Consider the following 72,089-nt stretch of genomic DNA (forward strand, 5'->3'; position numbering starts at 1 on the left):
GACTTTCAACACCCAACATTTTCAGTACATTTTGAAATATTTCTCCAGTGAAATGAGTACCCCTATCTGACTCGATCACTTCAGGGAGACCGTAACGGGGTATCAGTTCGGCAACTAGCTTTACAGCAGTGTTTTTAGCTGAAGCCTTCCGAACTGGATAGGCCTCTGGCCACCCTGAGAACATGTCCACACACACCAACACATACTCATACCCATTACTTTTTGGCAGCTGGATAAAGTCTATTTGTAATCGCTGAAACGGATAGAGAGGTCGGACGTGGTGCTTCATAGGGGTCTTTGTTGTCTGTCCAGGATTATGTGCCAGGCATATAGCGCATGTTGCACAATAGTCTCTTGCGTAGTTGCCAAAACCTGGAGCCAACCAGACTTGCTTTGCCAGTAGTGTCATTGCATTTGCAGACACATGAGTAGGGTGGTGCAGTCCACCAACTACAATCGGGTACCAGGCTCTAGGTAGACATATTAGTCCATCTTTCTTCCAAATTCCTGCTTGTTCTTCTGCCCCTTCCTTTTTCCACCTGTCCCTCTCCTCTTCTCCTGCATCTTCCTGTGCTTGTCTCAGTCTATCTTCAGTATTTTCTGTGGGGTTTACAGTATGAACCTGCTGTAAGGGTTTGACCGCTGCTGCCTTGGCTGCTTTATCAGCCCTATCATTTCCCCTAGATTCCCTAGTGTCGAGTCTCACATGTGCAGCTACCTTAATTACTGCTACTTCTTTTGTTTCTTGTGCAGCCTCTAAGATCTGTTTGATCAAAGAAGCATGTTTTACAGGTTGTCCTGACGCTGTCATGTAACCTCTAGCTCTCCAGATTACTCCAAAATCAAACACAATACCATGTGCATACCTAGAATCAGTGTATATATTAGCTGTCTGATTCTCAGCTATTTTTAGCGCTTCAATCAATGCTGTTAGTTCTGCTTCTTGTGCAGACTGTTTCGGTGGAAGAGGTTCTGCTTTGAGAGTTTCAGATTCTGACACAACTGCATACCCTGTATGGAAGTTACCTGTGTCATCTGCAAACCTACTACCGTCTATAAACAGCTCTAAATCTGGATTTTGAAGTGGTGTTTCGGATACATTGGGTAAGCCTACCGTTTCTTGTAAAATGAGCTCTGTACAATCATGTGTGTCTGTAGGGAAAAAATTTGCGTGTGGATCAGTGTCCTTATTCCCCCCTTCAGACTCGAGAGGTAGCAGTGTTGCTAAATTGAGAGTCTGAAGCCTTGCAAATGTGATAGTAGAGGGGAGCAGCAAAGAACACTGTAGCCGCAAATGTCTGGCCATGGAAATGTGTTTTGGCTGGACCTGGTTTAATATCCCATAAACATCATGCGTAGTTTGAACTGTGAGTGGATGCTCTAGGACAATTTCTGATGCTTTGTCCAACAATAGCGAGACAGCAACAACTACACGTACACAGGTTGGCGCTGCCCTAGCTACGGGATCTAACCTTGCTGAAAGATATGCAATTGGTCTTTGTTTCCCTGCATGCTTCTGGGTAAGAACTCCTGTAGCATGGGAATCAACTTCTGCAGCCATAAGCTGAAATGGTTTGGTGTAGTCTGGTAGCCCTAACGCTGGAGCTGAAACAAGGGCATCTTTTAATTGTTGGAACGAAATCTGACCTTCTTTTGTCAACAAATAAGGTTCACTTTTTACACAGTCATACAGTGGTTGCATTAGTTGACTGGCATGTATAATCCATTGTCTACAATGAGACACTATTCCTAAAAATGCTCGTAGCTGTTTATGATTTCTAGGCTCATTCATCTGTCTTATTGCTTCAGTTCTTTGAGGTGTAAGATGCTTTTTACCTTGAGAAATGCAATGACCTAGAAAGACCACTTTGATCTGACAAACTTGTAGCTTTTGTCTATTCACTTTACACCCTTCTTTTCCTAGAAAACATAGTAAACTCACAGTGGACCTTTCTGCAGTTTCTAGATCTGGGCAGCAAAGTAGTAGGTCATCCACATACTGCAAAATTACTACCTGTGATTCAGGTTCAAACCTTTGAAGAACTGTTTGTAGGGCATTTGAATAAAGAGTAGGGGAGTGTATCATTCCCTGTGGAAGGCGTGTCCACGCCAACTGTTTGCCCTTAAATGTAAATGCAAACAAATGCCAACTATCTTGGTGTAAAGGAACCGAGAAAAATGCATTTGAAAGATCTATTACAGTAAACACTTGAGAACTGGCTGGTATCTGTGATAGTAACGTATGAGGATTGGGTACAACTGGGGTGATTGGATCTAGAACTTTGTTTATTTCTCTTAGATCATGTACCATACGATATTTGGGCATAGAACTCTTATCAAGAGTTCTCTTCTTGACTGGATACAGAGGAGTGTTAGCAGGTGATTGTATCTCTACCAAAACTCCTTTCTCTCTATATCCCTCTATCTGTTTTGCAATTGCTAATTCCTGCTGGGCACTCACAGGGTATTGTCTGAGCTGTGGGAGAACAGTTCCTGGTTGCACAGATAATTTTACAGGAGAGATATGTAATAATCCCACATCAGTGTCACCCTGTGCCCACAGTGTTTCTGGGATCATTGAGAGGTCTAGATCTGTGGTGTACTCTTTTTCTTCAGTATAATCCTCAAAAGCCTGAATTCTGACATATTGTTCTAATGATTCTGCATCATCAGGGATAGTCAACATAACTGTGCCATCTTCCCTAAAATTGATGTTAGCTTCTAATTTCTTTAGTACATCAGTTCCTAACAGACATGTTGGGGCACCTCTGGCATACAAAAATCTGGATGCAAAACATTTAGGTCCTAACGAGACCTCTAGGGGCACAGTATATGGCAGTGTTCGAATTACCCCATCATAACCCTCAGCAAAAGTTGTTTGTTCTGAAATATCTTCCGGATTCGGAAGAAAATCTTGATTCAAAATTGAGGAAGTTGCACCTGTATCTATCAAAAATGGAATCTCTCTCCCCCCCACATTCACCCGTATCATAGGTCTTCTAGCTGGTAGGGAAGTTTGTAACACATTGAGTCAATCTGAATCAGGTATGGGACCATCTATGATGGTAGATTTCTGCTGGTTGTCCGTTTGGGGAGGGTTATTTCTGGGAACAAATTTGCCTGACTTTATATCTGCCAACTTCTTCCTGCACTCTCTTTGGAAATGACCTGGCTTTTTACAGTAGTGACAAGGAAAATTGTGTCTCACTCTTCCTCCTGTATTAGCTTGTGCTATTCTAACAGGCTTACGATTCTCTCTCATATCCATGGCTATTCCTAAACATCGCTGTTTCACAATATTTGGTTGTTCAATTGTTCTCCAATCTGGAGTAGAGGATTTAAATTTTTCTCTGATTTTCGGATCTAGCCCCTCTATTAATTGTTTTGTAAAAAGTCTCCTTACTGAAGCATCAGTCAAATCCAATCCTTCATCCCTAAAGTTATTTTCTAGTTCTTGACTATATTCTTCAATACTTTGCCCAAATTTCTGCATAATCACACCTGTAGACCCCCTTTCCCTCTGTTTTCCTCCTTCTGTTCTTCCAGATGGTACAAATGATTGGGCTTTTGGATCTAGGTAAGGTGGTGGGATTATATCACAACTTTTTCCCTTTCCCATGATCCATTTGGAAGTGTCTGGATCATACTTCCAATTCTCCTCTTTAGCTGTTTTTGAGACCTCTATCATACAGTGTATGATTTCTTCCCACCCATTGTCTTTGATAATTCCACCTCGTTCTTTACTCAGTCTTTCCCATTCTGTACTGAACATAAGTGCTTCTGAAATTCCCAATTTTCCTCTCACTCTTCTAATCTGACTTCTGACTATCTTTCCACATCTTTCCTGTATGATATCTGCTACTTCCACTTGTCCTAAGACGGTTTTGGTCTGTTTATTTCTCATTTTAGCTATTTCTACCCCAGGTGACGTTTGGACAATCACTGTGGTGATGTCTCGTTGCCTTCTCTCCTAGGGAGCTAAAATATCCTTTCAATATTTGCTATTTCTACCCCAGGTGACGTTTGGACAACCACTTCCTCTGTTGGTGGCGTCTCGTTGCCTTCTCTCCTAGGGAGCTAAAATATTGAAGGGCTTGTCTGCTCTGTTTCTTCTAATATGCAGGACGTACTTAAGTGCTATTATGCACGCAAACAGACCCAGCAACACCATACAGATCACAAAACTTTCTGTGTCAGTTAGCATACTTGTCCCAGGCTCATGGACCCGCGTCCTGGGCTCATTCTATCACACCTTATCCAGGGAATGTAGAAACAAGTTCTATAGGAGAGTCAAGCATGGGCGGAGGTCTCCCAGAAGGACGCTACCTCATAACCCAGTTAGGCTGACTTCACCAATAACCTTGTTCTAACAATCGTGGCTTATTGTTCTACGTACTTCTATTCTTCTTTCACAACATGTCACAACCTTCACACTGCTCACACACTGTTCACACACTGCTCACACACTGCTCACACACTGCCAGGGACTAGACTCATAAATCTATACAATATGGTAACCCGAGTTTTATAGGTATCTACTCACTACTAGACTAACCCAGCGTGACACGGCTCATAGAGATCTTTCGGATAATACAGGGCAGATAAAAGAGAACTAATAATGTCTCTTACCTGGCCAGGTTTTTCAGTTCATTTGCCGTCCATTATCCGAGATCTCCGTTGTCCGTATCCGCAGGTAAATCTCGAGCAAACACTCTCTCCTCAGGTCCCTGTTCAGGCGCCAGAATTGTTGAGTCCTCATCCGTCCCTGGCTTTCTGATGTAGAGAGATCCAAGTAATAACACACAGCACAAGAGATGTGTATTCATATGCAGGGATCGCCCAGGAGCTCGCCTCTGACTCACTGGGCTCACCCCTCCTGTTTATATAGGAATGAGATAAGCATTTACAGACATGCGTACAAGGGCTCATATTCTCTAACAAAGAGTATCTATTCTACTGATAACGTTCACTTCTGGAATGCAGGTTACAATATGGCAAAGGAATGCGTCCATAAAAGGAAATGTCTACCTTGCTCAAGTTTCTTCATATACGTCTCTGAGTAGAGGAAGACAAAATGGATTCTTCAATCTGATCTCTACAAAGATTTTGATGTGACCGGCTTTTTATTTGGCCTGAGCGGATCATGTAAAATCGCTGAGACACGTCCACTATTGATCCAAGTGTGGAATCAAAATTGGCAATGCAAGTCTGTGGGTATATAAAAGAATTGAACAACACATGGATGCCATCTGAGTACTGTCCATTTTTCACAAACTGCTAAATAGGGAAAGGTAGGCAAACTTTTTTTTCTCATACTAGAAAAACTGATGAAACTCGGACCAAGTCATATGAAATTCTAATGAAAATCTGATGACACACTTAACAAAATCACTGATGAAACTAGGAACGTTTTTCCCGTACGTGAAAAAGTAGACTTTGGGTCCTAAGTAGAGATGAGTGAATTTGTTCAGGTTCCCTCTTATTCGGCAAGCTATAGCCAAATAAGAGGGAGCCTGAACAAATGGATTCAGATGGATACCTGGATTCATATATTTTGCCTTGACTACCTGGTGGCAAAGGTGAAACTGAGTGATCTCTCCAATGTTCTCCCTGACAAATTGCTGTTATCCTTGACAGTCTGCGAAATGGATGTATAGATGTGGCCTGATGGGTAAGAGAAGCATAGAAATCTATTTTTTTTTGTATAGAGGAAAAGATGCCAAATCTTAAACACATACCAAATCTGGAATGAAATTAGATGCGACACACTGATGAAAACAAGTTGGTCTGCTTTCTTTCTTGTATGCAACACATATATGGACTTTTGAGTGAGACCCAAGAGTCCCAAAATTGGTTTTCCCATGCCATTACCTGGCATGTTTGGTGCGCCTTACTCCATTTCCTTGTGAATTGCATCTATTCCCTGTTCCTCATGAACTGTGAACTCATACAGACAGGTCTCCTCTCCTGTAAATATGTGTTTTTTTATCTGTACCACCCTGCTTTTTGTAATTGTTGATAAGCATAACGCACCAGCCCATTTCCTTTAGGCTACTTTCACACAAGTGTCGGTACGGGGCCGTCGCGCTGCGTCGGCCCGATGTACCGACGCATACTGTGCAAGCGACGCACAACGGGGGCAGCGGATGCTGTTTTTCCACGCATCCGCTGCCCCATTGTGAGATGCGGGGAGGTGGGGGCGGAGTTCTGGCCGCGCATGCGTGGTCGGAAATGGCGGACCGTCGGCACCAAAAAACGTTACATGTAAAGTTTTTTGCTGCCGGCGGTCCGCCACAACACGACGCAACCTTTGCACGACGGTTGCGACGTGTGTCAATACGTCGCAATGCGTCGCTAATGTTAGTCTATGGGGAAAAAACGCATCCTGTAGACGACTTTGCAGGATGCGTTTTTTCGCCAAAACGACACATTGCGACGTATGCAAAAAAACGCTAGTGTGAAAGTAGCCTTAAACTGAGGATGGGCAACACTCCAAAATTGATATAAACATACTGACTGTAAAGTTATTAGACTATACTCAGTCACAAAGTGTTTTGTTAATTTAAGAAAAAACTTTAGGCCATGTTCATACGTTCCTGATTTCCCTGCTGTTTTTCTGCACTAAAAACCGCAGCTCTTGGCAGAAAACGCAGGTGCGGTTTTTGGTGCGTTTTTGGTGCGTTTTTTGATGCGGTTTTTAGTGCGGTTTTTTATGCAGTTTTCTCTGCAGATTGTCTGTGTTTGACACAAATAAAGCTTTAACTGCAGTGGGGGATAAAAAAAAAAAGAAATGATGTAATTTCCTTGTCCAACCCTTTTCTTCTTCCATCCTCCATTTTGGGACTAAACACCAAAATGAGTGGACGTGTTTTGAATGACAGCGCTCCGCAGAGTGCTGAGCGTAGGCCAGATCATAGCCCGCGGATCCAGCTCTATCCAGCTATTTAAGTCTACGTTCACATTTGCGGTCTGCGCCGCAGCGTCGCCGCATGCGTCGCCGCATGCGTCATGCGCCCCTATATTTAACATGGGGGCGCATGGACATGCGTCGCACTTGCGTTTTGCGCCGCATGCGTCACTGCGGCGCACGCATCCGGGCGCAGAGGACGCAGCAAGTTGCATTTTTGCTGCGTCCAAAATCAATCAAAAAAAGGACGCATGCGGCGCAAAACGCAGCGTTGTGCATGCGTTTTGCTGCGTTTTTGTTTGCGTTGTGCGTTGCGGCGCTGACACTGCGGCGCACAACGCAAATGTGAACGTAGCCTAAGTGCCACGTATTTAAGTGCCACGTATCACGTATTTCAGTGCCACGTATTTAAGTGCCACGTATTTAAGTGCCACGTATCACGTATTTAAGTGCCACGTATTTAAGTGCCACGTATCACGTATTTAAGTGCCACGTATTTAAGTGCCATGTATCACGTATTTAAGTGCCACGTATCACATATTTAAGTGCCACGTATTTAAGTGCCACGTATTTAAGTGCCACGTATCACGTATTTAAGTGCCACGTATTTAAGTGCCACGTATTTAAGTGCCACGTATTTCAGTGCCACGTATCACGTATTTAAGTGCCACGTATTTAAGTGCCACGTATCACGTATTTAAGTGCCACGTATTTAAGTGCCACGTATTTCAGTGCCACGTATTTCAGTGCCACGTATCACGTATTTAAGTGCCACGTATTTCAGTGCCACGTATTTCAGTGCCACGTATTTCAGTGCCACGTATCACGTATTTAAGTGCCACGTATAACGTATTTCAGTGCCACGTATTTCAGTGCCACGTATTTAAGTGCCACGTATCACGTATTTAAGTGCCACGTATCACGTATTTAAGTGCCACGTATTTAAGTGCCACGTATTTCAGTTGCACGTATTTTTGCTATTGTAAGGTGGCATTAATCCCGGTTAATAATGGAGAGGCGTCAATAAGACGCCTATCCATTATTAATCCAATGAAAGGGTTAAAAAAAAAACACAAACACTAGAAAAAAAATATTTTAATGAAATAAAGACACCCACTTTTTGACCATATTTTATTGTACGCTCAATCCGTCCTGAAGACCCTCGACCTGAAAAAGACGCAAAATAAAAAAAAAAATTCATACTCCCTGGCCCTGTCCGCAGAAATCCATCGAGGGTCCCACGAAGATCTTCCATGGAGAACAGACACATCCAGAGATATGTCTGCTCTCCACGGCTGCAGCAACACACTGACAGGAGCTATAGTTCCTGTCGGTGTGTCACTGCGCATGCGCGAGCGAGTTTACCGGCGGTCATTGACCCCGGCACTCTCGCTTAACGGCAGTGCTGCGTGGGAAAGTTCAACGCAGCTGTACTGCCGTTAACCGAGACGCCGGAGCCATTGAACTCCAGAACAGTACGCGATACACTGCTAGGAGCTTCGCTCCTGGCAGTGTATCGCCGGAGAGCAGCCGATCGCTGTGGGACACTCGTTTTATGGATTCTGCGGACAGGGAGTATGAATTTGATTTTTTTATTTTGGGATTTTTTCTAGGGGATCGAGGGCTTCGCCTACCAGTGTGCTGTTGGTGAGTATATACTCTGTGTTATATGTTGTATGTACTGTGTGTCATGTATGTGTATTGTGTGTGTTTTGTGTAACTTTACAACTGTGCTAAGTCGCCGGACACAGGGACAACTCTCCCATCCTAATACTTAGCACAATGGTGGCACTAGTGTCGCATGGGGACACACACACACACACACACACACACATACCAAATCAATCAAACGGCCGACACGATCCCCATGCGACGGTATGCCTCCAAGTCTCTTCGGGATACAGGAACACACTCCGCCCACGCACTTCTGCCCACGCCCTTCCGCCCGCTTCCCCGCACTTCCTGCTGCAGCGGTTTCTCCACCCATAACCGCAATAAAACCCGCAGATATATTTTTGATCTGCGGGTTTTACTGCGGGTTTGACCTCACAATGGAGGTCTATGGGTGCAGAACCGCTGCAGTTCTGCACAAAGAAGTGACATGGTCCTTCTTTTTTACCGCGGCTATTCAGCGCGGCTTTTTTAGTGAAAATCAGCATCATGTGCACAGCGTTTCCTGTTTTCCATAGGGTTACATTGTACTGTACCCTGCATGGAAAACAGCTGCGGACCCGCAGCGGCAAATTCGCTGCGGTTCCGCGGTAAAAAACGCATTGTGTGAACATGGCCTTATTCACATAATACACACAATTAAAATCTGTACCTCAAAATCAGAACAAAATCACATTATAAAGGCCAGCAAAGAAAACAGCAGGTATCCAGGCAAAAACAGTTACCTTTTCTACTGTACATATATCCATAAATACTCATTGCAATTTCTTTAATTATTAAAGGCAATCCTTTTCTTTTTCACAGCAAATATTCCAAGTCTTAAAGTGACAGTGTAAAGTAGTCGCTACCAAGCCATAACACAGAAAGGTGCAAGTGCATACTATTCCTCAATAATCGTTATTCTAATGACACAGGTATGCAAAGCCAGAGAAAATCCGTATTTTTCAACTATATAGGGCAATTGCCCACCCCTGGATGCTCCAAGCAGAACCACCAGGCGTCATGAACCCATATGTCCTGCAACTGCCCTTCGGCCTCTTTGTTAGCAGCGGGTTAATCAGCGTGATGTCCACAACGAGCAACAGAGAATGTTCATTTATTAAGAATTAAGAACATTCAGCATACAACATGAGAACAGGATCAATCTGGTTTCTGAGAGAGAGATATGCTGTTACTTTCAGTTTCAATTCCACACACAAGAAAATGTGCTCATAGGGAAGGAGGAGGAGCAACATCCTGTCTGCAAATGAGGACTCCTTTTTTTTTTTTTTTTAACTTTGTTGACATGTGAACAATATGCATGCAGACATAAAAATCACATCATGTTAAACAAACAATAGTTGTTGCAATACATACAGATCAATATGCATTAGGCCAACACTCTTAAACACCACACGTGACATATGACTATGTAATGCATGAATGCTGTATATAATCCGCTTGGTACATATTACCTGAATTCCACTGCCGTTCCCCTGCCTCGTGGTACGCTAGACCTCAGCTACCCCGACGCACGTTTCGCATCTGCTTCCTCCTGGGGGCGTCCCCAGGAGGAAGCAGATGCGAAACGCGCGTGGAATTCAAGTAATATGTACCGAGCGGATTATATACAGCATTCATGCATTACATAGTCATATGTCACGTGTGGTGTTTAACCCCTTTCTGACCTCGGACGGGATAGTACGTCCGAGGTTAGATCCCCTGCTTTGATGCAGGGCTCCGCGGTGGGCCCGCATCAAAGCCAGGACATGTCAGCTGTTTTGAACAGCTGACATGTGCCCGCAATAGCGGCGGGGGAAATCGCGATTCACCCGCCGAGCTGATCGTGTTGTGCCTGCTTCTAGCCTCCCATGGAGGCTATTGAAGCATGGCAAAATGGCAAAAGTAAAAAAAAAAAGTTAAAAAAATGTGAAAAAAATAAAAAAAATATAAAAGTTTAAATCACCCCCTTTCGCCCCATTCAAAATAAATCAATAAAAAAAATAATCAAACCTACACATATTTGGTATCACTGCGTTCAGAATCGCCCGATCTATCAATAAAAAAAAAGCATTAACCTGATCGCTAAACGGCTAAACGTTACGTTTTTTTGGTCGCCGTGACATTGCATTAAAATGCAATAATGGGCGATCAAAACAATGTATCTGCACCGAAATGGTATCATTAAAAACGTCAGCTTGGCACGCAAAAAATAAGCCCTCACCCGACCCAAGATCATGAAAAATGGAGACGCTATGAGTATCAGAAAAATGGCGCAATTTGGGTTTTTTTTAGCAAAGTTTGGAATTTTTTTTCATTGCTTAGATAAAAAACAACCTAGTCATGTTAGGTGTCTATGAACTCGTACTGACCTGGAGAATCATAATGGCAGGTCAGTTTTAGCATTTAGTGAACCTAGCAAAAAAGCCAAACAAAAAACAAGTGTGGGACTGCACTTTATTTGCAATTTCACCGCACTTGAAATTTCTTTCCCGTTTTCTAGTGCACCACATGCTAAAACCAATGATGTCGTTCAAAAGTACAACTCGTCCCTCAAAAAATAAGCCTTCACATGGCCAAAATGATGGAAAAATAAAAAAGTTATGGCTCTGGGAAGGAAGGGAGCGAAAAACGAACACGGAAAAATGGAAAATCCCAAGGTCATGAAGGGGTTAAAAGGCCGACGGGAGGTGCAATAGCCCCATGGGTTGCAACCTGGGGCGGCGTGTGTTTCTGTTGATCGGGTGACTATACCCATGATAATACTAGGTCAGCAAAATTCTGCGGTTTACTGATCACAGGGCAGTTGCAGGACATATGGGTTCATGACGCCTGGTGGTTCTGCTTGGAGCATCCAGGGGTGGGCAATTGCCCTATATAGTTGAGAAATACTGATTTTCTCTGGCTTTGGATACCTGTGTCATTAGAATAACGATTAGGAATAGTATGCGCTTGTACCTTTCTGTGTTATGGCTTGGTAGCGACTACTTTACACTGTCACTTTAAGACTTGGAATATTTGCTGTGAAAAAGAAAAGGATTGCTTTTAATAATTAAAGAAATTGCTATGAGTATTTATGGATATAATATGTACAGTAGAAAAGGTAACTGTTTTTGCCTGGATACCTGCTATTTTCTTTGCTGGCCTCTATAATGTGATTTTGTTCTGATTTTGAGGTACAGATTTTAATTGTGTGTATTATGTGAATAAAGTTTTTTCTTAAATTAACAAAACACTTTGTGACTGAGTATAGTCTAATAACTTTACAGTCAGTATGTTTATATTTTTGTAATTGTTGCATGATGTACAGTTAATGGCCACTTTCTCAGAGACACCTATTCTTTCATTATTGGCTTTGTGACTCAGAAGCTCTGCGTAAAAGCAAGTGAGACATTTTTCCATGGATCTGGTTTTAGCATGATTTCAAATTAGAATGGAAAAATTAAGCGATCTGATTGACTTCAAACAAGACTTGATCATAGATGCTATCTAGCTGGGGCCAATTTTTCAACAATCCTGGTGGGTTTTTCTTGTGCAATGGTGTCAAGAGTTACTTCGAGAATGGTGTGAAAGAGAAAACATCCAGTGAAAGCTGATATGGAGGACATTAACAACTCATTGATGAAAGCGGTCAGGGGAGGATGTCAAAAATGAATGTCAAGCAAATTGCACCCTGTTACAGCTCGTCGTTTCTTAGCTCCGATGGGCTTATAAAAGCTGATAGCCAGTTTGACTGCCATTGCTGTGTAATAGGAACTGAAAGGCAAGAGGATTTCAGTGGTCAGAAATGGAAAAATATTGATCATTGAGCTGTGCAAAAATATGGCCTGGTTAGATGAGTCCATATTTTGGCTGCACTGTGTTGATGGGAAGGTTAGCAAGTGGCGCAAATGCATGAATTGATGAAACCTTCTTGTCAGGTATCAACAGTTTAGACTGGTGATGGTGAGTGTGGGGACACCTATAGTTCTCTGATACCTGGAGATGGGCGTTTGGACAGTAGAACTTATGAAAGCTTTGTTCACCCTATGACATAACACTTCTGGAATAATAGTACACCATGCCACAAGGGTTGAATTGTCAAGGCTTGCTTCCTGAAAAATTACAGCAAATTGTCTTGCTTCCCTGGTCTTCACAGTATCTAAAACAAGGTAGACTGGGCTGTTTAGTTTATATTGAGGCAACAGCAAAAAGCTTTCCTCTCTGCATAGGCCAGTATTCCTGCAGAATTGCTTCAACAACTAGTAGAATTTATGCTAAATATTATTAAAGGAAACTTGTCATGTAAAATAAAGCTATTAAACTTCCCACGCTCGAGTTCATATGAGGACATCCAGCAGAGGGCGCATCACCGCGACTCAAGGTAACTACAGGTCACCCTGCTTTCCATTCATTCCACGGGGTTTTACAGGCAGGAGCACTGCATTAGCAAAGCTCCTGGCTGTAAAACGATTTAACCCTTTCAGATGGATTTACATCGTGGGACTGTCGGAACGACGGAAGGTATGGGATGTTGTTGTTTGTTTTTTTTTAACTTCATTTCAGGTGACAAGGGTCTTCAGGTGGATTACCAGTATAGTAAAATATTACACCACCCTGTGTCTTTATTTCATTAAAATACTTTTAAATAATGTGTGTGTGTTTTATTAACCATTTCGTACTATTGGATTAATAATGGATAGGTGTCATAATTGACTCCTCTCCATTATTAATCTGGCTTAATGTCACCTTACAATAGCAAGGTGACATTAACCCTTCATTACCCCATATCCCACCGCTACACGGGAGTGGGAAGAGAGTGGCCAAGTACCAGAATAGGCGCATCTTACAGATATGCCTTTTCTGGGGTGGCTGGGGGCAGATGTTTTTAGCCAGAAGGGGCCAATAACTATGGACCCTCTCTAGGCTATTAATATCTGCCCTCTGTCACTGGCTTTACCGCTCTGGCGGAGAAAATTGCGCGGGAGCCCACGCCAATTTTTTCCTCCATTTAACCCTTTATTTTAACAGCTATAGCGCCCAAATTTTGCACATTCACACTACTAACATTAGTAGTGTGGAATATGCAAACAAAAAAGGGATATAAGATGGTTTACTGTATGTAAACCATGTCTCATATCATGTCGGGTTTGTGAAGGAGAAATGAAAAGCCGGCAATTGAATTACCGGCTTTTCTGCAATCTAGCGCTGAATTAAGTATGAATACAGTATATATATATATATATATATATATATATATATATATATATATATATATATACATACTAGACTGTGGCCCGATTCTAATGCATCGGGTATTCTAGAATATGCATGTCCCCGTAGTATATGGACAATGATGATTCCAGAATCACTGTGCCCGTCGCTGATTGGTCGAGGCAACCTTTATGACATCATCATCGCCATGGCAACCATTATGACATCTACGTCGATACTGTGCCCATCGCTGATTGGTCGAGGCGAATTCGCGGCAGACTGTGCCCGTCGCTGATTGGTCGAGGCAACCTTTATGACATCATCGTCGCCATGCTTTGCCCGTCGCTGATTGGTCGAGGCCTGGCGGCGCTGGATTTCCAGGACAGACAGACAGACAGACAGAAAAACCCTTAGACAATTACATATATACAGTTAGGTCCATATATATTTGGACAAAGACAACATTTTTCTACTTTTGGTAATAGGCATTACCACAATGAATTTTAAACAAAACAATTCAGATGCAGTTGAAGTTCAGACTTTCAGCTTTCATTTGAGGGTATCCACATTAAAATTGGATGAAGGGTTTAGGAGTTTCAGCTCCTTAACCTGTGCCACCCTGTTTTTAAAGGGACCAAAAGTAATTGGACAATTGACTCCAAGGCTATTTCATGGACAGGTGTGGGCAATCCCTTCAATATGTAATTCTCAATTAAGCATATAAAAGGCCTGGAGTTGATTTGAGGTGTGGTGCTTGCATTTGAAAGGTTTTGCTGTTAAGTAAACATGTGGTCAAAGGAGCTCTCCATGCAGGTGAAACAAGCCATCCTTAAGCTGCGAAAACAGAAAAAACCCATCCGAGAAATTGCTACATTATTAGGAGTGGCAAAATCTACAGTTTGGTACATCCTGAGAAAGAAAGAAAGCACTGGTGAACTCATCAATGCAAAAAGACCTTGGCACCCACAGAAGACAACAGTGGTGGATGATCGCAGAATAATCTCCATGGTGAAGAGAAACCCCTTCACAACAGCCAACCAAGTGACCAACACTCTCCCGGAGGTAGGCGTATCAATATCCAAATCTACCATAAAGAGAAGACTGCATGAAAGTAAATACAGAGGGTTCACTGCACGGTGCAAGCCACTCATAAGCATCAAGAATAAAAAGGCTAGACTGGACTTTGCTAAAAAACATCTAAAAAAGCCAGCACAGTTCTGGAAGAACATTTTTTGGACAGATGAAACCAAGATCAACCTCTACCAGAATGATGGAAAGAGAAAAGTATGGCGAAGGCGTGGTACAGCTCATGATCCAAAGCATACCACATCATCTGTAAAACACGGCGGAGGCAGTGTGATGGCTTGGGCATGCATGGCTGCCAGTGGCACTGGGTTACTAGTGTTTATTGATGATGTGACACAGGACAGAAGCAGCCGAATGAATTCTGAGGTCTTCAGAGCCATACTGTGTGCTCAGAGCCAGCCAAATGCAGCCAAACTGATTGGTCGTCGTTTCATACTACAGATTGACACTAACCCAAAACATAAAGCTAAAGCAACCCTGGAGTTTATTAAAGCAAAGAAGTGGAATATTCTTGAATGGCCAAGTCAGTCACTTGATCTCAACCCAATTGAGCATGCATTTCCCTTGTTAAAGACTAAACTTCAGACAGAAAGGCCCACAAACAAACAGCAACTGAAAACCACCGCAGTGAAGGCCTGGCAGAGCATCAAAAAGGAGGAAACACAGCGTCTGGTGATGTCCATGAGTTCAAGACTTCAGGCAGTCATTGCCAACAAAGGGTTTTCAACCAAGTACTAAAAATGAACATTTCATTAAAAATTATTGAATCTGTCCAATTACTTTTGGTCCCTTTAAAAACAGGGTGGCACATGTTAAGGAGTTGAAACTCCTAAACCCTTCATCCAATTTTAATGTGGATACCCTCAAATGAAAGCTGAAAGTCTGAACTTCAACTGCATCTGAATTGTTTTGTTTAAAATTCATTGTGGTAATGTCTATAACCAAAATTAGAAAAATGTTGTCTCTGTCCAAATATATATGGACCTAACTGTAGATACATATATATATGTGTGTCTCAATGACATATATATATATACTGTACATATGTTTTAACGAATATTTGAGCCCATAAATCCATTAGATGTCGGTTTTGCAAGCCTGCGAGAAAATCTCGCAGTACGGATGCCATACGGATTACATACGGAGGATGCCATGCGCAAAATACGCTGCCACACCCTGCCTACGGATGACATACGGATCACTATTTTTGGAACATTTCTGCGTATTACGGCTGTAAAAAAACGGACCGTATTTTCATACGCTGAGTGTGACGCCGGCCTAATAGTGTTATTTTAGATATTTTCCATTTAATTACTGTGGTTCTGAAGGCTAAAGGAGATCCACATGGGACTTGATGTGGATCTTTAAATCTTTCCTAACATAGGGTGAATTGGTCCTATTTCAGGTGCTGATATATAAAGTGGGCGCAGGGGATACACAGCTGGCATCTGCCACTTGGAACAGTTATCGGAGCTGATCTCCGATCTATGGTGGTAACCTATGAAATGCTGTTGTCCATCTGTCACAGAGGAATTTTATCACACAAAATTACAGGTGTGCTATTTTTTGTGCATATCCTCCTGCCTGACATAATTGTGAGATGTCGAAGGACATGAGTTCGCTTCAAATGAGCCTATCTTGTTTCCCTATAGACTGAAATAGTGTGGTATTGCAATGCATCAGTGTATTGAACAAGCGATCAAATGACTGCAGGTTAAGTCCAAGTGGGTGTTAGATACTTTTCCCTTGGGATATAAACTACTGTACTTCTCCCTGTATGAGTTGCTAATGCTATTACTATTAGTGATGAGCGAGTATACTTGTTGCTCGGGTTTTCCAGAGCACGCTCGGGTGATCTCCAAGTATTTGTGAGTTCTGGAAGATTTAGTTTTTGTCTCTGCAGCTGCATGATTTGTGGCTTCTAGACAGCTTGATTACATGTGGGGATTCCCTAGCAACCAGGCAACCCCCACATGTACTCAGGCTGGGTAGTAGCCGAAAGTCATTCAGCTGCCGTGATGAAAACTAAATCTGGGAACACTAACAAATACTCGGAGGTCACCCGAGCGTGCAACGAGTATACTCGCTCATCACTAGTTGCTATGTGATAACATATCATGTGTACAGGTCAACATGAAAAATTTGGTGAAAGGTCCTCTTTAAAAAGAAATAAAACAATGACCCATTTGATATCGTCGCATCTATCAAAATATAAAATTATTTGGCCTATATTTTTGCCACTGCACCTCCCCAAAATATGAAACAAAAGTGATAAAAATGTCATTGTACCACAAAATTGTCTGAATGAAAATGTCAGTTTGCTAAACAAAAAAAACAAGCCGTCACATATCTTTACAGAGGAATAAATTAGAATGTTTAAAAATTCAGAAAATGGCACACAAAAAAATAATTTACACATTTTAGAATTTTTTTCATCACATTAAAAAAAAAAAACTTTACAAGTTTGGCGATTTTAAAATGAAAATAAGAATAATAATAGAAATAAAAAAATTTGTATTATTACTATTATTGTTGTTATTATTATTATTATTATTAAAGTGCAGTGTAATTCATATATAAATGTTGTCAGTGCTTCTGCAGTGTACATATACATTAAGTAGGGTGCACGACCATATGAATAGTGCTCTGTTGTCTTCACAGCTTGGAGAATGGGTTAATGTTTTATCGTTCCTGTGTAGCAAGAAATTCCAGACAGTGGGTGCAGTTGTAAGAATTCTTGCAGCATGAGGATATGGGTGAGCTCAGGGGGTAAGAAGTAAAATGCAGAAGGTACAACAGTAATGACTAGAACATCGCAAGAGTTAAATGGTGAAAGGATTGTTAAAACTAAAATAAAATGGTCCTTAAAAGTCAGGCTAAGGTTACACTGTAAGACATTTTTTTTCTTGGTTTTGATAAAGTCAGGAAAATAAATAGCACACCCTGCAGCAGAAATCCCTTTAAATTTTATCACAACTTGCACAGTTTTTGCAAATTTGTGGCCTAGTGCTCTTTATTGGTTACTAATATTAAGGCTGGCGTCACACTAGGCGTAAGACAATACGGTCCGTTTTTTACGGCCGTAATACGCAGAAATGTTCCCAAAATAGTGATCCGTATGTCATCCGTAGGCAGGCTGTGGCAGCGTATTTTGCGCATGGCATCCTCCGTATGTAATCCGTATGGCATCCGTACTGCGATATTTTCTTCCAGGCTTGCAAAACCGACATCTAATGGATTTATGGGCTCAAATGTTCGGTAAAACATATATACAGTATATATATATATATATATATATATACATCTATAATATAACGCTGGGAGCGTCACTCTGTCCGAAGCCTTTATAGACTGCGCAAGCGCCGGCGCAGTCTGGACCCCACAGAGTGACGCTCCCAGGAGATCGCGGTATGCGTAAGCACTGAACGCACACCGCGATCTCCAACGGAGAAGCAGGGACGAGCCAGGAGGGTGAGTATGCTATATTTACCTGTCCTCCGTTCCATCGATGCGCGCTGCTCCATTCTCCACATCCTCTGCCTGTGACGTTCAGTTCAGAGGGCACGATGACGCGCTTAATGCGCGCCGCCTTCTGACTGAACAGTCACAGCCAAAGGATGGAGCAGCACGCATCGATGGAACGGAGGACAGGTAAATATAGCAAGTGCCGGGGGCCTGAGCTAGCGGCGACTCCGGCACCTGACCCCCACAGCGCGCCGGTGTCCCTGCCTGCTCAGGCCCCCAGCATGCGGCGCCCAGCACAGCCACGCACAGCCACCCGCACTCACCACAGCCACGCACAGCCGCCCGCACTCACCACAGCCACGCACAGCCGCCCGTACTCACCACAGCCACGCACAGCCGCCCGCACTCACCACAGCCACGCACAGCCGCCCGCACTCACCACAGCCGCCCGCATTCAGCACCGCCACGCACAGCCGACCGCACTCAGCACCGCCACGCACAGCCGCCCACACTCACCACAGCCACGCACAGCCGCCGGCACTCAGCACAGCCACGCACAGCGGCCCGCACTCACCACAGCCAAGCACAGCCGCCCGCATTCACCACAGCCACGCAGAGTCACCCACACTCACCACAGCCACGCACAGCCGCCGGCACTCAGCACAGCCACGCACAGCCGCTGGCACTCAGCACAGCCGCCCACACTCACCACAGCCACGCACAGCCGCCCGCACTCAGCACCGCCACGCACAGCCGCCCGCACTCAGCACCGCCACGCACAGCCGCCCGCACTCAGCACCACCACGCACAGCCGCCCGCACTCAGCACCGCCACGCACAGTCGCCCGCACTCAGCACCGCCACGCACAGCCGCCCGCACTCACCACAGCCACGCACAGCCGCCGGCACTCAGCACAGCCACGCACAGCCGCTGGCACTCAGCACAGCCGCCCGCACTCAGCACCGCCACGCACAGCCGCCCGCACTCAGCACCGCCACGCACAGCCGCCCGCACTCAGCACCGCCACGCACAGCCGCCCGCACTCAGCACCGCCACGCACAGCCGCCCGCACTCAGCACCGCCACGCACAGCCGCCCGCACTCAGCATCGCCACGCACAGCCGCCCGCACTCAGCACCGCCACGCACAGCCGCCCGCACTCAGCACCGCCACGCACAGCCGCCCGCACTCAGCACTGCCACGCACAGCCGCCCGCACTCAGCACCGCCACGCACAGCCGCCCACACTCACCACAGCCGCCCGCACTCAGCACCGCCACGCACAGCCGCCCGCACTCAGCACGCCACGCACAGCCACCCGCACTCAGCACCGCCACGCACAGCCGCCCGCACTCAGCACCGCCACGCACAGCCGCCCGCACTCAGCACCGCCACGCACAGCCGCTCGCACTCAGCACCGCCACGCACAGCCGCCCGCACTCAGCACCGCCACGCACAGCCGCCCGCACTCAGCACCGCCACGCACAGCCGCCCGCACTCAGCACAGCCACGCACAGCCGCCCGCACTCAGCACAGCTGCCCGCACTCAGCACAGCCGCCCACACTCAGCACAGCCGCACTCGGGCAGTAGAGCCAGAGAGAGAAAGATGGGAGCAACATATGGCAGAATGGAAACAGGAACAGGCAGAATGGGTGCAGCACATTACAACAGAATGGGGGCGCAGGATGGGAGCAGCACATGATAGAATGGGGGCGCGGGATGGGAGCAGCACATGACAGAATGATTGCGCATGATGGGAGCAGCACATGACAGAATGGGGGCGCACACATGACAAGATGGGGGTGCAGGATGGGAGCACATGACAGGATGGGAGCAGCACATGACAGAATGGGGGCACAGGATGGGAGCAGCACATGACAGAATGGGGGCACACACATGACAGGATGGGGGTGTAGGATGGAGCAGCATATGACAGGATGTGGGCGCAGGATGGGAGCACAGGATGGGAGCACATGACAGGATGGGGACGCAGGATGGAGCAGCACATGACAGGATGGGGGCGCAGGATGGAGCACCACATCACAGGATGGGAGAGCAAGATGGGAGCAGCACATACCAGGATGGAGACAATATACCAATATAAATGCTCGCCACCCGGGCGTAGAACGGGTTCAATAGCTAGTATTTATATATATGTCATTGAGACACACATTATATATATGTATATATATAATGTCCGCGGGATTTCCAGGACAGACAGACAGACAGACAGACAGAAAGACAGACAGACAGAAAGACAGACAGACAGACAGACGGAAAAACCCTTAGACAATTATAGATATATATATATATATTTAATTCAGCGCGAGATTGCAGAAAAGCTGGTAATTCAATTGCCGGCTTTTCATTTCTCCTTCACAAACCCGACAGGATATGAGACATGGTTTACATACAGTAAACCATCTCATATCCCTTTTTTTTGCATATTCCACACTACTAATGTTAGTAGTGTGTATGTGCAAAATTTGGGCCCTCTAGTTATTAAATTAAAGGGTTAAATCGCGGAAAAAATTGGCGTGGGCTCCTGCGCAATTTTCTCCGCCAGAGTGGTAAAGCCAGTGACTGAGGGCAGATATTATTAGCCTAGAGAGGGTCCATGGTAATTGGCCCCCCCTGGCTAAAAACATCTGCCCCCAGCCACCCCAGAAAAGGCACATCTATAAGATGCATGCAGCCAGCGGGTAAGGAAAGGGTGAATCAAACACCCGAAAACCCCACCCATATGACTGAAAATTGTTCCCTCCAAATTCAGGTGACAGAGTCCCTTTAAGCCAGATTAATAATGGAGAGGCGTCAATTATGACACCTACCCATTATTAATACAATAGTACGAAATGGTTAAGAAAACACACACACATTATTACAAAGTCCTTTAATGAAATAAAGACACAGGGTGTTGTAATATTTTATTAGACTCTTAATCCACCTGAACACCCTTGTTCTGTAAAAAAGGAAAAATAAAAAATCAACAATATCTCATACCTTCCGTTGCTCAGGTCAAGTCCCACGAAGTAAATCCATCTGAAGGGGTTAAATCATTTTACACCCAGGAGCTTTGCTAATGCAATTGTGCTCCTGTGTGTAAAACCCCTGGGAATGAATGAAATGCAGGGGAATGTCCTGTAGTTACTTTGAGTTGCGGTGAGGCGCCCTCTGCTGGATGTCCTCATATGAACTCGAGCGTGGGAACTTTTCCCAGGCTCCAGTTCATGAGGACATCCAGCAGAGGGCGCATCACTGCAACTCAAGGTAACTACAGGTCACCCTGCTTTCCATTCATTCCCCGGGTTTTTACAGGCAGGGGCGGCTGCATTAACAGGCTTCTGCTTGTAAAATTAGTTAACCCTTTCAGATGGATTTACAACGTGGGACAGAACGACGGAAGGTATGGAATATTGTTGTTTTGTTTTTTTAACTTTGTTTCAGGTGACAAGGGTCTTCAGGTGGATTAAGAGTCTAATAAAATATTACAGCAACAAGTGTCTTTATTTCATTAAAGGACTTTGTAATAATGTGTGTGTGTTTTCTTAACCATTTCGTACTATTGAATTAATTATGAATAGGTGTCATAATTGACGCCTCTCCATTATTAATCTGGCTTAATGTCACCTTACAATAGCAAGGTGACATTAACCCCCTCATTACCCCATATCCCACCACTACACGGGAGTGGGAAGAGAGTGGCCAAGTGCCAGAATAGGCGCATCTTCCAGATGTGCCTTTTCTGGGGTGGCTGGGGGCAGATGTTTTTAGCCAGGGGGGGCCAATAACCATGGACCCTCTCTAGGCCATTAATAGCTACCCTCAGTCACTGGCTTTACCACTCTGGCGGAGAAAATTGTGCGGGAGCCCACGCCAATTTTTTCCGCGATTTAACCCTTTATTTTTCAAGCTACAGCGCCCAAATTTAGCAAATGCAAAAAAAAAGGGATATGAGATGGTTTACTGTATGTAAACCATGTCTCATATCCTGTCGGGTTTGTGAAGGAGAGAGGAAAAGCCGGCAATTGAATTACCGGCTTTTCTATAGAACACGCTGCGTATTTCTCGCAAGTCACACTGCTGGTCCGTGTGTAATCCGTATTTTTCTCGCCCCCATAGACTTTCATTGGCGTATTTTTTGCGCAACACGCTGACAAACGCAGCATGCTGCGATTTTCTACGGCCGTACAATACCGTATATTACGGATGCGTAATATACGGCTGATAGGAGCAGCCCCATAGAGATTCATTGGGCCGTGTGTAATGCGTATTTTACGGGTGTATTTTCTGCGCTCATACGTCCGTAAAACTCGCTAGTGTGACGCCGGCCTAAATTATGTCCATCCGGATGAAAGCAAAAGTATGGGATTATTTATGAAACTAATTACACAAATAAATATTTAACCCCTTCATGACCGGAGCGTTTTTTCGGTTTTGCATTTTCGTTTTTTGCTCCCCTTCTTCCCAGAGCCATAACTTTTTTATTTTTCCGGCAATATGGCCATGTGAGGGCTTATTATTTGCAGCACGAGTTGTAGTTTTGAATGACACCATACTAGAAAACAGGAAGAAAATTCCAAGTGTGGCGAAATTGCAAAAAAAGTGCAATCCCACACTTGTTTTTTGTTTGGCTTTTTTGCTAGGTTAACTAAATGCTAAAACTGACCTGCCGCCAAGATTCTCCAGGTCATTACGAGGTCATAGACACCAAACATGTCTAGGTTCTTTTTTATCTAAGTGGTTAAAATAAATTCCAAACTTTGCTAAAAAAAATTAAAAAATTACGCAATTTTCCGATACCCGTAGCGTCTCCAATTTTTGTGATCCCAGGTTGGTTGAGAGTTTATTTTGTGCATGCCGAGCTGATGTTTTATTGATACCATTTTGGTGCAGACACGTTCTTTTGATCACCCGTTATTGCATTTTAATGCAATGTTGCGGCGACCAAAAAACGTAATTCTGGTGTTTTGACTTTTTTTATTGCTATCGATCAGGTTAATCCTTTTTTTTATTAATAGATCAGGTGATTCTGAACACAGCGGGACCAAATATGTGTATGTTTGAATTTTTTTATTGTTTTATTTTGAATGGGGCAAAAGGGGGGACATTTGAACTTTTATATATTTTTTATATTTTTAAGCACTTTTTTTTTTTACTTTTGGAATGTTTCAATAGTCTCCATAGGAGACTAGAAATTGGCACAACTCGATCGACTCTGCTACATAGAGGGGATGGTCAGATCTCCTCTATGTAGTAGAATTGCTAAGTTGCTATGAGCGCAGACCACTGGGTGGTGCTCACAGCAATTCGGTACTGACAGCCATAGAGGTCCTAAGGAGATCTCTGGTTGTCATGCCGATGAACCGATGTCCCCCGATCACGTGACGGGGGTCACTGGTGTGCGTACTTCTGGCCGATGGCCGGAAGCACAATTTAAATGCCACTGTCAGAGTTTGACAGCAGCATTTAACTTTAACTAACGATCCACCCGCGGCTATTGCGGGCACATGTCAGCTGTTCAAAACAGCTGACATGTCCCCGGAAAGATGTGGGCTCACCGCCGGAGCCCACATCAAAGTGGGGGATACTGACATTGGCGTACTAATACGTATGATGTAAGGGGTTAAAGGGTTCTTCTAATCTTCTTTCCCCTGGAGTGACTGCTCCTCATGAGTGTCATCACGACCATGCTGTTTGCCTGAGCCGTGCGCACCCGATGGTTCTCCACCATCAAAAGCACGGCAAGACTGACACTGGCCAGGATTGGGAGGTAACAGAGTGCTCAAGAAATCCTGTCCAGCCTTAGTGCAGAGGTTACAAGCTCATCAGGAATGAGCTTGAATGCACTGCCATGTGCGACCACTGTTGTTGTTTGGCAATGAGCCGTAAACAATAAAAAAGGATAAAATTTTGAATATCGGGAGAACAGCGTAAAATCTTTATAAAAAGTAGATTGGAAAGTTGTTTGTTTTTACAAGCACTGTCCAACCATATCCATTTCTATCGTGACGGAGCTGTAATGATTAAAAACATTATATAACAATTTCAGTACACAAAGGGATTTTCATAAAACTGAATTTTAATACAAAATCTAAATCTGTACATATAAAACAAAATAACATACCACCTTTACTAAATTAAGTCTAAAGATAAATGTCTTTAGATCTGTGTTCATCCTGCTTTTAGGTCCACTAATGCCAAGCTATAAAATATAATATAGTAAAGCTATATGTACAAAAAGTCACTAATGGCATTTATAAACAATAAATGTTTTCTGAGATTAAAGTCTTTGAGAACTGGGCTCCATAGTAAAATATAAAGAGGGCCGTGGTGCAGGCCCAAAGTCAGCAGCATGTGACATACTGTATATACAGTATATGCATATATATATATACATATATATATATATATATATATATATATATACATATATATAATAACATATTCCAGCATTTATTTTAGCCTGATAGCATTATACATAATGACAAAGAATGAGGTGGAGTCCCAAGACTTTTCCAAAGTGAAGATGAAGAATCTTGAAGCAAAAATGGATCATAGCTTCCCCTTCCCCGTCCCGCTTACCAGGCCCCATTGACATATTGAAATGTAGTTTGGGAGAAAAAAGATATTTAAAACAAATATAAGCTTTTAGTAATGACATCAAAGGACACTAAATTCAGCAACCCTCAGCCTATATACTTGTCCAAAGTGATAGGATATATCTACGATGCTTGATCTTACCGATAATACAGTAGATTAAGAAAAATATTCAGAACATCTAGTAATACGTAGAAGGTAATACAGGAAAGGGAAATTATCTAACATAATAAAAATGTCAGAACTATACAATGCACCCAGCTTCCGAAAAATAGAAAGTCCTTAACATAGTAAATGTAGAATATATGATCAGTGCATATTTACTAAAAAAAAAAAGTTTTTAAAAATATTTTTATCAATAAATTCTGGAGGAACCTGCATGTCTTTGCATTTCAGTGACAGTCTACTATCATCAATGCAAAATACATTTTGTGATATTTTACTTCTCCACTGGGAGCACTGTAGGGAAATTAAACACTCGCTATCAGGTTCACCTTTCAGTTACAGCTCAGTGCTGGGGGTCTCAGCAGTCAGAGCTATCAGTAATTAGTTTATCATCGAGGGACCCTTCCAATAAGGAGAGTTAATATGAAGTAAAAAACCTTAATAAGTGTTTTAAGTAAAAAAAAAAAAACTTGGTTTATCTGGTTTTGAAAAGCAAACAGCACAACAAAGTCTATCGGGGGGTAAATGTTCACTTCAATAACTGACACAGTTCTAAGATTCCAATGGTTCCTTTAGTCCGCGGAGGTCAGTGATGGTTTTACATTGTAAAACGCTTGATACTCTTAAATACGTTTGTCTTCCTCTACTTTGCCGATAATATAATCTTAAGTCAAGAAAATCCATAACAACACAGCCCATGATTTTTTCCGTTAAGTGATGATAAGCTTTAACCTCAGTATTAGCCATATTGTCCTCTGTCTGTGCTTTCACGTCTGTATTTATCTAACTTGTTCTTTTTTTCTGTTATGAAAATTTTCCTTTGTTTAATCTTCATGAACTCATAGGCAGAACTGGGGCAATATCATTGACCTCTTCTTCTTGCGGAAAAGGATCTTCCGTGATCATATCTGAAAAAAATAGAATAAAAGTATTTTTAGCACTTAGACTAACTATCTAAAAAACAATAATGATTTAGAAAGGCTCACCACTGTTTTTTAGGAGCTGAAATGTCCCATTTGAGATGGGTCAATAAAAGTACCTTCACTTTTTTAATTCTTTATGTGGAGTGCTACCTGCCTATCCATCCACCTGCCTATCCATCCATCTGCCTATCCATCCACCTGCCTATCCATCCACCTGCCTATCCATCCATCTTCCTATCTAACCATCTGCCTATCAATCCACCTGCCTATCCATCCAACTGCCCATCCATCCATCTGCCTATCCATCCATCTTCCTATCTAACCATCTGCCTAGCCATCCACCTGCCTAGCCATCCACCTGCCTAGCCATCCACCTGCCTATCCATCCATCTGCCTATCCATCCATCTGCCTATGAATCCACCTGCCTATCCATCCACCTGCCTATCCATCCACCTGCCTATCCATCCACCTGCCTATCCATCCACCTGCCTATCCATCCACCTGCCTATCCAGCCACCTGCCTATCCAGCCACCTGCCTATCCATCCACCTGCCTATCCATCCAACTGCCTATCCATCCACCTGCCTATCCATCCAACTGCCTATCCAACCACATGCCTATCCACCTGCCTATTCATCCACCTGCCTATCCATCCACCTCCTTATTCATCCACATGCCTATCCAGCCACCTTTGAAGTAGGTACACAGGGTTCAACCCACAGCGTTTACTTATCATGTGCACATACCCTAAATCACATCAAGATCTATTAAAGAAATATGGTAACAATAATAAAAAAACACAATAGTTAAACCTGTATTTGTTACAACACATAAAGAATTTAATCAAATTAACAAATATCTCCCCATGCTGTATAGTGACCACCAACTTAATGAAAGGATTATGTATTCTCTGTTGAGAAATCTCCCACTCTTTTTCAACTCCTTTCCCCTAGTCTGACTACTCGAGAAACGCAGGGCAGAAAAGCCTGGCTCACACCTACAGGTCTTCACAAATGTGGCATGGATAAATGCATCCCTTGCAAATATGCAAAGCAAACTAAAGAAGTAAATTTAATTACATTGGATAAGATACATCAATCACATTAGACAGTTTATAAACTGTGGTAGCAGATTCATAGTATATTGTGTCCAATCTATAGATTGCAATGTTAGATATGTGGACTGCACCTGTAAGTTGAGACAGAGAATTAATGAGCATATACCTGACTCCACAAACCCTGAGGCAATTAACCTTTCCAACCCTTCCAATGTCTCCAAACACTTTTTGTAGGAACACAATGGTAACTTAAAAGACTTTCAATTTTTTGGTTTGGAAAGAGTTAAACTTTCTACCAGAGGAGGAGATCGCAAAAGAGCCTTGCTGAATCATGAAGAAGCTGAACACTTCTTACACCCCTCCCCCCTAACGGTTTAAACAAACAAACAGATTTGATTCTACATTATTAGTAAGGGAATAATATGACCATGGTTTATATTTTCTTTTCTGTTTTTATTAGGTATATGGTTTTATTATAATATACAGTTGTGTTCAAAACTTTACATACCCCAGCAGAATTTGTGCTTTCTTGGCCTTTTCTCAGATAATATGAATGATAACACCAAAGCTTTTTTTCCCACTCATGGTTAGCAGTTGGGTGAAGCCATTTATTGTCAAACTACTGTGTTTTCTCTTTTTAAATCAACAGTAGTTTGATTTAATTCAGCCATCATACATTCAGCCAACAGCTCTGTCTCCCGACTCTCCAAATACCTGAATTTGAAATTGGTAGCAACTTATCTCCACTGAGAACAAAAGTGTCGACCATAAAAATTCTAAATTCTGATGCTTTTCTATCTCGACATCAGAAGAGAGTCAGGAGGCCCCCCATACAGATCAGTCGTCAGGTTCTGATGGTTTTCATCGAAAGTGTATGGGGACATTAACAAAAAGATGCTTAAATATGTGATTTTTTTTAACAAAGCTCCTAAATGGTAGTTATAGTATTCTCCTTATATGAAAGGTTGGCATAGAGATGGCTAAAGCTGCTCTACGTTGTAAAGGTCCCAACAAACAACTCCCAAATCTCAACTTCCTGGACCTGAATATTACGATGAACTGTAGTTTGAGGTTAAAATTTGACATTCCGAAATTAATATTTATTCTTACCCATAGAGTATATACTGGGTCTTCGATCGTGGTCCAAACTGCTGCCCAGGCGTATTAATGGGTTGGTCATTTTGGACAGGAATATTTTAACTCTTTCTTTCCTGCTACTGTTCGTACAGTGCAAGTTCAGAATCTTCCCATGCAAGTCACAATTTTTCTTGCTAAAACCAAGCAAGTAGAAGAAATCCACAAAGACATCGAGCTTGAAAGTGAATGAAAAATTCAGGTTGTCCTCTATCAGTTCGAAGTTTTGTCTCTGGAGGTATTCTCTCACATCATTGTGAAAGGTAAACTAGTGAGAAGAAGAAGAAGGATTATTAATGGCAGACAAAATTCTATATGTAGTCATCAGCAAAGCCACTTCCTTCATTTATCTATTGGGGCTTGTTCAGGCAAGAATATTATAGGTACGTCTGCTGTCCGTGTGAGCATGCGCACCCAATACACAAAGTATGCCAGTCCACATGGCCGAGCACATGCAGACGAGCACACGGAGCCAGTCACATCTGTAATTTGCCAAGCTCCAAAATTTGGACTGAAGGCTAAGGGCCTGAACATGCAACATGCAATGTTTTCTCAAGGTTGTGTCCCTCAGAAGAAAGCTTATTACAAAGGTTTGTTGTAGGTGTAACAAAACCTCCATGGCAATTTTCTTGTATTTTTTTTTCTTTTTAACATTTAGCACTTGCCTTTTTTTCAGCTGCTTTGTTTTTAAGTCATAAAGAATAATCTATGCTAAGAAAATAGAAAAAACACCATACCCAGGAAATGCAAGCAAAAAAAGCACCACAAATCAAAATGCCTTTATGTAGTGTTTTCTATATATTTTACTATTTTATAGGTGTCTGGATTCTGGATCTTTAACTCCAAAAAGTAAGCATAACACAATTACATAGTTATTAAGGTTGAAGGAAGACTGTAAGTCCATCTAGTTCAACCCATAGCCTAACCTAACATGCCCTAACATGTTGATCCAGAGGAAGGCAAAAAAAAACCATGTGGCAAAGAGTAACTCCACCATGGGGAAAAAAATTCCTTCCCGACTCCACATACGGCAATCAGACTAGTTCCCTGGATCAACGCCTTATCAAGGAATCTAGTGTATATACCCTGTAACATTATACTTTTCCAGAAAGGAATCCAGTCCACTCTTAAATTTAATTAATGAATCACTCATTACAACCTCATATGGCAGAGTTCCATAGTCTCACTGCTCTTACAGTAAAGAATCCGCGTCTGTTATTATGCTTAAACCTTTTTTCCTCCAGACGTAGAGGATGCCCCCTTGTCCCTGTCTCAGGTCTATGATTAAAAACATCATCAGAAAGGTCTTTGTACTGTCCCCTCATATATTTATACATTAAAATAAGATCACCCCTTAGTCTTCGTTTTTCCAAACTAAATAGCCCCAAGTGTAATAACCTATCTTGGTATGGCAGACCCCCCAGTCCTCTAATAACCTTGGTCGCTCTTCTCTGCACCCGCTCCAGTTCAGCTATGTCTTTCTTATACACCGGAGACCAGAACTGTGCACAGTATTCTAAGTGTGGTCGAACTAGTGACTTGTATAGAGGTAAAATTATGTTCTCTTCATGAGCATCTATGCCTCTTTTAATACATCCCATTATTTTATTTGCCTTTGTAGCAGCTGCCTGACACTGGCCACTGAATATGAGTTTGTCATCCACCCATATACCCAGGTCTTTTTCATTGACGGTTTTGCCCAGAGTTTTAGAATTAAGCACATAGTTATACATCTTATTACTTCTACCCAAGTGCATGACCTTACATTTATCCCCATTAAAGCTCATTTGCCATTTATCAGCCCAAGCTTCTAGTTTACATAAATCATCCTGCAATATAAAATTGTCCTCCCCTTTATTGATTACCCTGCAGAGTTTAGTGTCATCTGCAAATATTGAAATTCTACTCTGAATGCCCCCTACAAGGTCATTAATAAATATGTTAAAAAGAAGAGGGCCCAATACTGACCCCTGTGGTACCCCACTGCTAACCGCAACCCAGTCCGAGTGTGCTCCATTAATAACCACCCTTTGTTTCCTATCCCTGAGCCAGCTCTCAACCCACTTACACATATTTTCCCCTATCCCCATTACTCTCATTTTATGTAACAACCTTTTGTGTGGCACCGTATCAAAAGCTTTGGAAAAGTCCATATACACTACGTCCACTGGGTTCCCTTGGTCCAGTCCGGAACTTACCTCTTCATAGAAGCTGATCAAATTAGTCTGACATGAACGGTCCCTAGTAAACCCGTGCTGATACTGGGTCATAAGGTTATTCCTCTTCAGATACTCCAGCATAGCATCCCTTAGAATGCCCTCCAGGATTTTACCCACAGTAGAGGTTAAGCTTACTGGCCTATAATTACCGAGTTCAGTTTTTGTCCCCTTTTTGAATATTGGCACCACATTTGCTATACGCCAGTCCTGTGGTACAGACCCTGTTATTATGGAGTCTTTAAAGATTAAAAATAATGGTCTATCAATGACTGTACTTAGTTCCTGCAGTACTCGGGGGTGTATCCCATCCGGGCCCGGAGATTTGTCAATTTTAGTGATTTTTAGACGCCGCCGTACTTCCTGCTGGGTTTAGCAGGTGACATTTAATGGGGAATTTTTATCACTAGTCATTTTGTCTGCCATGGGATTTTCTTTTGTAAATACTGATGAAAAAAAGTCATTTAGCATATTGGCTTTTTCCTCATCCTCATCCTCCATTTCCCCCAGATTATTTTTAAGGGGGCCAACACTGTCATTTTTTAGTTTCTTACTATTTATATAGTTAAAGAATATTTTGGGATTATTTTTACTCTCTCTGGCAATGAGTCTCTCTGTCTCAATCTTTGCTGCCTTGATTTGCTTTTTACAGAATTTATTAAATTTTCTGTATTTATTTAATGCCTCCTCACTACCTACTTCCTTTAATTCTCTAAATGCTTTCTTTTTGTCCCTTATTGCGCCCCTTACAGCTCTATTTAGCCATATTGGTTTCCTCCTATTTTTAGTATGTTTATTCCCATACGGTATATACTGTGCACAGGTCCTATCCAGGATGCTAATAAACATCTCCCATTTTCTTTGTGTATTTTTGTGTCTCAGGATATCGTCCCAGTTAATTGCACCAAGATCCTCTCTCATCCGTTGGAAATTTGCCCTCCTGAAGCGTAGTGTCCTTGTCACCCCTCTACTATACATCTTATTAAAGGAGACATGAAAACTTATTATTTTGTGATCACTATTCCCCAAGTGACCCTCAACCCTTATAATTGATATGCGGTCTGGCCTGTTGGTTAATATTAGGTCTAGCAGTGCCCCCCTCCTTGTTGGGTCCTGAACCAGTTGTGAAAGGTAATTGTCTCTCATAGTTGACAAAAAACAATTACCTTTACTGGAACTGCAGGTTTCTGTTCCCCAATCTATTTCAGGGTTGTTGAAGTCCCCCATAATAATGACTTCTCCTTGAGTCGCAGCTTCATCTATTTGCTTTACGAGGCTATTCTCCATTGCTTCCATTATTTTTGGAGATTTATAACAAATCCCTATCAGTAATTTATTATTTTTTCCCCCTCCCCTTATCTCCACCCACAGGGACTCTACATTTTCATTAAATTCACCTATATTATCACGCAGGATGGGTTTTAAGGAAGATTTTACATATAGACACACCCCTCCCCCTCGCTTATCTGTATGGTCATTTCTGAACAGGCTATAGCCCTGCAAGTTAACAGCCCAGTCATGGCTCTCATCCAGCCACGTCTCAGATATCCTCACCATGTCATAATTATGCTCCAACAACATTAGTTCTAATTCATCCATTTTGTTGGCGAGGCTTCTGGCATTAGTATACATGCACTTGATGTTACTCTCTGTACCTCTATTCTTTCATAAATTACTAACTGTTCTAACCCCACCCCCCATGCCACCGCCACCCCCAACTTCCTTATTTGTGCCCAGGTCTCTATCTGCACTATCTTCCCCTCCTATAAAATGAATACCCTCCCCCCCAATACCTAGTTTAAACACTCCTCCAACCTTCTAACCATTTTCTCCCCCAGCACAGCTGCCCCTTCCCCATTGAGGTGCAGCCCGTCCCTAGCGTAGAGCCTGTAGCCAACTGAGAAGTCGGCCCAGTTCTGCAGGAACCCAAACCCCTCCTTCCTACACCAATTCTTGAGCCACTTATTAACCTCCCTAATCTCCCGTTGCCTCTCTGGCGTGGCACGTGGTACAGGCAGTATTTCGGAAAATACCACGTTGGAGGTCCTTGCTTTCAGCTTGCAGCCTAATTCCCTGAAATCATCTTTAAGGACCTTCCACCTACCTCTAACTTTGTCATTTGTGCCAATGTGCACCATGACCGCTGGGTCCTCACCAGCCCCTCCCAGTAATCTGTCCACCCGATCAGCGATGTGTCGGACTCGAGCGCCAGGTAGGCAGCACACCGTTCGACGATCCCTGTCTTTGTGACAGATTGCCCTATCTGTTCCCCTAATAATTGAGTCCCCCACTACCAGCACCTGTCTGGCCTGCCCTGCTCTCCTATTTCCCTCCTTACTGGAGCAGTCACTCCTCCGGCTTTCAGAGGACATGCCTGGCTGCAGCAGTGCTACCCCTGTACTGGCACCCCCCTCATCTGCCAACTTAGCAAACTTATTGGGGTGTGCCAGATCAGGACTAGCCTCCCTGGCACTCTTCCCTCTACCCCGCCTTCTATCTGTCACCCAGCTAACTGCCACACTGTCCTGCAGCTCCATCCTACCATCCCCCTCCTCATCTATCCCATTGAGCGTCTGCTCAATATTGTCTATGGATCTCAGTGTTGCCAGCTGCACATTTAGATTCAGTATCTGGGTTTCCAAATGCACAATATGCTCACATCTCGCACAGCAGTATGCACCCTCGACCGGCTGGTCAAGGACTGCATACATGTGGCAAGATGTACACTGGATGGCATTAACAATTGTGGAGCACATTTCCTAATGGGGATTGCACCACACAGAAACGTTAATTAAAAATAAATACAAAGTATTAATTAAAAAAAAACAAAACAAAAAACAGAAGCAATTCCTCCCTTGGAAACTCCCTGATTCCAAAGTCACTGAATCACAAGTCACACACTTACCGCCGTTCACACTTACGCTCAGGTCACACTCAGCTCGCTCACACTCGCTGTGCTGAAGATTTATAGATTTTTTTTTTTTCTCTCTATCTCCCCTCAACAGCAATCCACCTTGCTGTTCAGATGAACAGCCATGAATTAATTCATTATTGGATTTGTGCCTTTTTGTCTAGTTTTTGGTGTTTTTTGTCTATTTTTCATTTGTTACCTTATTCTGGTTTTAATTTGCACCCTTTTAAAGTTTATTTTGTAAATGCTCGCCTGATTTTCTTCAAGATTGTTGGAGGGATTTAGGTTTTTCACCAATTGCAACTTTTTAAAAAGTTACTACATTTATGTACAAATGTACTCCTGTTTCCCTCTGAATTGATTTTATGTACACCAGTTATTTTGGCTCAAATTTTGCAGCGTTTTAGTTGCACATTGAAATCTTGAGATAAAAGTTGTAAGACAGGTTAAAGATAAATTCATTCATGAACATCATGTGCCATTATGAAGAATTTATCACAAAAAAATACAAAGAAAAATGATGTAAAACCGAACAAACAAAAAACCCACAAATTATTAATCAGGCTCAATCTGGTATATTTACTAAGCTATGGTGCAGTAAACATTGGAATAAATTAAGTTTCTTACCTGTAATTGATAATTTTCTCCCATAACAGAGGATATAACATTGTTCAAACCATCCTCCACCCTGGCTTTGATCTGTGGATGTCGTGTATTTACGATGATGGCAAATGTTTTTGCTGAAAAAAAAAATTTTTTTTAGACATATCTAAAAATGTCTGAAATCTAAAAATAAAATCAATATGGAGCCACATAAAAGGATTTGTGTCATGCGAACATTACCCTGTCCTGAGGGTATTCTGTCAGGACTCATGGATGTCGAAGAGGGGGTCTGCCATTTAGCCCTGGTGGAATGAGCTGGTTCATAGGTTAAGTGTTCGGCTAATTATTTGAATGGCCACTATTTTATAATTACATTTTTGAGTCTGGCTAGAGGTGATTACCATGGTTGACGTAAGTCAGACCTTTGGTGAAGTCCAACCTGGGGTGAAGTTAGACTTCATTATGGAGCGCCCCCACTGTCGCAGGGCCGAGGGGTACCCGGTACCGGGCCTCTCTGTCGCAGTTCTGGGGTTGTCACGGTGGCTAACCCGGCCCGTGACCCTGCTAAGGGGCGTCCAATGAAATGTGTGGGTGGTGGTGTGCGGTGCAGGTCACGATGAATAACGAGGACACAAGGTTGCAGTCTCTTTACCTCTTTACTGAAGGCTTCAGGATCCTCAGTCCAGAGTATGGTTAACAGGGCTGTCTGAGACCGGCCAGTCCGTTGGCACCTCCAGAGTTCCCTTTGCAGGTGGAAATCTGTGCCTTCCTTCTAGCGCTTGTGTGTTGTAGTACTTCCCTGCTCAGCACCACGGGATAGTCCTCACAACTGTTGTGTCTGTTTCTGATGTTCCCTCACAACTGATTCTGATGTTCTTCTCCGTCCCCCAGATGATATGGCTAGGACGTACCTGAATGACAGGTAGGCCTGGAGTTCTTCCGGGACCCTAGAGTCGCCCCTCTCCCACTGTTGCCCCCTATGTCTGCTTAGGTGATTTTAGGTGAGACAGCCCGCCTATAACTGACTGTCCTGCCGTAGGTTTGAAGTATTGCTTGGAGCCTAATACTTCCTCAGCGTTTCCGGCCACCGGCTACTCGCCTCAGTAGGATGTTGCCTCGGTCTTACAGCACGACTCCTACTGGCATTTCTCCTTGTTGCGTTGATCTCGTTTCTCACTCTTCACAATAAACCTCGCTTCTTGTCCTTTCTTAGGGCACCGCCGCGATGAAGTGCAGGCGCGGTCCCGTAACGCTGTCTCTGTTTGCTAGGCCTCTGTCAGGATCCCACCCCTGACAGGGACCCCCCTGAATCTTCCCCCCGCAACACCCTCTGACAGGATGTTGCCTGGTTCCAACCCAGTCAGCTTTCTTCCTAACTTCCTATCTAACCCCCAGTTTTACCAGATTGTGAGGAGTGGCCTAATACATAGCGCCCTTAGCTCCCCCTGGAGGCCAGACTGTGAAGTGTATTGGTGTCTGTGATACCTGGTCAGGTGAACTCTTTCAGTGCCATCAGAAATTCCCGTCACCCCCTTTAGCGGCGGAGCGACAGTACTGCAACGACCAGGACTCTGGGGCGCTGCACTTATATATAGGATCTTTTCATGACATACAACCTTTAACTCTTCAATACAAAGAGTAAAGGTTAGCTGTGTTGAACTTCTTGATAGGTTATAATCTTTGAAGTCAACCACTTGCTGGGCCTGAAGACAATGGACTAAAATACATAAGGCTGCCCTTCTAGTGGTCACTACGCAACAAAAACAGGTCTCAGAATGACAGAGGATGGGAGGAAGACATTTCCGAACTTACATTTTAGCCCTCTTCTACCCTGTCCCAGAGATTACAATTTTACACATTCTTCTCACTACAACACTAGTAAGATCACTGGGTTCCCGATTCACTAAGGTGTTTTTGTCAGAATTCTGGTAGAAAACACCCTATCAAGTTGCACAAATTTTGAACAAGACGATGTGCAAAAAATATATGACTTTTGGCGTTTCCCCGCCGGCATCAGCAAACTTCCCTAAAATGGACAGAGCTGGGGTAAGATGGGTGTGGCTAAGTCTGTCTGTCTATATTATGAAAGGTTATGCCACCAAAGAACCTTTCACCAGAAATGTACTCTAGTCCCTAACTGCACTACATTTCTGCCGGAGGCACTCGGCACTTGTCAGAGCACCTAAGTCATTAAGTGAGGAATGCTTCTTAAGAAATTGGGCGCATGTTACTCCTGCATGCCCCTTCATTAAGCTGTACAAAGCCTGTCTTAATGAATCAAGCCCTAGGTTCTCCTAAACGTGTTGCATTAAGGCTAAGTTCGCACAGTGAAAATTTAGTCATTTGTTGATGCCGTAGATTTTATGCAGCATTTCTGCACCAATTCACTAAGTTAAATTACTTGAGATGTTTCATTTTATTTTTGGGGGAATTATGGAAACGCAATAAACACACATATATACATTTTTTTTATCTGAAAATTTGGAACCATCTAATTCAAGTCTATGAGGAAAATTCACAAATAAAAAGCACATTTAGAGAAATTGACATGTAGATTTCAAAAGAGAACTGCAAGTCAGATTCCATAACGTAAAAAAAAAAATAATCACATTGTTCAGGAGATTTCTATAAATTCCATCCACTTTGCTGAAACTGTAACACTCTGCATTTTTTTGCACAGGAAAATACACAACGTCAAAAACTCATCAAATTCATTGTGGGAAATTAGATGTTTTTTCATAATGGTATGTGTCATCAGAAAATCACCTTCTGTCTAAATCAAGTTCTTATGTTAAACATACAGTATACAGTATTTGCTTTAATTTTTTTGTGTTTTTTTTTAATTTTTCATGTCAGAATGTATATTGAAAAAAAAATAGTGAAATCTTGCAGTTTTCACTCTGGCCACTAAACTTCCTACTAGACTGACAGTTCTTGCTCTGTAGAGATCACTTGTCATTAGTACTCGTCTCACTATCATCTCAGGCAGGGTAACAATTAAAACCTACATAAACTAAATTTTCATGCATCCTTGACAAAAGGCGATGTCTCAGCATGCTGTGGGTACGGAAAGTATTCAGACCCCTCTAAATTTTTCACTCTTTGTTTCATTGCAGCCATTTGGTAAATTCAAAAAAGTTCATTTTTTCACATTAATGTACAATGTTGCAAATTTAATAAAAAAGAAAAACTGAAATATCACATGGTCCTAAGTATTCAGACCCTTTGCTCAGACACTCATATTTAAGTCACATGCTGTCCATTTCCTTGTGATCTTCCTTGAGATGGTTCTACTCCTTCATTGGAGGCCAGCTGTGTTTAATTAAACTGATAGGACTTGATTTGGAAAGGCACACACCTGTCTATATAAGACCTTGCAGCTCACAGTGCATGTCAGACCAAATGAAAATCATGAGGTCAAAGGAACTGGCCAAGGAGCTCAGAGACAGAATTGTGGCAAGGCACAGATCTGCCAAGGTTACAACAGAATTTCTGCAGTACTCAAGGTTCCTAAGAGCACAGTGGCCTCCATAATCCTTAAATGGAAGAAGTTTGGGACCACCAGTAGTCTTCCTAGACCTGGCCATCCAGCCAAACTGAGCAATCGTGGGAGAAGAGCCTTGGTGAGAGAGGTAAAAAGAAGAACCCCAAGATCACTGTGGCTGAGCTCCAGAGATGCAGTAGGGAGATGGGAGAAAGTTCCACAAAGTCAACTATCACTGCAGCCCTCCACCAGTCAGGCCTTTATGGCAGAGTGGCCCAACAGAAGCCTCTCCTCAGTGCAATATAGAAATATATTCAGCACACTCCGAAACATGTCTGATGCAAAAGAGGGTGTTTTAATACATACAGTATTCACAGTTACAAATGTTTTGGTCAACAAAAGACCTTCATCAGTGTGCTCTATTGTTCACAAGGCGTAAAATTGTACACCCGTAAAAATTATAGAGTTTTGCATCCAAATGTTAATTGTAGCAAGGAATGCAGTTTATACATGGAGGGCTGACACTAGCCGGTCCAACACAGGAGATATCTCAGGCTCCTGAAGAGAGGGCTAAAAATAGCCGGTCATAAACTCTCAGAATCCAGGGACAGAGGACGCGGCATCCGCCACAGGTCCACGGCGCTATATCATAGCACCGTGGACCTGCGGTGGATGCCGCGTCCTCTATCCCTGGATTCTGAGTGTTTATGACCGGCTATTTTTAGCCCTCTCTTCAGGAGCCTGAGATATCTCCTGTGTTGGACCGGCTAGTGTCAGCCCTCCATGTATAAACTGCATTCCTTGCTACAATTAACATTTGGATGTAAAACTCTATAATTTTTACGGGTGTACAATTTTACGCCTTGTGAACAATAGAGCACACCGACGAAGGTCTTTTGTTGACCGAAACGTTTGTAACTGTGAATACTGTATGTATTAAAACACCCTCTTTTGCATCAGACATCTTTCGGAGTGTGCTGAATATATTTCTATATTACGTCTTAAGGTCTGGGCACCTATTTTCATGCACCTCCACCTTGGGCTGTGCTGATCATCTACGCTACTTCTCCTCAGTGCAAGACATATGAAAGCCTGCATAGAGTTTGCTACAAAAAAAACACATGTAGGACTCCCAGACTATGAGAAATAAGATTCTCTGGTCTGATGAGACGAAGATAGACCTTTTTAGTGATAATTCTAAGTGGTATGTGTGGAGAAAACCAGGCACTGCTCATCACCTAAAACCTTAGGTTGTTTTGCGCTATGCATATAATCTCCACCTTACGATAACACAACTTCCTATATTCTATGGAACCTACTGCTTCTTTAATATAAATATCATGCCACAAATAACGAAAATCCACCCTCATAAAATAAAATCAGCATAAAAGTACAAATGGCTACATATTAAAAAACAATCCGCCAATCTTACTCAGACTATAAACCAATTAGTTCAAGTACCGCAAGTTCGTTAACAGTTCAGTATGATAAAGTGCATAGTGCTAGCAAGTATCTCATCAAGCGATGATATCAGTCTCAAAAGCGGAGGTGCAGTCTCAGATAATATCCAGATGGAGTCCGAGGTAGAAGGAATATGAAGATCTCTTCAGGAGTGTAGTCCTGGTCCACACAGCGTTCCTTACTTTGGATGGTCACGTGACTACCATACGTCACGCAAGGTCCTGTTCGGCGTCTGCAGCATCACAGGCTCCAAGCGTGTACCGGCTCTTGTTGCGCACCACTAGTGAGGACCTTTAGGGGGTGTATGTCACCGGACAGGACTACACTCCTGAAGAGATCTTCATATTCCTTCTACCTCGGACTCCATCTGGATATTATCTGAGACTGCACCTCCGCTTTTGAGACTGATATCATCGCTTGATGAGGTACTTGCTAGCACTATGCACTTTATCATACTGAACTGTTAACGAACTTGCGGTACTTGAACTAATTGGTTTATAGTCTGAGTAAGATTGGCGGATTGTTTTTTTATATGTAGCCATTTGTACTTTTATGCTGATTTTATTTTATGAGGGCGGATTTTCGTTATTTGTTGCATGATATTTATATTAAAGAAGCAGTAGGTTCCATAGAATATAGGAAGTTGTGTTATCGTAAGGTGGAGATTATATGCATAGCGCAAAACAACCTAAGGTTTTATATATTTTATCGTTGACAACATTTGTGGTTTTTGTCCTGTTTTGCAGCTGCATTTTTTCCCCTAATATTGCCGCTTTGCGCCGACCATTATATACTTTAAATTAATTTACTGCTCATCACCTACCCAGTACAATCCCAACAGTGAAGCATGGTGGTGGCATCATCATGCTATTGGGGTGTTTTTCAGCTGTAGGGACAGGATGACTGGTTGTCATTGAAGGAAATATCAATGCATCCAAGTACAGAGATATCCTGGATGAAAACCTCTTCCAGAGTGTTCTAGACCTCAGATGTGACCAAAGGTTCAACTTCTAACAAGACAATGGCCCTAAGCACACAGCTAAAATAACAAAGGAGTGGCTTCAGAACAACTCTGTGACCATTTTTGACTGGCCCAGCCAGAGCCCTGACCCAAACCCAATTGAGCATCTCTGGAGAGGCCTGAAAATGGCTGTCCACCAACCTGACAGAACTGAAGAGGATCTGCAAGGAAGAATGGCAGAGAATGCCCAAATCCAGGTGTGAAAACTTGTTGCATCATTCCTAAGAAGATTCATGGCTGTACCAGCTCAAAAGGTGCTTCTACTCAATATTGAGCAAAGCATCTGAATGCTAATGACCATGTGATATTTCAGTTTTTCTTTTTTAATACATTTGCAAAAATTACTACATTTCTGTGTTTTTTCAGTCAAGATGGGGTGCAGAGTGTACATTAATGAGAAAATAATGAACTTTTTTGAATTTACCAAATGGCTGCAATGAAACAAAGAGTGAAAAATTTAAAGGGGTCTAAATACTTTCCGTACCCACTGTACCTCCTCCCCCTCCCTGCATAATGCCTTCTTACAGGTTACAAAGAATGCCCGGAAAACCCTCCCATAGAAGTCAGTGACCATCCAATCTACTCTTTCCATGGTCCATGTGGCTACTAGAAAGATCTCTGAAGGCTGTTAGGCAGATCAAGCAAGATGGCCCCAACCATAATCATATACAGAAAGTAAAAAAAAAAAAATCAGATATAGGACAAGATAACATGATTACTAACTGGTTTTAATTTATAAAAAAATTTGTAGTTGAAATGTTCTCTTCAGAAATGGTCCACACCCTGACAGCTGAAGATTAAGCATGACCTGCTTATTTGTGCTCCATGAAGTTACTGAAGACAGGTACATTTTGTACTATTGCAGGTACTTGGGTCTGGTTGTACCACACCGGTGATAGAATAACAAGCTGACATTACCTGATGGATTCATAGGTCATTTTCCAAAGGTTGAGCTTTAGTATTGTTTTCAATCCCTGACTCAACTGAGATTTTGTTAAATGCTTTCGAACATTACCCAAAACACTAACGTTAGATGTGAATTGCAGCATGAAGATCTCGGAAACTTATCATCGTACCTGAAGTTGAGTCGCTGTTGATTTTTTGGGCGTTTGTTATAAATAACAGGGGCTTTGCTAGCAATGTTTCTCTGTAATCCTTATAATCCACATGACTTCGAAGGGTGACTTTCCTGAAAAAATAAAAAGACAAAGCATAACATAATGTTAAAGGGGTTCTCTGTCTTCTGGAACAAAAAGATAACAACAACAAATTCTATAAAAAAAACAACTCTCCTTTTCTATACAGCAAAGGCACTCTGGTGGTCCTAGTTTTTATGTAAAAGAGCCCAGCATTGTAGAAAATCACTGACCACACCACTCAAGTGCTGGATATAAATGAGCCAGTTGATTCACAGGATTCAAGTCCACCAACCAGGACACTGCTGGCTAGATGGGAGACCCTAAAGTCTCTTACCTTCCAATGTCCCCACCATGGCATTTGAATCATCAAGGCCGGCCCGATGTCATCTTTGGGATGTGACAAACAGATTTACAGATGATATTGATTGAGTTCTGAACAATCAAAAACCAAGTAGGGGATGCCAGAAGGTAAGAGATTTGTGGGCCTCCTGTCTAGACGTCAAATACCACTGATCTGGACACTTGACCAGAGTCCCACAAATTGATCTGCTCATCTCTAGTTTTTTATATTCCTGACATCACTGCCAAGCCATAATTGCCGCACTGGTCCTGTCCGCACAGGACATGAGCACTTGTTAAGCAAAAACAAGGAGTCGGGACCATGGGAATGTCAGCTCTGAATCACCAGAGGAAAGAAGAGGTGAGTGCTGATTTTTTTTCAGTTTCACAGCTTTTGCTGCAGGTTTTATTTTTTTCCTATTTGTTTTTAAGTTTATATCAATTTAAAAGAGTTCAGATGTCCAAAAGAAGGTTAGCAAACTTTTTACAAACCATTAGCAACATCATGCAAAGTCATCCTGAATTCTATGGGGATTTTTAAATTCAACCTACGGTACATACACAATTATCTTCCGTGCTGTGCTTATCTGTGCTTAGGGCTGTTTAGGACAGGGAAGAACTAATGATTAGGAATGAGCAGACACATGGATATTCAGGTTTGCCTTGTTCGACCGAACTTTAGTCCAAAGTTCAGTTCGGATACCACAACTCTACCCAAACTTGAACCAGAACCAGAACCCAACAGAAGTCATTTGGGACCCAAAGTTTGGTGCTGTATAAGGTCTCTCTCTCCGCATCCAAACTTTGAACAATAAAATGGATTCCGGGAGAAGTCCATGTTCAGAGTTCTGTACCGGACACTAACTTTACAGTTTGGGTTCGCTCATCTCTACTAATGATAAAGGTAGTAAACAAATACTTTATTATAGATTAGCATTAGTGAAGTAGACCGCTAGAGTAAAGACTATTAAACATGGGGCTCCATAGTCAAAAATTAGTAAGAGCCCCACACTACAACTTGCAATGAAGAGAAGTTCTTCTTGGCAACTGGACTACATGCCAACTTTCCGTATAGTTCTGTTATGGCGTTATTGGGCACTCCATTTGCCCCTTCCTTTCCTGTTCTGAATAACAACTAGCGCCTTGTATCAGCCACAATGGAGAATCGCTGTGTAGTAGAAGATCCACCTCTGACAGAATTGAAACGTCAATGCATTAAAGGGACATAAATTCCTCTAATTTGCCACCTTGTGAAGGTACATTTCCCCTGCAGTGGATGACGTCGGACCAGAACTGGTTTTCCCCAGCAATAATTGCTAGTTACTGAGCTTTAGAGGAGCCAAACTTGAAATGATCATCTGACTGCCCTGCAAGCTTTGTTTTCAAAACATTTAAAGGTCTTCTGTCAGTAGGACCAACCCTCCGACTCAGACGTCTTCTCAGCTAATTTACATGTTAGAAAAAAATGAATTTCTCTGGAATTATGCACCGGATTACAAATATCAAGATGTCATTTTATTCAGTTTCCTATGACCTACATGCCCTTAGGAGATTCTCTTTAAACAAGGGCAATAACTTCTAACTTGTAACCACTGCTAACTTGTATGCAGACCTGGCATTAGTAAAGAGCTGAACAGATTGCACGAGGACATCATAAAATACACAGTAAATATTCTAAAGAATACATTGAATATTCATATTATAGTTTGTGTGGTTTAAAAGTAAATTCTCAAGGAGGTACAGATTTGTATAAGTTCCTAAATCCCTGCTGGAACCTTTCTATATTTATCATTAGTCATTTCTTCTGAGATCACATCCTTTCTGGCACTTTGAGCCCCTTCTGGTTCTTAGATGTGACTCTCTTTGGAGTATTTTGTTCACTTCTGTGTTGAAGTGATTTCATTTGTCGAACTGCAGCCAAATATGATGTCTCCAGCGTCTGTCTGCCAATACTTAATGGACGTGACATTAGAAGCTTACGTTCCGAATTCCAAAATCTCACCAGCGGAGACGCCACTTTTTTTTTATTATTGCAAACACTGAAATTTGTAAATCTTACAATGTGGATTCAATATATAAGATGTTTATATTTTATTTTGTTTAGCATAAGCTATCACAATGACCTGAATATCGAATGTAGTCATGAAATATTTCTCTTGGATGGCACACTGTTATATGGGCTGCGCCCGAGCTGCAGGGGAAGGAATGACATCAGCCAGCGTCGCGCCAATGATTCCAGATACATTCAGTTTCCCACTGTATCACATCACTAAAAGGAACAGCAAAGTCCATTTATGATTTGGTTGGGTGAAAAAGATCCGCCCAACATTTTGGTGCCTTTTTGGCTACTAGGAGTAGTGACCTGTAGCTGTAATATTCTAACCTTATACAGGGCAGGATATTAGAGGTGTTTTTGGGTCCTCCATAAATTTGTCTAAATGTGATAAAATAACATATACTCAGTTATATCAGCCTCCCGCTAGCTCTGCCAATACATCCTTGCCATCAGTCACGGCTTACCATGTCTCGCTGCAGCCAACCACTAAGCTCAGCCAATGCAGATGACATGAGCTTCTGAGCTCAGTGACTGGCAGCAGCGGTGATGTGCGTTGTTGATGTGATCTCCCCGTTGCAGCCAAAACACAGATACCAGAGTAGCAATGAGCTGGCACTGTAATAGGGGAGGGTGATTACTAGCTGTCATTATCATTTTACATTAGAGCAATCGATTGGGGCTCACTTTTTTAAAAAGTAGAAAACTTCTTTGTGTCCAAGCATCTCTTTACATACAGAAAAAGCTTTCAGCACAAGGCTGAGTTTCTCCATAAAATCCAAATCTATATTGTATTAATAGAAAGAAAAGAACTTCCGGCTCTGGAACATAGATGTTTTTAACAAATGTCTTAGCCAATGCGTTTTGACCCCTTGTGATCTTGGTCATGGCTATAACCCTTATAACAAAAAAACATTTGTATACAATTTATTAGAAGTAACTTTTATTTAAAGAAGGTTTTTTGTTATATGGGTTATGGCTATGACTAAGATCACTTGGGGTCAAAATGCGTTGGCTAAAACATTTGAAGACGCTGTTAAAAACATCTACATTAGTAAGGCTGCTTTCACACATCAGGCTTTTTGTTTCAGGCTAAATCCGGCTCTTTAGAGAAAAACCGGAACCGGAAAAAATAAAAACCGTTCCCCCAATGACTTGTATTAGTGCCGGATCGTGCCGCATGGCGCAGCGTTCCTTCTGTTTTTTTCCGGATCCGGCTAAAATTCCGATTCCGGCGTCTGGAAAAAACATCTATTGCAACGTTTTTTGTCTCCAGCGAAAAACCTGAAGCGCCAGATTAGGTGCTTCCGGCTGTTTGCTGCAATGAAAGCCTATGGGAGCCGGAAGGTGCTGGATCCGGAAAAAGGCGGATCCGGCGGCCTGATCCGGTTTTTTAAACTGAGCATGCTCCAAATTTTTTTTGTATCCAATAATCTAGATAGGCTAGCCGGATCCGTCAAAAAAAACTGATCCGTCGCATCAGTTTTCCACAATCTGCGCCGGATCAAGTTTTTCCAACATTCGCCGGATTTAGACTGACACTGAAAACCTGGATGTGTGAAAGTAGCCTAAAGCTGCAAGTTTTTAAGTCTGGAAATGGAGTGATAGATGTTATATTCTTCTATGATTTCACATGTGTCTGTGCCCCTGTAATGAGGGAGAAACAAATGTAAGGATAGTGAGCTGGAAAAACAAGAAATTGCAGATATTATATCAATACCTTAAAATCCATGTGCAACCCAGACAGCTGCAAATCCGGGACTTGTACAGATGTGCTCAGTTATACCTGGCTGTGTGGATTTTAAAGAACTGATACAATAAAGAAGTGGATTTTACGGGATCAGACCCTTGTGCTAGAACCTTTTTCTGTCCTTAAAAAGCCTAACGACATGTTGGAATTCCTATAGAGCACTTGATTGGAAATGGGACATGGTGCTTTGCAGAGAACATTAATTCAATTTTGGAACCTCTGGAGGTCTTCACAGTCAGTCCCCGCTATTGGCATGCCTAATGAATGTGCTATCAATATTATTTGCAAGGAAAAACTCTTAATATTCTGAATTTTAAAGAATATTTCCCTAAAATTGTGCGCAAAAAGTCCACATAAAGGGGATAATGTATCACTACAGATTGGCCATTTACACCATTTTATAGATGTAACTAAATTCCACATGAAGTCCTGCAAGATCTAATGTGAAAAGAACATAAAGCAACATGTTCTGTATTAGCAGTTTACTTACACGCTTTTTTTTTATAAAAAGTGGTTAGACTGCAATAATAAGAAATCAGATTTTACTATGACCTTCATAGGGACAAAGCCCGACTTACCCCAGTGTACGTTTTTACAGTATAGTGTCAGCATGAGCCATAACTTGTAGCTCCTGGACCCCAATGCAATATCGGTAACAAGTCCTCCCCTACCTTATTGTATTTTTAATACTGGTTTCCTATTATGAAGGTACTTGGGACTTCTTCAGACCCTGGTCTAATTACTACCATTGCACCTTTAACACTGACCCAAAAGTGTTAAGGAAAGGCTTAGGCTAGATTGGCACATTAGCAGCTTTTTTAAGCCAAGGCACAACTAGATATTAATGAGTTTGTACTGAAAACTGGCCAAGTTGTACAGCTCAAAATCCATCCCATACATCTAAATAAGATTGTTTCTGCAGCTCGTACATGGATTTTACATACATGTTGCTTTGAAGGGAACAATCCAATACAATATTATACCTGAATAAGCGAGAGTTTCGATGGCGGCCCACTCACCTCTGGATATAATTGATGATCCTGCACTGACGACCATCAATCAGAGCGGTGCCGTCACTATACACGTTGAAGCCTCCGGAGTAGTTATTAGAAGTCAACACGTCATCCTCCAGGGTCAGGTACTTGTCCTGCAGCTCTACGAGCAGTTTTAGGGGTAGCAGGGCTATCTCACAGTTGGCAGTGGTAAGTGTGGCCAAGATGTCTGAGCCAACTGACGAAAAACTCATTACGGAGCGGACGCTGGTGATCCGCTCCAATTGGGACTTGTTTACCGGATCCCCTGTTGCCATTGTGATGTCTCGGCAAAGTCAAGCTGTAAAGCTCCACAACAAACCCTTAGATCTTCTCTGGTCTAGCTACTGTAGGACTGATTGCTCCATCCAGCTCCAACTGCTTCCTAAGAGCTCAGAGTCAGGGTGGGACAGTAAGCCCTTCCTTATGGGAGGCACATGCACTTCTCACACCACTCCTGCCTTATACAATGTCCTCACCCCCTCCTTACAACAGGTGGAGGAAGAACTGCAAGAAAAACTGTCAGGGAGAGATCGGGTTCAGAAAAACAGGTTCTAAAATTGTTCATCATCAGGAAAGTCAAACACCATTAACCCTGTCTTTGTCAGACGCCTGATTCATGTGCAGCACAAAAGCTGTGGCATCTTTTTTAAAACTTTTTTTTTTTTATGGAAAAGTTAGCCTTTACTGTGGTGCTAAGCAGATGTCATGCTATGCTCTGCTTTATATATATATATATATATATAAATAAGAATATGCTAAGAAATTACAGTATATGCAGAGAAATTATAGTGTAATATCTCTATGCAGAATCAAAGGTTTCAAATCTTCACCAAACACACATCGAATAAAAGGGAAAAAGCATAAAAAAGCAGTAAAAAAAACAATAATCAGAGAACATTGTTAATTTTCCTGAGGATGCCAGTAGAAAACACAGCATTTAAAGGGAATCTGTAACCCCCAAAATCGAAGGTGAGCTAAGCCCACCGGCATCAGCGGCTTATCTACAGCATTCTGGAATGTTGTAGATAAGCCCCCGATGTATCCTGAAAGATGAGAAAAAGATGTTAGATTATACTCACTCAGGGTCGGTCCGGTCCAGAGCCTCCCATCTTCTTACGATGACGTTCTCTTCTTGTCTTCTCGCTGCGGCTCCGGCGCAGGCGTACTTTGTCTGCCCTGTTGAGGGCAGAGAAAGTACGCAGTGCGCAGGTGCTGGGCCTCTCTGACCTTTCCCGACACCTGCGCACTGCAGTACTTTGCTCTGCCCTCAACAGGGCAGACAAAGTAGGCCTGCGCCGGAGCTGCAGTGTGAAGTCAAGAAGAGGACACCATCGTAAGAAGATGGGAGGCCCCGGACCAGACCGCGACGCCTATCGGACTGGACCGCAGCGGGACCGTCCCTGGGTGAGTATAATCTAACCTCTTTTTCTCATCTTTCAGGATACATCGGTGATGCTGGTGGGCTTAGCTCACCTTCGATTTTGGGGGCGACAGGTTCTATTTAAACTACATGTGAAGATAGCCACCCTAGTATATTGCATTACAAGTATATTATATTGCTGGCTAGACGGCCAAGGACTTATTTTGCTATTGTTGTACTGCGATGTACTTGTGCTGCATTAAGGTGGTAAAACAGGTTGAGATCAGCTTTGAACAGTATCCCTGTTAATGTGACAGTTTTTCTTGTGACAACCTTCAATTTTAGTAACTACCGTAATTTGCCCATGAATCTTTGAACAACAAAGCATATTTTACGGAACAAAAAATAGTTTTGTGCTTGTGAGGGAAGAGGGAGACTTCATTTTGGATTTATTAATTCAGGCCCAATATATTATCTAGAGATCTCCTTCTGCTCCTGGAACTGTGACCTCCACCCATGGGATAAGTACACAGATTCTCAAAAGCACAGGAACATGCCATATGGCCAGAGAATTAGAGAAGGAGCTGGGACTCCCTGCTGTCTTTTGTGCAAGGCGGTCAGCCATCAATAGAAACCCTAGAGAGTTAGGCACTGTCACATAGAGATGAATTATGAGAGTACCGTCACGTGCATCTCAGGGCTAAGTCCACTATACCTCCAGAATCCTTGAGAGGTCTCCACACACACCCCTGTGTCTCATCATTCTCTAGCTGTCCCAGATACCGAGCTATCGAGACTGGCTCCCCAGAGCCACTTAACCAACCCAAGTTTTTACTCTCCATATCGGTCCAGCCCTAATGAACCCGTTGAGATATCAGTCGTCTCGTTTGGACCTCCCACTTGGAAGTTATGACCCATCCTAGATATTGGGAATTCTCAGCTAGGAGGTCAAGGAAGGAGATTTCAGTTCGACCCAGAGGGGAGGTGGCAAATATTTGAGGGGGTGCGCTAAGGGTTAAACCTAGCTACACACCTTTAGCAAGTGTTATTGTTCTGCCACGAAAGCCATGTCACGTCATGCGTGGAGACGGACCAGAAACTAAGAAAGTACCTGTGGACTCAAATGCTTCCCTGGGCCCACATGTTATAAGGAATGGGACCGTGACTCATACAGTTATCTGCAATCCCATAACTGTACTCTTCCTTTATATGTACTTCTGGCTGTAATATCTGTATAGTCTTCTGTATATATTTGTATTATCTAGTGCGCCTTTCGGCAATTAAAATATTAATTTTGGGCTGCCCTTTTATCTCAAATCCCAATTTCCCACGTCCGTGAGTCTGGCTAGTACGTGGGATTGGTAAGTACTGGGATTGGTTTCTGACCCAATATAAGCTTGTTACCGCAACATTCTGGTGTTATTGGGGGATCCTGGCAGTGACGGACCGGAGGTTTATATATATACTCCCGCCCTGGGACTGGTGATATATATACCGCCCTCACTGCAGAGTGCCATGATAACCAGTACGTAACAGGGCAGCCTCTCTGGCAACTACTTATCCTAGGTGCAGTTCCCTGACTGACCTGAGGGTAAGGGGTGCCAGAGAGCTGTGACTGTGTAAGCTCTATCACAGATTGGTGACGGCAGCTCTCGTTTTTCTACAGAGCTGAAACCTATAATTCTTTTTTAAATTTATGTCAATATAGCCATACAGGGGCATGTGGGGAGGAGGGGTAGTACAGCTGAGGTGACAGCAATATGAAAGGACAGGTGATAGAAGTGTTTGTACTGAGACAAAGCTCAACTCAGCTGCACTGCCCTTCCCTCCACACTGACTGCTGTGACGTAAGCTGAAGAAATGTTAGTAATCATGCTTTCTATGCTTTACTCCAGACACTATGTAATCACACAGCTCATCTGGGAGATCAGTGAGAGGAGACTGTCTGTTATTACATGTCTAAGCCTTCATTCCCCTGCATGTTGCTGTCTACTTATAATTGGTCAGCGTCATATAGGTCGAAGAAATACACCTCCCTAGAGTCTTACTGTCCAGAAGCCCACTGGCAGACACAGGCAGAAGAGAGACCCTTTCATGTCCAATCATGACATCATGTCCAACCATCCACAATCAAGTCCAACCATGATAATGTACAAATCCACCCGCTTTTAAGATGGAAATGGGCCCCCTTACCTCTTGGGCCTCTGTGTGGCTGCACAGGTTGCACCAATGCAAGGTCCGCACCTGGAATAGATCTTAACAGTTCATTTACATATTACGAAAAAATGTGGATGTCTTTAGAATAAGACATCGGATTGCAGATATCAAGGTATAATGTTATTCAAGTTCAAAAGACTTGCATCCCCATATAGACAGCTTAGGAGGGTTGATCTTATTCACTGCTGCCCTTTAAATGTTTCCAGAACAAAGTCAGCAGACCATTGCAGGTTTGTCTTCTCTAAACCTGAGCAACCAAAAACTGTACATAGTTCTTTTAACTGTTTGTCTTCCTTTGCTGCTTAAACCCGTTTAGGGTTAATTCTTAAAGGGATCCCTTTGTTTACCCGGGATCCCTATTGTTCCAAGTTTTTCTATTTTTCTTCTAAAGAACTGCAGAATCTTGAACTGCGCATGATCAAAAACTGCCTGTAAATAGTTCGCACCTCCTTAAGGGTGCTCTCTACTGGTTTTACAAGAAGAACTTTTTGAAGAGACTGTTCCTGATTACAGCGTGAAAGTTCTTGCTTAAAGTTGATAACTGACTTGTTGATTGTTTGCACTACCTCAGAAGAGACTTGAGATTTCCTCTTAAAGGGAATGTTTACTTGTTGCACTTAGCCAAAACATGATAATGTTGCCTTAAAAAAAATTAGATAGTAATGGTGTTTTACATAGTAATAGTATGTAGTTAGAAAGCTAGAGATAAGAAATGTTTAATGATGTACTTTAAATAAAATTGAGGACAAGAGGGAGTTGGAAGAAAGATGCAGTCTAGCCTGTAGTGGAGGTGAAACTTGTTCTGAATTTCAATAAAGTGAACCCGTAGGGGTTAGTGAGTCCTCTAGAGAGCCATAGATAGATGGTTGATTTGCTTTGCAATAAGAGAAAGAAAATGTTAAATTATTTTTATAAGAGCACTTAATAGGTAGAATACCTGTATGGGTAATTGCATTAATAACTGTTTCTAAATCTGCTTTTTGCACAATGTAAATATGTTCTTGTTTGTAACGTTCAAGTGTCCTCACCTGCCATAAAGGGAAGCACTGTTAAATTAATTTGTTTACAGCATTTCAAAAATTTTGTATGTCTTTTGCTAACATGTATTGTTGTTCTTCTTTTCCCAGTCCTGGAGTACTGGATTTAACGGGGGGGAGTGCAGCGCCCCAGAGTCCTGGTCGTGGCAGTAGTGTCGCTCTTCCACCAGGAGGATTGATATTACGTCTGATGGTACTAAAGGAGTTCACCTTGCCAGGTATCACAAGTCACACACCACACTTCACATTCCAGTCCACCAGGGGGAGCCTTGCTTCTATCTATTAGGGCACTCCTCACTCACAGGTAAAACTGGTGGGTTGGATAGGAAGTTAGGCAGAAGCTACCTGGGTTTGACCCAGAGAGGACCTGTCAGGCAGACAGGGGGAGAAGGAGGAACATCTGAGCTGCAGACAGAGGGTCCCTGTCAGAGGTGGGATCCTGACAGAGGCCTAGCACAAGATAGATAGCTACGGAGCTGCGCCTGCCCCTACATGCGGCAGCATCCTAAGAAAGGACACAAAGCGAAGTGTATTGTGGAGAGTGAGAAACGAAGTCACAGCACAAGGAGATAATACTGGGAGGAGTTCTGCCCCAAGATCGGCAGCCTCCTTCTGAGGCGCGTAGCCGGTGGCCAGAACACAGAGGGAGTAATTGAGTCTACGCATTACTTCAGAGACTGGCAGGACAGTCAATTCCAGGTTGGCTGCCCGACCTTAATACCCAAGAAGGCACGGTGGCTAATTGTGGGGGTCAGGGCGTCTCTAAGGCCCTATAAACAAGCCCCAGGCTATCCCAGTCATATGGGTTGTCCTATCCATACCATCTGGGGGACAGAGAGAGAGAGAACATCAGAAACATCCATGAAAGTTGTGAGGACTATCCCGTAGTTCTCAGCAGGGAGGTACTACAACACACTGGCACTAGTAGGAAGGCTACTGATTTCCACCTGGTTATGAGAAGTCTGGATTTGCCTTTGGACTGGCCAGACTTTGCCTGCCCTGTGAACGGTACTCTGGACTGTGGACCCTGAAGTCTTCAGTAAAAGGTAAAGAGACTGCAACCTTTGTGTCCTCGTTATTCATTGCGCCTTACAACGTCCACCATCACCACCTACACATCCGGGAAGCCCTGGGGACATACTTCACCTGTGGGAAGGTATACCATCTAGCTGCCATACCATCACCCCAGCGGACCCCTAAGCAGCGTCGGTCACCCTGACCGAATACCACAGGTGGTGTCACGAACACCGTACAAACTACACCTTTAATTGGATGCCCCTCAGAAGGGTCACGGAACGGGTCGGGCCACCGTGACATCCCCAGAACCGAGAGAGATAGACCCGGTGCCGAGTACCCCATTGCCCTTAACGTGGGGGCGCTCCATACTGGCACCTGGGAAGCAGCAGTACAGATAGTGCTGTTCCCCGGCAATGGGTGCTGAAGATGGCTGTCATCATTTTTGCCTGATCTGCCGGTGATCAGTGTTAGCAGGGGAGAATGTTGAGAGTTATATTCAACTGATAACAGCGAAAGCAGGCCTCAACTGATTACTATTTCTTCCATCAGCCTACACCTGTTGCCACTAATAAGTGAGAGCAGGCGGCGGCTTATGGGATTATTCATCAGCCGCCACCTGTGCTATAAATAAATAAATAAATAAAAACCCCAGCGTGGGTTCCCCTGTATTTTTGATAACCAGCCAGGCAAAACTGAAAGTTGCGGTCTGCAGTCCTCAGCTGTCAGCTTCAGGTCACGCCAGTGATTTCAGATACATTCAGTTTCCCACTGTATCACATCACTGACAGGAACAGCGAAGTCCATTTATGATTTGGTTGGGTGAAAAAGACTGTCCAACATTTTCATGCTTTTTTGGCTATTATTAATATTACTATTATTTATTTATTTATATAGCACCATTGATTCCATGGTGCTGTACATGAGAATGGGTTACATACAAGTTACAGATATCACTTACAGTAAACAAACTAACAATGACAGACTGATACAGAGGGGCGAGGACCCTGCCCTTGCGGGCTTACATTCTACGAGATTATGGGAAAGAAGACAGTAGGTTGAGGGTTGCAGGAGCTCCGGTGTTGGTGAGACAGTAGCTTCGGTAGTGATAAGGAGGCAGCGGGGTCAGTGCAGGCTGTAGGCTTTCCTGAACAGATGGGTTTTCAGGTTCCGTCTGAAGGATCCGAATGTGGTTGATAGTCGGACGTGTTGGGGCAGAGAATTCCAGAGGATGGGGGATATTCGGGAGAAGTCTTGGAGGCGATTGGATGAGGAGCAAATAAGTGTGGAGGAGAGAAGGAGGTCTTGGGAGGACCGGAGATTACATGAGGGAAGATATCGGGAGATTAGTTCAGAGATATATGGAGAAGACAGGTTATGGATGGCTTTGTAGGTCAGTATTAGTAGTTTGAACTGGATACGCTGAGGGAATGGGAGCCAGTGAAGAGATTTGCAGAGGGGGAAAGCGGAGGAGTAGCGAGGAGAGAGATGAATTAGTCGGGCAGCAAAGATAAGGATGAACTGGAGAGGTGCAAGGGTGTTAGCAGGGAGGCCGCAGAAAAGGATGTTGCAGTAGTCAAGGTGGGAGATGATGAGGGCATGCACAAGCATTTTAGTAGATTGACGGTTGAGGAAGGGAAGGATTCTGGAGATATTTTTGAGCTGGAGGCGACAGGAGGTGGACAGAGCTTGGGTGTGCAGTTTGAAGGACAGGGCAGAGTCAAAGGTTACTCCGAGGGAGCGGATTTCCGGTACGGGGGAAAGCATGATGTAATTGATTGTGATAGATAGGTCAGGTAAGGAAGATCTATGGGATGGAGGAAAGATGATGAGTTCAGATTTGTCCACATTGAGTTTGAGGAAGCGAGAGGAGAAGAAGGAGGATATGGCTGATAGACACTCTGGGATTCTGGACAACAGAGCGGTGACGTCTGGGCCAGAGAGGTAGATCTGAGTGTCATCAGCATAGAGGTGGTACTGGAATCCATGGGACTTTATGAGTTGTCCCAGGCCAAGTGTATAGATTGAGAAGAGTAGGGGTCCTAGAACAGAGCCTTGGGGGACTCCAACAGAGAGAGGGTGAGATGAGGAGGTAGTGTGGGAGTGGGAGACGCTGAATGTGCGGTTGGAAAGGTACGAGGAGATCCAGGATAGGGCGAGGTCTTTGATGCCAAAGGAGGAGAGGATCTGTAGTAGGAGGCAGTGGTCAACTGTGTCGAAAGCACAGTTAGCTTTGGCGGTAAGTAGGTCATTAGTGATTTTGGTCAGGGCTGTCTCCGTTGAGTGATGGGGGCGGAAACCAGATTGTAGATTGTCAAAGAGCAAGTTAGATGAGAAGTGGGAGGAAAGTTCAGAGTGGACGTGCTGCTCCAGGAGTTTGGAAGCGAACGGGAGCAGTGATATTGGGCGATAGCTGGACATAGCAGTTGGATCCAGGGTGGGCTTTTTAAGGATAGGCGTGATTGTGGCATGTTTGAAAGCAGAAGGGAAGGTGCCAGAAGTTAGTGATAGGTTGAAGAGGTGGGTTAGGGATGGGATAAGTGTGGTGGTGAGGTTGGGGAGGAGGTGGGATGGGATGGGGTCGAGCACACAGGTGGTGAGGTGTGATTTGGAGAGGAGACAATTAAGCCCCCCTTAAGTGGTGTTGGATAGGGAGGTTATGGGGTTTGGGTATTGGTCTGGTATACAAAGGGGTTATGGTGGTTGAACAATGAAGACTTGCCTTGTCTGGTCGATCTTATTTTTAAAGTGTGTGGCAAAGTCCTCAGCAGAGATGAGGGAGGTTGGAGGGGGCAGTGGGGGGTAGAGGAGGGAGTTAAATGTTTTGAATAACTGTTTGGGGTTGTAGGATAGGGAAGATACGAGGGTTGTGAAGTAGGCCTGTTTAGCAGAGGTGAGAGCAGATTTAAAAGCGAGTGTTGCTTGTTTGAATACAGTGAAGTCATCTTGCGAGTGTGTCTTCTTCCAACGCTGCTCTGCAATCCTGGACACTTGCCAGAGCTTTTTAGTGGTGTCATTGTGCCAAGGTTGTCTACTGATACGTCGCACTCTGCCATGGACGAGAGGGGCAACCATGTCAATAGCTGATACGAGAGTGGCATTGTAGAAAGAAGTGGCACTGTCTGTGTCATGGAGTGAGGATATGGATGCCAGTGGTAGGATGGAGTCAGAGAGTGTGTGGGTGTCTAGGTTTGCAAGGTTTCTGCGGGGGTGCGCATGTTGCTGGACATGGTTGACCGGTGAGGTGAGGAGTACAGGGATGAGAAAGTGAGCAGATGGTGGATAGAGGGAGAGGGGAGGTGGTGAAGTTAGATAGAGAGCAGAGACGGGTGAAGACCAGGTCTAATGTATGTCCGTCTGTGTGGGTGGCTGCGGAGGACCACTGAGTAAGTCCAAAGGATAAGTAAGGGACAGAAGTTTGGAGGCTGTTGACTGAAGGGTATCAATGGGGATGTTGAAGTCACATGTTATGATCCTAGTGGTAGAGGATCTCAGGAGTTCCAGCTAAGTCCGCAAACACAAAAACCAGCTCATAGGGAGGTGGTAACTTGGCTGACCGCATACCTGATCCTAGCACAAACAACTAGAAGCAGCCGGGGAACGTGCCTACGTTGATTCTAGACGTCTCGCACCAGCCGGAGAACTAACTAACCCTTTCAGAGAAAATAAGACCTCACTTGCCTCAAGAGAAAAGACCCCAAAGTTATAATACAAGCCCCCAACAAATAATAACGGTGAGGTAAGAAGAAAAGACAAACGTAAGAATGAACTAGATTTAGCAAAGAGAGGCCCACTAATTAATAGCAGAAAATAGGAAGCGAACTTATGCGGTCAGCAAAAACCCTACAAAAATATCCACGCTGAATATCCAAGAACCCCCGCACCGACTAACGGTGTGGGGGGAGAATATCAGCCCCCTTGAACTTCCAGCAAGAACAGGAATCACATTTTGAACAAGCTGGAACAAAATAAGAGCAAAAGCAAATGAACAAAAATAAGAAAGCAGAACTTAGCTTATCTTGCAAAAATCAGGAGACCAGGAGTCAGGAGAAAACAGACATAGACTGATTACATCGATTTCAGGCACTAGACTGAGTTTCCAGGAAGTCTAAATAGGAACACCCAAGGCCTAACGAACCAGGTGAGTACCAACCTGGGGAAAAAACAATCCAAGTGCCATACCGCTAGTGACCACAAGAGGGAGCCAAGAAATATAGTTCACAACAGTACCCCCCTTTAAGGAGGGGTCACCGAACCCTCACCAAGACCACCAGGGCGATCAGGATGAGCAGCGTGAAAGGCACGAACCAAATCGGCCGCATGAACATCAGAGGCGACCACCCAGGAATTATTCTCCTGACCATAGCCCTTCCATTTGACCAGATACTGAAGCCTCCGTCTAGAGAGACGAGAATCCAAGATCTTCTCCACCACGTACTCCAACTCGCCCTCAACCAACACCGGAGCAGGAGGCTCAACAGCAGGAACCACAGGCACAACGTACCGCCGCAACAAAGACCTATGGAACACATTGTGAATGGCAAACGACACCGGAAGATCCAAACGAAAAGACACCGGATTAAGGACTTCCAAAATTTTATAAGGACCAATAAAGCGAGGCTTAAACTTAGGAGAGGAAACCTTCAGAGGGACATACCGAGAAGACAACCAAACCAAATCCCCAACACGAAGTCGGGGACCCACACCGCGGCGGTGGTTGGCAAAACGCTGAGCCTTCTCCTGTGACAACTTCAAGTTGTTCACCACATGATTCCAAATCCGCTGCAACCTATCCACCACGGAATCCACCCCAGGACAGTCAGAAGGTTCAACATGACCCGAGGAAAAACGAGGATGAAAACCAGAGTTGCAAAAAAAAATGGCGAAACCAAAGTAGCGGAACTAGCCCGATTATTGAGGGCAAACTCAGCCAATGGCAAGAAGGTCACCCAATCATCCTGATCCGCGGAAACAAAACATCTCAAATAAGCCTCCAGCGTCTGATTAGTTCGCTCCGTTTGTCCATTAGTCTGAGGATGAAAGGCAGATGAAAACGACAAATCAATGCCCATCTTAGCACAAAAAGATCGCCAGAATCTGGACACAAACTGGGATCCTCTGTCAGACACGATATTCTCAGGAATGCCGTGCAAACGAACCACATTCTGAAAGAACAAAGGAACCAGATCGGAAGAGGAAGGCAACTTAGGCAAGGGCACCAAATGGACCATCTTGGAAAAATGATCACACACCACCCAGATGACAGACATTCCTTGAGACACCGGAAGATCTGAAATGAAATCCATGGAAATGTGTGTCCAAGGCCTCTTCGGGACGGGCAAGGGCAAAAGCAACCCGCTGGCACGAGAACAGCAAGGCTTAGCCCGAGCACAAATCCCACAGGACTGCACAAAAGAACGCACATCCCGCGACAAGGAAGGCCACCAAAAGGACCTAGCCACCAAATCTCTGTTACCAAAAATCCCAGGATGTCCTGCCAACACCGAGGAATGAACCTCGGAAATAACTCTGCTGGTCCATCTATCAGGAACAAACAGTCTATCAGGTGGGCAAGGGTCAGGTCTACCAGCCTGAAATCTCTGCAACACACGTCGCAAATCAGGAGAAATGGCCGACAAGATCACTCCCTCTTTAAGAATACCAGCTGGCTCTGAGACTCCAGGAGAGTCAGACACAAAGCTCCTAGAAAGAGCATCAGCCTTCACATTCTTCGAACCAGGCAGGTACGAGACCACAAAGTCAAAACGGGAGAAAAACAACGACCAACGAGCCTGTCTAGGATTCAGGCGCTTAGCAGACTCGAGATACATCAGATTTTTGTGATCAGTCAAGACCACCACACGATGCTTAGCTCCCTCGAGCCAATGACGCCACTCCTCAAATGCCCACTTCATAGCCAACAACTCCCGATTACCAACATCATAGTTCCGCTCAGCAGGTGAAAATTTCCTAGAAAAAAAAGCACATGGTCTCATCACAGAGCAACCAGAGCCTTTCTGTGACAAAACAGCCCCTGCACCGATCTCAGAAGCGTCCACTTCAACCTGAAAGGGAAGTGAGACATCAGGCTGGCACAAAACTGGCGCCGAAGTAAACCGGCGCTTCAGCCCCCGGAAGGCCTCCACGGCTGCAGGAGCCCAATTAGCAACATCAGAACCTTTCTTGGTCATATCCGTTAAAGGTTTAACAACGCTAGAAAAATTAGCAATAAAACGACGGTAGAAATTAGCAAACCCCAAGAACTTCTGAAGACTCTTAACAGACGTGGGTTGAGTCCAATCATGAATAGCTCGGACCTTGACTGGGTCCATCTCCACAGTAGAAGGGGAGAAAATAAAACCCAAAAAGGAAACCTTCTGCACTCCAAAGAGACACTTTGAGCCCTTCACAAACAAAGCATTATCACGCAAAACCTGAAACACCATCCTGATCTGCTTTACATGAGAATCCCAATCATTAGAGAAAACCAGAATATCATCCAGATAAATAATCATAAATTTATCTAGATATTTCCGGAAGATGTCATGCATAAAGGACTGAAACACTGAAGGAGCATTAGAGAGCCCAAAAGGCATCACCAAGTACTCAAAATGACCTTCGGGTGTATTAAACGCAGTTTTCCATTCATCTCCCTGCTTAATGCGCACAAGATTGTACGCACCACGAAGATCTATCTTGGTGAACCAACTGGCACCCTTAATCCGAGCAAACAAGTCCGACAATAGTGGCAAAGGATACTGAAATTTGACCGTGATTTTATTCAGAAGCCGATAGTCTATACAAGGTCTCAAAGACCCGTCTTTCTTGGCCACAAAAAAGAATCCCGCACCAAGAGGGGAAGAGGATGGACGAATATGTCCCTTCTCCAAAGACTCCTTTATATAAGAACGCATCGCGGCATGCTCAGGTACAGATAGATTAAATAATCGTCCCTTAGGAAATTTACTACCAGGAATCAAATCTATAGCGCAGTCACAGTCCCTATGAGGAGGAAGGGCACTGGACCTGGACTCACTGAATACATCCTGATAGTCCAACAAATACTCCGGAACTTCAGAAGGAGTAGAAGAAGCAATAGACACCGACGGGGAATCGCAATGAATTCCCTGACAACCCCAACTTGACACAGACATAGCCTTCCAATCCAAAACTGGATTATGGGTCTGTAACCATGGCAGACCTAAAACGACCAAATCATGCATTTTATGCAGAACAAGAAAACGAATCACCTCCCGATGTTCAGGAGTCATGCACATGGTCACTTGTGTCCAATACTGCGGTTTATTCTTCGCCAATGGCGTAGCATCAATTCCTCTAAGAGGAATAGGATTTTCTAAAGGCTCCAGGACAAAACCACAGCGCTTGGCAAACGACAAGTCCATAAGACTCAGGGCAGCACCTGAATCCACAAATGCCATAACAGGAAGACAATGAGCAAATTAAAGTCACAGACAAAATAAACTTAGGCTGCAAATTACCAATGGCGACAGGACTAACAACCTTTGTTAGGCGTTTAGAGCATGCTGAGATAACATGTGTAGAATCACCACAGTAAAAACACAACCCATTCTGACGTCTATGATTTTGTCGTTCGGTACTAGTCAGGATTCTATCACATTGCATTGAGACAGGTGTCCGTTCAGACAACACCGCCAGAGGATTAGCAGATTTGCGCTCCCGCAAACGCCGATCAATCTGAATGGCCAGAGCCATAGAATCATTCAGACTTGTAGGAATGGGAAAACCCACCATCACATTCTTATTGGCTTCAGAAAGGCCATTTCTGAAATTTGCGGCCAGAGCACACTCATTCCATTGAGTAAGCACGGACCATTTCCGAAATTTTTGGCAATACACTTCAGCTTCATCCTGGCCCTGAGAGATAGCCAGCAACGCTTTTTCTGCCTGAATTTCAAGATTGGGCTCCTCATAAAGCAATCCGAGCGCCAGAAAAAACGCATCAATATTTGCCAATGCCGGATCTCCTGGCGCCAATGAGAAAGCCCAATCCTGAGGGTCGCCACGCAAGAAGGAGATAACAATTTTAACTTGCTGAGCTGAGTCTCCAGACGAACGAGGTCTCAAAGATAGAAACAATTTACAATTATTCCTAAAATTCCTAAATTTAAATCGATCTCCAGAGAACAGCTCAGGAATAGGTATCTTAGGCTCTGACATAGGACTACTAGTAACAAAATCCTGAATGCCCTGCACTCGTGCAGCAAGCTGATCCACACTAGTAATCAGAGTCTGAACATTCATGTCTGCAGCAGAGCTTCAAGCCACTCAGAGAAAAGGGGAAGAAGAAGAAAAAAAAAACCCAGAACTTCTTTTCTTTTAATCCCGCTTCTGCAATACATTAAATATTCACTTTATGGCCTGGAATACTGTTATGATCCTAGTGGTAGAGGATCTCAGGAGTTCCAGCTAAGACCGCAAACACAAAAACCAGCTCATAGGGAGGTGGTAACTTGGCTGACCGCATACCTGATCCTAGCACAAACAACTAGAAGCAGCCGGGGAACGTGCCTATGTTGATTCTAGACGTCTCGCACCAGCCGGAGAACTAACTAACCCTTTCAGAGAAAATAAGACCTCACTTGCCTCAAGAGAAAAGACCCCAAAGTTATAATACAAGCCCCCAACAAATAATAACGGTGAGGTAAGAAGAAAAGACAAACGTAAGAATGAACTAGATTTAGCAAAGAGAGGGCCACTAATTAATAGCAGAAAATAGGAAGCGAACTTATGCGGTCAGCAAAAACCCTACAAAAATATCCACGCTGAATATCCAAGAACCCCCGCACCGACTAACGGTGTGGGGGGAGAATATCAGCCCCCTTGAGCTTCCAGCAAGAACAGGAATCACATTTTGAACAAGCTGGAACAAAATAAGAGCAAAAGCAAATGAACAAAAATAAGAAAGCAGAACTTAGCTTATCTTGCAAAAATCAGGAGACCAGGAGTCAGGAGAAAACAGACATAGACTGATTACATCGATTCCTGGCACTAGACTGAGTTTCCAGGAAGTCTAAATAGGAACACCCAAGGCCTAACGAACCAGGTGAGTACCAACCTGGGGAAAAAACAATCCAAGTGCCATACCGCTAGTGACCACAAGAGGGAGCCAAGAAATATAGTTCACAACAGTCACCCTTGATGATGGTGGGAATGTCAGCAGAGAGAAAGTGAAGAAGCAAGGTGGAGAATTGGTCAATAAAGGCAGTTGCTGGGCCTGGAGGTTGGTATATGACAGCCACTTGGAGGTTGGAGGGAGAGTAGATGCGGATAGAGTGGACTTCAAAAGAAGGGAGGATAAGGGAGGGAAGAGGTGGGATTGTGTTAAAGGTGCAGTTTGAAGAAAGGAGAAGACCCACTCCTCCACCATGTCTGTTGCCGGGGTGAGGGGTGTGGGTGAAGTGGAGGCCTCCGTAACACAGCGCAGCAGGGGAGGAAGGCAAGATTGTGAGAGAGAAAAAGGTCGTGAATCACATGAAGCTTATTGCAGATTGAGCGGGCATTCCAGAGTGCTCCAGAGAGAGGGAGCAGGGGGGTGAGCGTCAGGGGCACATCTTTTATGTTGGAAAGATTGAGGTAGTTCATATTAGATAGGGGTTGGCAGGAGGGGGTAGTAATGGGAGGTATAAGCTGTGGGGGTCCAGGGTTGGGAGATATGTCACCAGCAGTGAGGAGAAGCAGAGAATGGGAGAGCAGGTGGGAGAAAGAGAGTGGGCAGCTTGTTTTAAGTTTTATTAGGACAGATTTGAGGTTGAGGAGCAGGTCAGCAGAGGAGGACAGGTGGGGAGGTAAGAGGGAAGGGAAGATGATTATTAGGTTAGAGAGTGCTGGGGTTTGTGATAGTGAAGGAGAGAGAGGATTAGTGGAGCAAACACTGTAAGGGCATATGTAAACATGGTGAAGGAGTAAGATGGGTTAATAGAAAAGCTAGGTCCAAGTAATAAGAAGTGCATACACAGCAGACATACCCAAAAGAGACAGATTCATAGAGTGGAGTCCTGACTCCTGCCGTGACTAACTGCCGTTGAAATAACTGTGGCGTCTTTATGCTTTGCTGCAGGAATGCGTGTGCCTGACCCCACACGAGTGCACCCCTATTAGAAGTAGTGACCTGTAGCTGTAATATTCTGACCTTATACAGGTCAGCTTATTAATGGTGTTTTTGAGTCCTCCATAAATTTGTCTAAATGTGATAAAATAACACATAATTAGTTGTATCAGACTCTTGTTTGCCCTGCCAATACATCCTTGCCATCAGTCACTGTTCATGTCCTGCTGCAGCTAATCACTAAGCTCTACAACTCAACCAATGCAGATGTCAAAAGTTTCTGAGCTCAGTGATTGGCAGCAGCAGTGATGTGCGTTGTTGATGTGACATCCCCATTGCAGCCAAAACACAGATGCCAGAGCAGCGATGAGCTTGCATTGGAGTGGGGGAGGGAGATTAGTAGCTGTCATTATCATTTTACATTGGAGCAATCGATTGAGGTTCAATAATTTTAAAAGTAGAAAACCGCTTTAAGTCCAAGCAACTCTTTATATACAGAAAAAGCTTTCAGCGCAAGGCTGAGTTTCCCCATAAAATCCACATCTATATTGTATCAATAGAAGAAAAGAACTTCCGGCGCTGTTTTTCCTTCCTTCTGTGAGGCTGTATATGGTTTAGATCTGTATACAACATCCTCTGTATTATCTTTAAGGCTGGTTTCACATGTCCTGATATTTTCAGTACCGGAAAAAACAGTACCGGAGATATCAGTGTTTGTGTGTGTAATACTTGCATACCGAGTGGCAACCTTGTGTCGCCTGTGTGCCGCATGAGTGCCACACATACTGGCGCCTGGGAAGCAGTGGTACAGATAGGGCTGTTCCTCAGTGCCAGGTACTGAAGACGGCTGTTATTCTCCTCTGCTCTGCTGGTGATCAGCGCTAGCAGAGGAGTATGTTGAAAGATATATTCAACTGATAACAGCGAGAGCAGGCAGCAGCTGATGGGACTACTACTCCCATCAGCCTAGATCTGCTGCCACTAAAAAAAAGTGACAGCAGGCGGCAGCTGATGCGAGTATTAATCAGCTGCCGCTTGTGCTATGAATAAATAAAAAACCATAACAAAGAAAAAAGGAGCCACTCAAGAATTTAATGCACACCACCCAAAGTAAGTATCAAAAAGGCACAACATTAATGGTGAGAAACAATGTTAAAAACAATTAAGAAGAATCACAAAAATAACCCCCCATCAGGCCTGTTCAAGAATGATCAATGCATGAAGCATGTGAAAACATGAAAATGTACGCGGCACACTATATGGAAATGTGCGCCATGACAACACACTGCAGCAAACCCACAAATAGCAAGATAAATATTAATCAATAGCCACTAAATATGTGGCGATGCTATATACCACATGCTGCCCATATATAAGAATGGTAGGAGCCAAAAACCCCTGTGTGAGCCAGCAGCTGGAAGAAAGCAGTGTGAAGGAAGGCTGCCCTATAATCACCTATGATGAGGATGGTAACCAGGCAGCCAAATCGAGAACAGGACCATTAGGTGGGGGGTCCCAACGCGTATCGCGGCTGCAAGGGCCGCTTCGTCAGGGGAAGTACTCACCACCAAAAAGGAACATCCTTATATACATGGTGCTGTGATGAGCGCTAACAGGTGTGTAGCCGTAGACCGGAAACCGGAAATGACGGAACCGGAAGCCAGAAGCTGAAAAGTAAAACCAAGGAAGCACAGGGCCGCCGGCGCATGCGCAGATGATGGTAAGCGCTATGAGTGGGCAGACGTCTCTGCCCACACAGTTCCAATGCGCATGCGCCGATGATAACCAGCGATGCGCATAGGAACAGAAGGGGAATGCCGCTAGGATGGAAAACATAAGGGGCAGTGAATCGCCCTAAGAACAGAGATAGAGTGGGGGTAAAGTATATGCCTAGAGATGTGGACCTGAACACCTGCAATCGTCCAAAAAGGCAGACACACGCCTGCAAAGAAAAAAATGTTCTTTTAAAAGGAAAAACAGCTGTAAAGCAAATTAATGAATAAACTATAATGTGAGTGTGCAGTAAGCCCACATGTCATAACAAAAAGTCTTGTGACAGATTGAACAGGCCAGCATGCAGGCGGACAATCAAAAGACTGACCGCCATACTTTATATGTATATCTAACCGCCACCCAATACTAAGTAGCACCAAAACCTGTAGAGAAGACATGTTAAAATGAACAAAACAAAACTATATATCAAGGGATATAAATATATATATATATAAATAATGATGCATACAGGTCATAAATGCGAAAAACACCATAATATATACAGCCAGACAATTGAAGGACTGACTGCTATACTGTATATATATATATATATATATATATATATATATATATATATATATATAAATACAAATAAAACTGAATGACACTATATGACCGTTGGGAAACCAAAAAGGGTCCCCACCGGTCCAAATTCCAATATGCGGTATACGTCCCATGCAAGTCCTGCAGAAAAATCCGTCGCATCCGTAATGTAGGTAAACTATAGAGTCCTGTCTCAGTAGATTGTCAAACCGAGCATAAAGAGGACCCAAAGCCGCAGATAACCAATTCAGCCCAAAAAGCCCGTAAAGTGTAAGTCCTCATTAATTCCATGTGGCGCAATGGAGTGAAGTGAGTAGATCCAACGAGATTCAACTTGTAAAAGTCTCTTATGTAGAGAGCCACCTCTGCCCGAACTCATGACACGCTCCAAACCAACAATCCTGGTATTGGCACAACTGCCACCATGGTGGAGTAAAAAATGTGCAGCCACCGTACTCAGAGTTTTGCCCTTCCGGTTGTCCACAGCTGCCGTATTGATGGTGGAGAGATGGCTTTGTATCCTTCGCCGTAATTCTTGCGAGGTCTGGCCTACATAGATACAAGGACATGGACAAATCAGTGCATAGACTACATGAGAGGTTTTGCAATTGATGTACAGTAAGTCTTGAGTTTGTGCTGCAGTTGGTCCACAGGGTTACAAAACACATCACGGACTGGGTGCATGTATAGACATATGCTACAGTCCCCGCATGGAAAGGAGCCCTTCAGAGTTATTCCACGGTTAAGCCTATGCGTGGGCCTCCTGTAATGACTCTGAGTCAGTATATCTCTAAAATTCGGCGCCCTTCTGGCCATGATCAGTGGCCGGGTACTGATGATCTGAGAAGACTGCGTGTTGATAGCCAAAATCCTCCAATGATTATTCAAAATTTTGCTTACCTTAGACCACTGGGTATGATAGCCCGTGATGAAACGCACATAGTTATCAGGCCTCCTCCTATTGGTTACAAGTAAATAAAAAACCTGGCGTGGGTTCCCCTGTATTTTCTATAACCAGCCAGGCAAAACTGACAGCTGGGGGCTGCATCCCTCAGCTATCAGCTTCAGCAAGGCTGGTTAGCAAGAATAGAGGGGTCACCACACTATTTTTTTAAATTATTTAAGTAATTAATAAAAAAAAAAACAGTGTGGGGTCACCCCATTTTTGACAACCTGTTTTGCTAAATACCCACTTAAAGTATAATACTGCATGGTACAAAAATCCTAATATACAATAAGTACCAGAAACATAGGACCATAACTTGACCTATCATCGTATAACCTAGATATATCAAAAAAAGATGACATACAGTCTAACGGTAGAAAAACATCAAAATCTTTATTGTTAAAATATTACACCAGGCATGAAGAGATGAAAAAACACAGAAACAAGTCAAAGCAATGCTGCACAGGCAATGGCAGGAGGCCTGTGACAGGAGGAAAATAATCACTATAGTGGTGGGCCAAAACTCAGAGTGTGCCCCTCACTATTACACAAGCTTAGTGCCTGGCACACATCCAGATTACCATATGTTAAGTCTGCATACTACATGCTGTGGCGAAATAATAATAATATAACAGCTAATGCTTGATTCCGGAAAACAACAGCGCCACACAGTTGACAAAATGAGCAGAGCACATAACATAACAAGTGATTACCCACCGCAATCAAAGAAGACTCTCCTGGCACACGCCTCCGCCCCAATGCGCGTTTCGGTGAACAACCTTCGTCAGGGGGCACACCGATGGGGCTGGTATTCTCAGGGGCCATTTATATTGACCCCACCAGCCTAAAAATAGCAGCACCACACCCGCTCAGAAAAGGCACATCTATTATATGCGCCAATGGCAGTGGCAAGTGGGATTCATATTTGTGGGGTTGATATCACCTTTGTATTGTCAGGTGACATCAAGCCCATGGCTTCGTAATAGAGAGGCGTCTATAAGAGAATGATGAGATCTGTATTCAGCACCCAGTGCCGGGTAACAGTTCTAATTGTACTGCTGCTTCCCAGGCGCTGCTATGTGTCACACTGATGACACATGGATATCCTAACTTTGCATTTGCAGAGCAAATGAGCAAAACATATCCTTGTGAAGATGTACATAGCCTTTAGGAAGCAAAGGAGAGGCAGGATATAGAACTATTAATAAAAATAAGTGATCAGGGTTGGGTGAACTAGAACAATTCAGGAAATAGAGATACATACATATTATTACAGATTTGTTCAAAGCTTATTTCACAGGAGTGTGTTTTTTAAGAAATCACTTCCCCATTCTCTATTTAATCTTCCCTTATATACTCAGCCCCATTCATGTGCTGCATGTAAATCTCTGTTCTCTTACATACATCTTTTCCATGCAGACCTTACAGTGTGATTGATAGTTTCTATTGATTTTACAACATGCTCATAGACGTAGAATGAAAACTAGAATGAAAACTATGCATCACATCATCCACAAATTATTTCAGCTTCTAAAATATAACGTAATTGTGTTACCGTGGTTGATTCTACACTTGGGTGAAGCTTTTCAAAAAGGTTTTCTTTCTAAAAACCGGAACGACTCATGGTAGCCAGCATTCATGGAGGATGTATTCCGGCTTCTGAGGTCCTGAATGGTAAATGTGCATAATTATGCAGTAATAAGGAGATAGGTGGCTTTCCTGGCGATATCCCACCAATGGATTCGAGAGATGATTGCCGATAAAACAATTTTATTTTGTGGTGTACAATCTACGCGTTTCAAGGTTTTACAACCAGACTGTATCCTGAAGAAGAGGTTGAATAACTCGAAACTTATGTTGAGCGATACCGTCCGATACTTGAAAGTATCGGTATCGGAAAGTATCGGCCGATACCGGCAAAGTATCGGATCTAATCCGATACCGATACCCGATACCAATACAAGTCAATGGGACTCAAGTATTGAACGGTATCAATGATGGTTCCCAGGGTCTGAAGGAGAGGAAACTCTCCTTCAGGCCCTGGGATCCATATAAATGTGTAAAATAAAGAATTAAAATAAAAAATAGGGATATACTCACCCTCTGACGCGCCCTGGACTTTACCGCCATAACCGGGAGCCTTCTTTGCTTAAAATGCGCGTGTTTAATGGTTTCCGTGACGTCACGGCTTCTGATTGGTCGCGTGCCGCCCATGTGACCGCGACGCGACCAATCACAACAAGCCGTGACGTAATTTTCAGGTCCTGATGCCTAATTCTAGGCATTCAGGATTTGAGAGATACGTCACGGCTTGTGATTGGTCGCGTGCCGCCCATGTGACCGCGACGCGACCAATCACAAGCCGCGACGTAATTTTCAAATCCTGAATGCCTAGAATTAGGCATCAGGACCTGAAAATTACGTCACGGCTTGTTGTGATTGGTCGCGTCGCGGTCACATGGGCGGCACGCGACCAATCAGAAGCCATGACGTCACGGAAACCATTAAACGCGTGCATTTTAAGCAAAGAAGGCTCTCGGTTACGGCGGTAAAGTCCAGGGGCCTCCGGACAGGTGAGTATATCCCTATTTTTTATTTTAATTCTTTATTTTACACTTTTATATGGATCCCAGGGCCTGAAGGAGAGTTTCCTCTCCTTCAGACCCTGGGAACCATACACTGGAAACTTCCGATTCCGATTCCCGATACCACGAAAATATCGGATCTCGGTATCGGAATTCCGATACAGCAAGTATCGGCCGATACCCGATACTTGCGGTATCGGAATGCTCAACACTACAGTCGAAACGCGTAGATTCTACACCACAAAATATAATAGTTTTATCCTCAATCATCTCTCGAATCCATTGGTGGGATATTGCCAGGAAAGCTGTTTATTTCCTTACTATTACCTTCTGGTCCATGACCCGCCATTGCTGCAGCTGATATAGACGTGTAAATTACTGCAATTGCAATAGAAGGTGAGCAGGCACCCACTGTTTTCATATCCTCTTACCATGGATAAAACCCTATTTGCTCCACAGCTTCATCGTGGCCATATTTTTGCAGTAATACAGGTGGGGTTGATGCACAGCCCATAAATCTAAGGGTATATTCACAATCCATGTCCAAAAACTGTATCAAGAAAAACACATTTTTGTGTCATTTTTTTGCACGTTTTTAGATTTTAGATCTTTTTTTTGCACGTTTTTAGATTTTAGATTTTTTTGTGATTCTATTAATTCAGGGGTCAAACTTGGAGATTTTGAAAAAAGAGGCAGCTTCAAGAATTGGCATGTTGCTCCTTTTTCCATAATGAAAAAACACTTAAAAAAACCCTACACTATAATGCCAAGTTCCTATGTGGCGTAAATGGTGTACTTTTTTACCGTTGCCTTTTTTTGTGCAGAAAATCTGCTCTATTTAATTGTCCAAGCCAAATGGATGTCATTGTGCATTGAACTGTGCATTTTTTGTGTGTTTTTTTTCTATATAGGTGTTTAAGGGGAGCCAGTGAGTCGCCCACCAGAGCAACGGGGTACTCGGTACCGGGTCCGGTATTAAAGGGGAAGTCACGGTGGCTGTGACTCGGTCCGTGGCCCTGGGCGCTCAATAAAGGGGACGGTCTTTTAAGGGAAACGTGTTTATAAGTCTGTCGTGACACCACCTGTGGTGTTCGGTCAATAGTGGGACTGACGCTGCGTTAAAGGGGTCCTCTGGGGATGTTATTGCATCACTGATGGTACACTTCCCACAGGTGAAGCGGGGTCCCCAGGGGTCCTAAGGTGTATGGTGGTGATGACGGTTACCGGTAAATGAGTAAAGGACACAAGTTGTAAGTCTTTACCTGGTTTGATGTAGTTGGCAGGCCACAGTCCAGGGCACCGGCAACAGGTACATAGGCATCCAGGTAGCCTGGAAACAAGCGGAATCCCCTTGGCTAGTCAAGTTAGGAGCCTTCCACTCTGTGCTTGCTAAAGTCCCTTGCTGTCTGAAGTGTTCCAAACAAGGTCTTAATTCTTTCAGTTCTTTCTCCTGTCCTGGGGCAGGTACCTGTATGGCAGGCAGCTTGAGCTGTACTTCCTGGGATCTCTACATGGTGACTCCAGGCTCCAGGATGCTGTTGTGCCACAGGCGTAATTTGGTCAATGTCTGTATGATCTTATGCCCTCTGGTTCTGCTGAGTGTCCTGTAGTTCCACTCTAGCCTCTGGCTCCCGGAACCCGGTCTCTGCGCACTGACTCCTCGGAGGCCTATTCTCAGCCTCCTTGAGCCCTGAATCTCTCCTCTGCTCCTCTCCTGTCTGTCCTCACTCACAGGCTGTCTGTACAAACTCAACTAGCTCCTCCTCCAAACCAGGATCTTTATCTAGGGAAGCTGCCCTAAAACAGGGTTTTGAGCTCGCCCTCCTGGCCTGGATTTGGAAGGTGTTGTGTGTGTGATAACCTGCCAAAGGGAATCTAACTTGTCTCCAGGCATAGCACTACCCTCCCCGAGAGGAAGGCAGCACTACCATGGTACCCGAACTCCTGGGGTGCAATACCAGGGGGGAAAAAAAGCATGCTAAACGAAAGTACAGAACTAATGTTTCTCTCTACAAAAAAAAAATTAAATAAAAAAAATACTGCTGCAAATCTGCAAAAAAAAATACATTAAATACAGGGGAAAATGAAGCAAAAATGCAATAATCAGAGAAGACTATTGTGTATTATGGTGCTGACACTTGCAGAAAGTTTGCAGAAGCAGAAAATACAAAGCATTTTAATTAAATGTGAACATGGCTTATGTGTGTTCCCAACTGAACTCAATAGCAAGTTATTCAAATATTATTTTTAAGCCATTTTGATATGAATTTTGAAGCCGTTTTCTGCGTTTTTCCTTTTTTCCATCGTTGAAAAATTAGCAACATCTTGAGACGTTTCTGCTTGAAAAAAATGCTTCATATTTGACTAGTGACTCAAATGAAACAATTGTTTACTCAGGGAAAAGCCATTGTTTTAATTTTTATGAATACAATGAAAATAAGCAACTTTGTATCATATCATAAATACATAAATGTTCTTCTTCCTTCTCTTCGATTGATCTTTCGTTCAAAATTCATGGGTAATATCTGTATCCAGTGAAGACAAATTTTCCCATTATTGATATTGGAAATGACAGTTGGTGCTTTTAAAATTCTATGTAGGGGGAGGAGCCAGAGGCCGACACAGACATTCTGCTGCAAGTTCTATGGAAAGGACAGTTCCAGTCCTCCATAGAACTTCATGAGCACCAACTGTCATCTCCTATCTCAGTAATGGGAAAGTCTGTATAATTGAAGTCAGATTGCACTCCAGAGTTGAGAATTTTGGGAATGAATGACCATTTTTGGAGAAGAAAGAAGCGTATATATCTAATAAGATATATTGCAAAATCTCTTAATGTTCATGTGCAGTATTGATTTATGGAAAAAAATAAAACGGCGGTTACTTTTTAAGTGTTTTTTACATTTATTTTGAAGCCAGATCATAACAAATAAAGAATTGTGGGCAGGAATGCTTTTATTTTATTTGACAGCCAACTTTCTCTGAAACATACAGTATGCAACTAAAAAAAGATATGGATTTTATCAATGTAATTTTAAGGTTTATGTTACTTTTTCTTACTCAAAAATGTTGCAGAAATGGACAATGGAAAGAGTAGTGGGAGGACTTTTCATTTATTCAGACTGGAAACAGCTAAAACAACAAAGACAGAAACATAGTGCTGCATACCCTGCAGTAAATAAAGAGCAACAGTGCATGAAAATAATATAGGGTAGGTCTTACTGCAATTAAAAATGAGAATTTATCCTCTTCCTTACTATGATATGTCTATATGGGTGCAGCAGGATCTCCCACCTTCCTGTCTGTACGGGAGTTATAATGTATCTTTTGTGGGAGTGTCTCTCCTAGTAATATAGGCTGGATGTGATTTCTGTGTGCCCAGGGCAGTCATCTTTCCTGTGGATAGGTGATATATTTTGTTTTTGGGATAACCCCTCATGTATTCATTGTCATAGTTAAAATGTCCCAGGTCACAATGTAAGGTATATGTACCCCAGTAGTGACGTTGTCATTAACCCATTAATAACTACCGATACGCACTAAAATGCCGGTTGAAAAGGGGCATTATTTCCTCACCGCCGTTTTAAAACAGCGATCGGGAATACGTAAATAGGGCGGCTCTGCTGCCAAAATTCTCGCAGGTGACAGCTGTACATGACAGCTGACATCCTGCGGTATCGGCCCCTGCCAGTTTTGAAACCGGTCAGGGCCGATTAACCCCTTAAATACCACTGTCAATCGCAACAGCGGTATTTAAGTGGTTAAAGACCCTCTATGGCAGGATCACGAGTGCCGATCATTGCCATAGTACCCTTAGGTCATCTGATGACTCCAGTGTACGATTACCTGTAAATTCTTGCTATAAGCAGTGTCTCACTGACAGTGAAAAAAATAAGATCTATTCTTGACCCGTTGTCTATTTCTTCATTCTGCCTTCCAAAAATCGGAATAAGGCTCTGCTCACATTTATCCTGCGCTCTCCACTGAGCGCTTATGGGTGAGATTCTATGTAAATTCCCCAAAACCTATGTTTCCAGTGACAGATGACAGACCTGAGTGAAAGCTGTAAAAAAAAATGTTATATAACACAAAATGTTACCAATAAAAAAACCTAACTTTTCCAGCACAAAACAAGCCCTTTCTCAGGGCCGTAATCTATAACTAGAAATATAGGGGTTTCCAAGTTATTGCTAGAACAAACAAAGTAGCACTCTATAGCGCTATAGCATGCAAGCATGAAATATATGAAATTTGAATTTCATCACTGCACTCGAAAATGTGAAAAAATTGAGAATACTTAGCGCATAAATTGGCCTATGTATGTGTACCTGGTAGC

At 43.4% G+C, this 72,089-nt stretch overlaps 1 protein-coding gene across 1 annotated transcript; it reads right to left on the reverse strand.

The window, feature by feature from the left end:
- Positions 1 to 24,344: 24,344 nt before the first annotated feature.
- Positions 24,345 to 46,592, reverse strand: MEDAG (mesenteric estrogen dependent adipogenesis). The gene is made up of 5 exons (XM_077298268.1): positions 46,177 to 46,592; positions 40,953 to 41,065; positions 33,935 to 34,047; positions 28,157 to 28,448; positions 24,345 to 25,973 (listed from the first exon to the last, which is right to left on the reverse strand). The coding sequence occupies exons 1-5, from the start codon at positions 46,464 to 46,466 to the stop codon at positions 25,897 to 25,899; spliced, it is 885 nt and encodes a 294-aa protein (XP_077154383.1). The 5' UTR covers positions 46,467 to 46,592; the 3' UTR covers positions 24,345 to 25,896.
- Positions 46,593 to 72,089: the final 25,497 nt, after the last annotated feature.

Source organism: Ranitomeya variabilis, chromosome 3 (assembly GCF_051348905.1).
Source record: "Ranitomeya variabilis isolate aRanVar5 chromosome 3, aRanVar5.hap1, whole genome shotgun sequence".
NCBI classification, from domain to species: Eukaryota; Metazoa; Chordata; class Amphibia; order Anura; family Dendrobatidae; genus Ranitomeya; species Ranitomeya variabilis.

What these genes read in the sequence shown, in the direction of transcription:
- MEDAG (XM_077298268.1), bottom strand. Translation starts at nt 46,466, where the DNA reads ATGGCAACAGGGGATCCGGTAAACAAGTCCCAATTGGAGCGGATCACC. An exon ending in ATCATCAATTATATCCAGAG is followed by an intron (nt 41,066 to 46,176) that starts GTGAGTGGGCCG and finishes TTATTTTTTCAG; the next exon opens with GAAAGTCACCCTTCGAAGTC. An exon ending in GAGAAAATTATCAATTACAG is followed by an intron (nt 28,449 to 33,934) that starts GTAAGAAACTTA and finishes TCTTCTCACTAG; the next exon opens with TTTACCTTTCACAATGATGT.